Source organism: Malania oleifera, chromosome 11 (genome assembly GCF_029873635.1).
Source record: "Malania oleifera isolate guangnan ecotype guangnan chromosome 11, ASM2987363v1, whole genome shotgun sequence".
Taxonomy (NCBI): Eukaryota; Viridiplantae; Streptophyta; class Magnoliopsida; order Santalales; family Ximeniaceae; genus Malania; species Malania oleifera.
Window position 1 is genome coordinate 53,909,730 of NC_080427.1, and position 63,870 is coordinate 53,973,599.

At 36.8% G+C, this 63,870-nt stretch overlaps 4 protein-coding genes across 10 annotated transcripts; 2 read left to right on the top strand and 2 right to left on the bottom strand.

Annotated features, from left to right (window-relative positions):
- The first annotated feature begins 20,031 nt into the window (after nt 1-20,031).
- LOC131168453 (sirohydrochlorin ferrochelatase, chloroplastic) lies at nt 20,032-25,820 on the top strand. Its single transcript, XM_058127882.1, has 7 exons — nt 20,032-20,260; nt 20,787-20,885; nt 21,005-21,222; nt 21,326-21,387; nt 24,117-24,227; nt 24,359-24,451; nt 25,295-25,820. Exons 2-7 carry the CDS (start codon nt 20,845-20,847, stop codon nt 25,394-25,396), a joined length of 627 nt encoding a protein of 208 aa, XP_057983865.1. The 5' UTR covers nt 20,032-20,260; nt 20,787-20,844; the 3' UTR covers nt 25,397-25,820.
- A 4,961-nt stretch (nt 25,821-30,781) lies between these two features.
- On the bottom strand, nt 30,782-32,641 carry LOC131168452 (chaperone protein dnaJ C76, chloroplastic-like). The gene is made up of 6 exons (XM_058127881.1): nt 32,274-32,641; nt 31,974-32,169; nt 31,705-31,897; nt 31,530-31,636; nt 31,245-31,449; nt 30,782-31,108 (listed from the first exon to the last, which is right to left on the bottom strand). The coding sequence occupies exons 1-6, from the start codon at nt 32,363-32,365 to the stop codon at nt 30,966-30,968; spliced, it is 936 nt and encodes a 311-aa protein (XP_057983864.1). The 5' UTR covers nt 32,366-32,641; the 3' UTR covers nt 30,782-30,965.
- A 2,372-nt stretch (nt 32,642-35,013) lies between these two features.
- On the top strand, nt 35,014-56,619 carry LOC131168455 (uncharacterized). Of its 7 annotated transcripts, none has more exons than XM_058127890.1 (7): nt 35,014-35,252; nt 35,375-35,491; nt 48,777-48,866; nt 48,989-49,218; nt 53,054-53,101; nt 53,727-53,912; nt 56,234-56,619. In XM_058127890.1, exons 1-6 carry the CDS (start codon nt 35,165-35,167, stop codon nt 53,901-53,903), a joined length of 750 nt encoding a protein of 249 aa, XP_057983873.1. In that variant the 5' UTR covers nt 35,014-35,164; the 3' UTR covers nt 53,904-53,912; nt 56,234-56,619. The 7 variants fall into 7 exon arrangements, with proteins under 7 accessions (XP_057983873.1, XP_057983870.1, XP_057983871.1 ...); XM_058127887.1 differs by having other exon boundaries at nt 35,032-35,252; nt 53,709-53,912; nt 56,251-56,619; XM_058127888.1 differs by having other exon boundaries at nt 35,032-35,252; nt 56,251-56,619.
- On the bottom strand, nt 54,453-58,183 carry LOC131168454 (high affinity nitrate transporter 2.7). The gene is made up of 2 exons (XM_058127883.1): nt 56,976-58,183; nt 54,453-55,086 (listed from the first exon to the last, which is right to left on the bottom strand). The coding sequence occupies exons 1-2, from the start codon at nt 58,106-58,108 to the stop codon at nt 54,840-54,842; spliced, it is 1,380 nt and encodes a 459-aa protein (XP_057983866.1). The 5' UTR covers nt 58,109-58,183; the 3' UTR covers nt 54,453-54,839.
- Nucleotides 58,184-63,870: the final 5,687 nt, after the last annotated feature.

Here is a 63,870-nt window from a genome sequence, read left to right on the forward strand (position 1 = left end):
AACTATCTGTTTTACCATGATTCTGTAATAATTGGATAAACCATGACGCTGTGGAAAACTGTATCTCTATATCAACTGTGTTCTTGTAATTAACTATGAATCTGTAAGTCATGGTACTGTAAAACTATATAATCATAGTATTTCTATAATTACTGTAAAATACATTCACTGTCTATATATTCTATAAAACACATCTCTGCAAATACTGTAAAGCATGTTTCTATACTATATACATATTCTCAAGCCACACAGTAATTTTAAAACATATTAATCATATTTGATAAACTGCATAAATCTCTATTGTAAAACAATAATCTGGTGGAACATTTATAATTTCATACTGAAAACATATTCATATAACCTAGTATAACATATTTCTCTTACCTGTTTCTTATTAAAAATCTCCTACTATAACGGGTCCAACACCCGCAAGGTTCTCCACTCAACACCCTGAAAACCATAAATCTCAGAACAAAATATCAATATTTCTTGGCCTACATCATTTCCTATAACTATCAGAAGGCCAAAAATAGACTAAAAGGCCTTACCCTAAATTTGGGGTGAAATCCAACTTCGTTTCACCAACGATCCGCTCCGGCAGACTTGCAGAGAACTTTGCCAAGAGTGTCGTGGTGGCTTCAGATCGTCGATCCGGTGACTGGCGGGGCTGAAATCGAAGAGAGAACGGAGAGAGACCTTAGGAAAGAGACAAGAGAGAGAGAGAGAGAGAGAGAGAGAAGCCCGAAAATGTGATAAAAATATGATTTTTCACTACTAATAGGGCTAGATTTGTCAACGAGACACGTCACCTCGTTGACGAGTCCTTCAGTAAATTCATCAACGAACCTTACCATTCCTCGACGAAATTCAGAGTAGCCAAAAACCCTCGCTTAGTATTTTCTCGTCGACGAAATGGGACCTCGTTGACGAGATCCTGAAGACATTCGTTGACGAACCCTAGAAATTCTTGAAATTATATTCTCCAAAATGTAATGTCATCAACAAAGTCTATTGCCTCCTTCTGTTACTGATTCCATTTCTCTCTCTTTTCATTATTATAATACTATTATTTTTCGGGTCGTTACACGAGTATTCTTGTTTCAGTTCATTATATGAAAGCATGTCATTCTCATTTTCAGAATCACTACAATAATAAGAAGATGATGAGAATGATAATTGTACCTCAAGGTTATCATGTGCCATTAGACATAGATTGGCAATCTCATCATCACTGGATTCAGATTCTGAACAGCTTGTGTTGTGCGAATCCCAACCGACTTTCAGCGCCTTCTTCTTTTTCTTGGAGGCTTTCGCTAGTTTGGGACACTCAGGCTTGATGTGTCCAATCTCTCTACAGTTGTACCATGTTGGTGGATCATCCTTCTTTTTCTTCATGCTTGACTCTCCTCATTCTGATTTTGAGTTCTAGAATTTTATGTTGAATTTCATATTCTTCTTCAAGAACTTCCCGAACTTATTTGTTAGCAAGGCCATGTCGTCTTCCATATCTGTATTACTTTCTTCACTGGAGTTGTTTGACAATGCCTTAAGTGTTGTGGCTTTCTTTGCTTTTCTTTGCTTTTCTTTGCTCATTCTTTCTCTCATTTATTCCCAGCTCATAGGTGATAAGCGATCCAATGAGTTCGTCAACCGACATCTCCTTGAGATTTCTTCCTTCTACTATTGTCATAGCTTTCGCTTCCTAAACTAGAGGTAGTCCCCTGAGTATTTTCCTGATCAACTCATAAGCAGGGTATGTTTTTCCAATAGCATTTAACGAATTTGTGATGTGTGTGAATCTAATGTACATGGATTGAACAGATTCATCAGCTGTTATTTTAAATGCCTCATATTCACGAGTGAGCATGTCTATCCTACTGTATTTTACTTCCTTAGTGCCTTCATATGTAACTTCTAATTTTTCTCAAATTTCTTTAGCCGAGTTACATGTCATTACCCTATTAAATTCATTTACATCTAATGCACAAAAAAGTAAGTTCATTGCAGTAGCATTTATTTGCACTAATTTCCAGTCCTCTTCAATATACTCATCTTCAGTTTTAGGTACATTTACCTTATCAATTATTTTCATGGGAACATGATTTCCCTTAGTCACTATTTTCCATACCTTCCAATCTACATTTAAGAAGTAGATGCTCATCCTACGTTTCCAATAGGTGTAATTTACATCACAGAAAATTGGTGGTCTAGTAGATGAGTATCCCTCACCGAATAGAGTTACACCGATGTGTGCCGTGTGATCTTTTTATAAATGAACTATTAAGTCTATGTAAACCCTCTCTGATACCAAATGTTGATTTAGGTGTAATCCCAAGAGGGGGTTAATTGGGCATTTTATGTTAGCTTTGGTGTATTCCTAGAGGAGGGTGAATTGGGTATTAAAAATTTATTCCTAGGTTTAGCTAAATCAACCATAGCATTACACAAACTTAGGGTCTTTCTATTTAATTATAAACTCAGTCAACACATGTACTACATATAATGAATCAAGTATACAACATACATGTGCTGAAAATAAATGTGCGAAAAATAAATTTTCTGAAATATAAAGAACACGCACGATATGTTATCGGGGTTCGGCCAACTGTGTCTATGTCCCCACCTCTAGCTCGCAAGCCCGAGGATTACACTAATGGCTCACTTAATGGGTGGAGCGGCACCTAGGACAACTAGGTCAATTAGCACAGGGCTGACCTCAACCTTTACAAATTCTCCTTGCTGGGCGGAGAATGCTCTAGGTCAAATTCACAGGGCTAGCCCCAGCCTGATCCTTCTGGTCTAGATCAAACCCCTTCAGGCCACGCCTGGAAATACAACAATATTTTTCACAAAGTAACCGATACAGTGATTATGCTTTCATGTAAAGTAGATATGTACCCAATACGCGCAATATACTCAATCAATCACACATCAACAATATAGGAAATGTAAACTCAGTGATGTGTATTTTTGTGCAAACTACACTCAATAAGATATGATTGCTAATATGCTAAAGAGTGTTCTAATCAAGTTATTTCTTTAAAATAGCATATATCAAATCTCAATAATAATCAAGGTTTCAAAGATGCTAATCAAATTTTCAAACTAACTCAAAATATTTTCCTTTAATGTAATGAGCACAAAAGTAGTTTGAAAAATATTATAGCTTGTAAAAATATTTGCAAAACAAAAGTAAAGCTATAGGAATCTTGTAATGATAATGCAAAGATTCTTAAGCTACTGAGTTTATCCCAACACAAGATTTATTATATTCAAATCTGTGGGATAAACTTTGCTTACTCCCCAAAAGTAAATCAATCAATCAAACAAGAACACTCGGAGTATTAGCAATGCTTAATATATACTAGCACAATCAATATACTCTCACAATACTAAAATGTATCAAGGGAATAGAAATTTGAAATTATTTGAACAAAAAAAAGTAGTTTCAAAAGAGAGGATTTTTGACTAATTATTTTGGCTAATCTCTCACTAATCCTCACAAATGAACCCATATTTATAGGTAGGGGTAAAATTATAACCGTTTGGGACTTATTGGGAATTATTAAAAAAGTTTCAAATAATTAAAACACCATTAATCCAACTTAACCCTAATTTACCATGGTTAAAATAATTTTAACCCGCCGAGGTTCGGGTGGCTAAACCATGGTTTGATCGCCCGAATAGACACAGGAATAAAAGGTATTTAAATAGGTTCGGTCGCCCGTGTCATGCTTCAGCAACCCAAATCAAAGTTAGTAGCCTTTGTTCGTAACTTCGGGCGCCCGTTCCTAAGTTCGATCGCGTGGGGCTCATTTTGAACTATACAATTCGGTTGCCCGGGTTGGTGAAAAGCACTCTGACACGGGTTTAGGTGCCCGAGGAAGATACGTTCAAAAGGGTTCGATCGCCTGAAACCAAGTCAACCCGCTGACTTCCCTGCGGTTCGGGCGCTTGAGGAGTTTTGAACTCCTGGGGTTTGGTCGTCCGAGCTCTTTCAATTTTCCTAATAATGATCAATTTCAGCATAGATTAAACACTCTTATATATTATATGATATGTGTGTGAGTGTTGGGACCTAGAGTCTCAATAGGGTCTTTTCGAGGGCCGTTTTGAGATAGTCCCAAAAATTCGGCATTGGTCGACCTTCGATCGACCGAAGGGTGCCCTAAGGTCATTTAGCCCCTATGGTCATTCTACGATCATTTTGAGCTTACCATATATCCCATATGCATGATGTGTAGGTAAGACAAATACAAACCATATCCTAGGTTACTATTATAGACCCATATTACAATCATTGAATTTACAATTACAAATTAAAGTCTTCAAGGTCTTCATGCTTTGCTTTCATGTGCCATTACTTGATTTGGTAAATTGAACCTGCATATACACTTGAAAACCATCAAATACCTAAGTACTTGTCATTATCAAAACTGAGTGTGACCTATAAGGTCAACATTTTTTTAAAAAATTCTTTGAAACTTATTCACAACTTAGTCCCTATGTCTAAATGTAACTAATTACTTATTAAGTTCGTGTGAAATTATTCAACAGACATACATGCAATGTAAGTAATGAAGTGCGTTGCATAAATTAAAAAAATAAGGGAAGAGAGAATGCAAACACAGTTTTAACGAGGTTCAACTAACTCAGCCTACGTCCTCGCCTTGAACAACCCACTCAAGGATTCCACTATAATCCATACTCCTTAAATTGGTACGGAGCTTCCCTTACAATACGCTGCTTACAAGAGGTACAACTTCCTCCTAATTCACTGCTTACAAGAGATACAACTCTCTCCTCAAACCCCATTCACAACCCGAACCTTGTTTACAATATAATCTGCAAAACACTCAATGTTGCTTCTAACAAAGCTAGTGAGTACAATCGAAATTCCTAATACATAAACATATGATGAAACTTGAAGCTCAAAATGTATGTAACGATATAATCGTTTTATGTAGGAGTATGATTAGCTAACTTTCCCTTTTATCAAATCTTCCAAAATATTTGTATGAGTAATAGCCTTGAAGACAAGATGCACAAATCTCAAATATGATCTTGTTAAAACAGTTTGTCTAGGATATTTGTAAAAATCTAAATCAATAAGCTTTCTCCTAACTTTTCAATCGCAATATGATCTTTGTAATATGCAACTTAATATAGATATAGATACGATATGTATTCCAAAGATTAAAAACTAATATGAGATTTCGAGAAAATATCCTTCAATAATATATCGTTATAAACACTGTGGATATTCAAACAAGTAGTTTTGCAATATTAAAAAATATCAAGTCTTTGAATGAAAACTCACTTAAATCAAAAATATATTTAATTAATGACAACAGTTTATCTCAAGTGGTAATCTTATCAAGATAATTTAATATATATGTACACTCAAGATCAACCTCTTAACACTTACGAAAATGTACTTTGCAATGGCAAACTCTTTGAAAACTAGATATCGATTAGAAAAACTGTAACGACCTGAATAATAATGGGATTTAAATAATAAAGAGGAGGGGAAATGGAGACAGTAATAGAAGGAGGAAGTCGACTTCATCGACGAACGTCTCGCATTCGTCGACGACATTGCACTTTGGAAGAAATAACAGAGGGAAATCTTCAGGGCTTCATCGACAAATATAGGGGATTCGTCGACGATGGTATAAGAGAATTCGTCGACGAATATAGGAGATTCGTCGACAAAGGTATAAGAGAATTCGTCAACGAATACAGAGGATTCATCAATGAAGGTATTAAAGAATTTGTCGACGAAGACAGGATTCGTCAATGAAGAACTACCGATAGAAGTTTAGGCCGACTAAATTTCTTCTACGAGGACTGAATTTCGTTGACGAATTTATTAAAGGATTTGTCGACGAATGACGTGGCTCGTCGACGAATCCTCTACTCTATAAATATCAAAATCTGGACTTTTGACTTCCTAAAGAAGCTAACACTCTCCTCTCTCTCCTCCCTTCGGTTTTCTCTCTCTCTCTCTCTTCGATTTCGGGCTAAATTTATGCCAGATCGACAGTTTGAAGCTACCACGATGCTACTGGGGAAGTTCTCTCGAAACCTGCCCGAGCGGATCATTGGTGAAAGTAAGTTGGAAATCATCCCTGAGTTGAGGTAAGGATTTTTAAGCCAAATTTGGTCTCGTGATAGTTATAGGAAATGATATACACATGAAAATACTAAAGTTTAAAACTGGAAGTTTTCATTTTCAAGGTATTGGTCAGGAAATCGTACGGGTGTTAAACTAGATTATTTTGGGGGCTTTCTCAGTAGACAGGTAAGGGGATAAATTAAGCTAGTTCCTTTTGAGAAAATGTATATATATATATATATATATATATATATATAGTATTTGATTTTTGGAAAGTAAATATATTTATATATATATGATTTATATTTGGAAAAATACTGTTTAAAAGATGATATGTTGAATACGTGAAAAATCTGTTCAGTGTGGCATGAGAATAAAATGTTGTGAAATACTGTTTTCTGGAATGAGATTATGATACGGATTTTTATAATTGGGAAAACTGGCGTACGGGCTGAGATATATATATGTATATATATTTGCCAGCGTACGGGCTGTGCTATGATGTGATTTGCCAGCGTACGGGTTGTGCAATGATATGTTTGCCGGCGTACGAGCCGAGCTATGGATGTGATTTGTCAGCGTACGGGCTGTGCTATGATATGTTTGCCGGCATACGGGCCGAGCTATGGATGTGATTTGCCAGCGTACGGGCTGCGCTATGATTTGCCAGCGTACAGGCTGAGCTATGATAAAATTTGTAATATCGGCGTACGGGCCGATGATTTTCATGATATACGTATATATGTAAAATGATATGATTGATGTGAAAATTAATGATATGAAATATCCATGTATCATATTTTCAACATATGTTATATGATATCAGAACCTGATTGGCTTGGTCTAAGCTAACACTTGCACGGTACCATTGCTATGTGTCCATGGTCTTCGTGATCATGATATCTATGTTAACGCCGCTCTACGAAGTGGTGTGAAATTGGATGGTCGGTGTGGTTTTTAAGAAGTGTGTGATCGCCCCTGATGTACGGACCAGGTCAGGAAGACCCATCGGACTTATAGACTGTACTGTTGACTTGGCAGTGGACGACCAACCATTGTCAAGTCCCGCCTTCGGGCCACACAACCGAGTCATGTGGGGTTAATACATGACAACAGGCAACTAACCTACCAGCAATGTTTTTATGTTATTATTATTATATGAGATGAAATTTTTTTATGAAAATGTAGTATGTTTTGCCATGATTTGATATATATATATATATATATATATATATGTTTTCCCAGATTTGACGAAATAGTTACTATGTATATTATGTGTGGTATATGTAGAACATGAATTACTCATGTTGCCACACACTGGTATTAGTTTATTTCCCTTACTGAGAGGTGTCTCACCCCTAAATTTTCTAAACTTTTCAGGAACCCCAAATAGGAGAGCGGGAAAAGCCCCGCCAAGCTAGAGATGTTGTCTGCCCTTTTTGAAGGGTAAGTTTTACTAGGGACAGTTAGATTTTTGTGGAAGTGCGCCTAGATTTTGTTCTTTTGGGATGTATATACTGAAATACAGTGGTATAGTGACTCTAGTATTTGTAGTAATGTGATGGATGTTTTATATTTACAATATTATGATTATGTGTTTCCTACTGCTTAGGCTTCCATATTGTGTTCTGATTTATCCCTGGTACCAACGGGTCCAAGGGTACTATGATTTGCTGAGTTGGGAATTGTGATATTGATTATAAAAAATAAAAAAATGGAAATTAAGCAGATCGTCACAGTGTGGTATCAGAGCCAAGGTTACTAGGTTCTATAGACTCTAGAATGTAGCGGAAACGATACCAGAGTTTAGGAAAAGATTTAAGGTTGTTCTACAGTCTAGAGGTAGGACTTTTGTAGTAGTTTCTGTGTTTTTCCTGGGGTGACGATTTCAGGAAAACCATAGTAAGCTATTGTCAGGTTGTGTTCCTAGAATGTAGGACTGGGGATTCGAAATGAGTTAGAAATGTTGAGATAAGTGGTGAGGATAGGTGGGTAAATTATAAAGATAGAATTCCTAAGTTGTAGTTGTTGTTTTCAGGATGGATCTAGAAGGAAATAGTGCCCATGCGAGTGGCAGTGATGGAGCAGGACCATTAGGTGCAGCTGGGACCGACTTTGACGCAATATAACATAGCGTGACTCAATAGGTTATGGCTGAGATCGCTAGGAGCTCGAGGGAGCAGAGTGATCCATCTGTAGGCCATGGGTGCACTATAGAGAAGTTTACGAAGATGAATCCTCCGACATTCTCGAGTGAAGTTGATCCTGCAGCCGCTGAGAACTGGATGCAGGAGACCGAGAAGGTCTTGGCCATGTTGTAGTGTACTGAGGAACAGAGGGTCCTCTTCGCCACCTATAGACTGACAGGAGAGGCCGAGAGGTGGTGGACTGCAGTGAGACTATTGGAGCAACAGAGAGCGACCCCTATAGCCATGACATAGGATCGGTTTAACCAATTGTTCTTTGATAGGTATTTTCGAGCTACTGTCAGGGAGGCTAAGGTAGAAAACTTCCTAAGTCTGAAGTAGGGACAACTATCTATCCAGCAATATGCGACCCATTTCATCAAGCTCTCCCATTTCGCCCCATGCATTGTTCCTGATGAAGTGAGGAAAGTCAGGCAGTTTGAGAGAGGTTTAAGACGAAGCATATTCAAGCAGGTGGTAGTGCTGCGGATCCAGGACTTTGCTGAGTTAGTCGACAGGGCAGTCTTGACAGAGATTGGTGAGCGTATTGATGTAGAGGAGCAGGGATAGAGGAAGAGATCTGCATCTACTAGCTACCAGTAGGGTCATAGACCGGGTTAGTGGAGGAGAGGAAATCACGGTAGAGGACGGAGGTAGGAGACGGGAGGACACGAGGTGCAGACAGGGCAAGGTCCTCCAGTCTGTCAGATTTGTGGTAGGAGGCATTAGGGAGAGTGTCAAGCTGATGGTGCGGTATGCTATCGCTGCAGTAGATCAGGGCACATGGTACGAGACTACCCTACCCCACCAGATGCAGTTGGTGGTGTGGTATGCTATCGCCTGCAGTAGATTGGAGCACATGGTGCGAGATTGCCCTACCCCACCAAATGTAGTTCCAGCTCCCTAACCTTATCAGGGAGGACATCAGGTAGCTCGGGGAGGATTCCAGGATCCATGTGGGGGCCAGTAGAGGAATACGGCTCTAGCCAGGGTGTTTACTCTGATGCCGGATGAGGCTGAGATGGCGGGTGATGTGGTGACAAGTATGGTTGCTATGTTTTCTTTTAAAGTTATTGCATTATTCGATTTAGGAGCTACGCACTCGTTCATGTCTTCGGGGTGTGTTAGATTATATGGGGCTGAAACACAACTATTAGAAGTTGAATTGTTGGTATCTACATCAAATGGATTAGCAGTGAGGTGTAGAAGGGAGCTCCGAGGTTGTCTAGTTGATATTCAAGGAAAGACTTTGTCTGCTGATTTGATAGTGCTGGACATGCATGTGTTTGATGTTATTTTTGGAATGGATTAGCTAGTGGCCAATTTTGCCAGCATAGATTGCCGAGCACAAGAAGTGATATTCAAACCTTCGGGGGAAACAAAATTCAAGTTCGTAGGGTCACGAGTGTAATCCCCACCTTAGCTAGTTTCAGCTATCCAGGCCAGAAGACTACTGCTGAGTGGTTGTCAGGGATTTGTGGCGGTTGTGAAGGAGATGTCAAAGAATGAATCAAAACTTACTAGCACGCCTGTAGTAAAGGTGTTTATAGATGTTTTCTCATATGAGTTACCAGGCTTGCCACCCGATCGTGAGGTAGATTTCCCTATTGATCATACGACCCAGTGTATCTCCGTGGGGAGCTCCAATTTTATTTGTGAAGAAGAAAGACGAGACCAAGAGGATGTGTATAGACTATAAGGAGATTAATAAAGTGACAATCAAGAACAAGTATCCTCTACCTTGTATTGATGATTTGTTTAACCAGCTCCAGGGTACACAGGTGTATTCGAAGATTGACCTCAGATCCGGCTACCATCAAGTAAAAGTGAAAGCAGAAGACGACCTTCAAGACCAGGTACGGGCATTACGAGTTTCTCGTTATGCTGTTTGGTCTGATGAATGCTCCTACAGTATTTATGGACTTGATAAACAGAGTCTTCCACCAATACCTAGACCAGTTTGTTGTTGTTTTTATTGATGATGTACTAGTCTATTCGAAGAGCTATGAGGAGCATGAAACGCACTTGAGGCAAGTTTTGCAGACACTTCAGGAAAAGAAGTTGTACGCCAAGTTCAGTAAATGTGAATTCTGGCTTGAGAAGGTCGTGTTCTTAGGGCATGTTGTATCTGGAGACGGTATTTCTGTAGATCCCAGTATGATTGAGGCAGTGGTGAATTGGGCTAGACTAAGGAACGTCTAGGAGATCAGGAGTTTCTTGGGGCTAGCTGGCTATTATCGCCGCTTCGTTGAAGGATTCTCAGCTTTGTCAGGACCTTTGACACGGCTAACGAGGAAGAATGTTATATTTGAGTGGGATGACAGTTGTGAGCAGAGTTTTCAAGAACTAAAGCAAAGATTAGTTACAGCACCAGTATTGGTTATCCCATCAAGGGGCGAGGGGTATGTTATTTATAGTGATGCGTCCTTGAAGTGACTTGGCTGTGTATTGATGCAACATGGCAGGGTAGTGGCGTATGCGTCCAGGCAGTTGAAAGAATATGAAAAGAGCTACCCTACACATGATCTCGAATTAGCTGCAGTGGCACACGCATTGAAAATTTGGAGGCATTACTTGTACGGCGAGCAGTGTGAGATTTTCTCTGACCACTAGAGCTTAAAGTATTTCTTCACGTAGAAGGAACTGAATATGAGGCAGAGAAGGTGGTTGAAGTTGATAAAGGATTTTGATTGTACCATCAGTTATCACCCAAGGAAAGCAAACGTGGTAGCTGATGCGTTGAGCAGAAAATCCAAGGAACCAGTATTGGCAGCTATGGAGATCCAGTATCCGATCATGATGGATCTGGAGAGACTTGGCATAGAGTTGGTAGAGAGTGATCTTCTAGTGTGTATTGCTAGCCTAGTAGTACAACCTACTCTGCAAGAAAGAATTAAAGTCGCTCAAAAGGAAGACCCAGAATTAGCAGAGGTGATGGATAGAGTGCAGAATGGTCAGGGGGAGGAGTTCAGTATTGTAGATGACAGAGCTTTGCGATTCCATTCCAGATTATGCGTTCCTGCCGATACTGAGATCAGGAAGACCATTTTAGAAGAAGCTCACAAATCTTTGTATACAGTTCATCCCGGTAGTACGAAAATGTACAGAGATCTACGAGAATCGTACTGGTGGAGTGGTATGAAGAGAGAGATCACCGAGTATGTAGCCTAGTGTTTGACGTGCCAACAGGTAAAGACTGAGCACCAGAGGCCAGCAGGGCAGTTGCAACCGTTATTTATCCCGGAGTGAAAGTGGGATCATATATCTATGGACTTCGTGTCAGGACTGCAGACGACATTACATGGCCAGAATGCCATTTGGGTGAATGTTGACCGTTTGACTAAGACCGCCCACTTTATACCTATCAAGATCAACTACTCCCTCAAACGTTTAATGGAGATCTACATTTAGGAGATAGTTCGTTCTCATGGGGTGCCTATATTGATTGTGTCAAATCGAGACCCACGTTTTACGTCACGTTTTTGGAAGAGCCTGTAGGAAGCTTTCTTTAGGGTCTCAGCTATCATTCAGCATGACATTCCATCCTCAGTCAGATGGGCAGACTGAGAGGACGATACAGACATTAGAGGATCTGCTCTGTGCGTGCGTATTGGATTTTGGGGGTAGTTGGACTCAGTTCATGCCGTTGGTAGAGTTCGCGTATAATAACAGTTATCAGTCCATCATTGGCATGACACCATTTCAAGCTCTATATGGTAGGAGATGTCAATCTTCTTTGTTTTGGGATGAAGTGGGTGAGTGGCGAGTAGTGGGGTCGGAGCTTGTGCAGCAAGCGCATGATAAGGTTCGGCTTATCAGAGACAGGATCAGTGTAGCTCAAATCTGACAGAAAAGTTATGTTGATAATCGTCTGGAATTTGATATGGGAAATCATGTATTTTTGAAGATAGCTCCGTTGAAAGGGGTTATGCGATTTGGGAAGAAGGGTAAACTTAGTCTTAGGTTTATCGGTCCATTTGAGAGTCTAGATAAAGTGGGACCGGTAGCCTACAGGCTAGCTTTACCACCTGTGTTATCCAGGATCCACGACGTATTCCATGTTGTTATGTTGAGGAAATATGTCCCAGATCCTTCTCATATCATCAATTATGATGAGTTGGAGCTTAGTGATTCACTGGGGTATAAGGAGATACCAGTACAGATTTTGGATAGGAAAGTACAGGAGCTACGTAACAAGAAGATTCCTTAGGTAAAAGTTTTGTGGAGGAATCATGCAATTGAAGAGGCATCTTGGGAATCCAAGGAGTAGATGAAGCAGAGGTATCCGCATTTATTCCAATAGATCTGATTAGGTAAAATGTAAGTAGTTAGGTAGTATTTCTTTTTACAAGTACATGTAATGGTTTAATTAGTATAACATTTTAGTTTTGGGAGAAGTTTCTTTTGTATATGTAATCTCCCAGCACTTGGAATGTAACTACGGTATTCTTCCGCCATAAGTGAGGGTAAGTAATAAAATAAGTAGACCATTTTGCCTAATAAGGGATGATGAATTATACGAATAGTAAATTTAGAGGACGAAATTTTATAAGGAGGGGAGAATGTAACGACCTGAATAATAATGAGATTTAAATAATAAAGAGGAGGGGAAATGGAGACAGTAACAAAAGGAGGAAGTCGACTTCGTCGACGACATTGCACTTTAGAAGAAATAATAAAGGAAAATCTTCAGGGCTTCATCGACGAATACAGGGGATTCGTCGACGAAAGTATTATAGAATTCGTCGACGAAGATAGGATTTGTCGATGAAGAAATACTGAGAGAGGTTTGGGCTGACTGAATTTCGTCAATGAGGATTGAATTTTGTCGACGAATTAGTAAAGGATTCGTCGACGAATGACGTGGCTCGTCGACGAATCCTCTGCTCTATAAATATCAAAATCTGGATTTTTGACTTCCTAAAGAAGCTAACACTCTCCTCTCTCTCCTCCCTTCGGTTTTCTCTCTCTCTCTCTCTCTCTCTCTCTCTCTCTCTTCGATTTCAGGCTAAATTTACGCCGGATCGACAGTTTGAAGCCACCACGACGCTCCTAGGGAAGTTCTCTCGAAACCTGCCGGAGCGGATCGTTGGTGAAAGTAAGTTGGAAATCATCCCTAAGTTGAGGTAAGGTTTTTTAAGCCAAATTTGGTCTTGCGATAGTTATAGGAAATGATATACACATGAAAATACTGAAATTTAATATTGGAAGTTTTCATTTTCAGAGTATTGGTCAGGAAATCCTACAAGTTTTAGACTAGATTATTTTGGGGGCTTTCTCAGTAGCTAGGTAAGCGGATAAACTAAGCTAGTTCCTTTTGAGAAAATATATATATATATATATAGTATTTAATTTTTGGAAAGTAAATATGTTTATATATATATGATTTATATTTGGAAAAATATTGTTTAAATGATGATATGTTGAATACGTGAAAAATCTGTTCAATGTGGCATGAGTATAAAATGTTGTGAAATACTATTTTCTGGAATGGGATTATGATACGGATTTTTATAATTGGGAAAACCGGCGTACGGGCCGGATATATATATATATGCCAACGTATGGGCTGTGCTATGATGTGATTTGCCAGCGTACGGGCTGTGCAATGATCTGTTTGCCGGCGTAATGGATGTGATTTGTTAGCGTATGGGCTACGTTATGATTTGCCAGCGTACGGGCTGAGCTATGATAAAATATGTAATACTGGCATACGGGCCGATGATTTTCATTATATACGTATATATGCAAAATGATATGATTGATGTGAAAATTAATGATATGAGATATCCATGTATCATAGTTTCAACATATGTTATATGATATCAGAACCTGATTGGCTTGATCTAAGCTAGCATTTGCACGGTACCATTGCTATGTGTCCATGGTCTTTGTGATCATGATATCTGTGTTAATGCCGCTGTACGGAGTGGTGTGAGATTGGATGGTTGATGTGGTTTTTAAGAAGTGTGTGATCGCCCCTTGTGTACGAACCAGGTCAGGCAGACCCATCGGACTTATAGATTATACTGTTGACTTGGCAGTGGACGGCCAACCATTGTCAAGTCCCGCCTTCGAGCCACACAACCCAGTCATGTGAGGGTAATACAAGACAACAGCCAGCTAACCTACCAGGAATGTTTTTATGTTATTATTATTATATGAGATGAAATTTGTTTATGAAAATGTAGTATGTTTTGCCATGATTTGATATATATATGTTTTCCCAGATTTGACGAAGTAGTTACTGTGTATATTATGTATGGTATATGTAGAACACAAATTACTCATGTTGCCACACACTGGTATTAGTTTATTTCCCTTACTGAGAGGTGTTTCACCAATAAATTTTATAAACTTTTCAAGAACCCCAGATAGGAGAGCGGGAAAAGCCCCGCCAAGCTAGAGATGTTGTCTGCCCTTTTTGAAGGGTAAGTTTTACTAGGGACAGTTAGATTTTTGTGGAAGTGCCCCTAGATTTTGTTTTTTTGGGATGTATATACTGAAATACAGTGGTATAGTGACTCTGGTATTTGCAGTAATGTGATGGATGTTTTATATTTACAATATTGTGACTATGTGTTTCCTGCTGCTCAGGCTTCCGTGTTGTATTCTGATTTATCCCTGGTACCCACGAGTCCAGGTGTACTATGATCTGCTGAGTTGGGAATTGTGATATTGATTATAAAAAAAAAAAAAAAAAGGAAATTAAGCAGGTCGTCACAAAATCAGTTTAGATGATGAAACTCTATGAGAACAACTTTTAACAAGAAGATTGATTTACCAAACCTTAATATCAATAATCACAAGAAAACCTTTTGAGGATCAAAGTAGCTTTAGCTCAGATGTGTGGTGTAAGATTTGAAATCTCAATCACAACGTCGGTAGTGTGATCTCCCAAGCTGTGCTAATATGCTTGATCGTATTACCAAGCTTTGATTTTCTTCTTCTTGTAGTTGAGTCTTATCGTTTTTCTTGTTCTTGTTGATCTTAGCTCTCGCTAGGGTTTAGATATTCAGTATACATAGTGATCTTTCCCTTAGAATATATCTCAACCATTGGATCAAAAATTAGATTTTTAAGTTCTCTCGCAAGTTCAGACGACTAAGGTCAAAGGCTTAGACGATTGAAGTTCCTTTTGAGTTTTGAAAAAATAACCTGGACACATGGTCAGACGACTAAGGTTGGGGCTCAGACGACTGAAGTGTCGGGTTCAGACGACTGAAGTCTGAGTTCAGTCTTTTGAGGTGCTTCTGTTGGGTTCTGTGTTTCACCAGAAATTCTTCAGGCGGCTGAACTTAATCTTCGATCTTCTAAAGAAATTTTTTAGACAACAGAAGTTAACTTCGGTCTTTTGAAGTGCAATCTTCAGACGACTGAACGCTGAGTTCGGTCTTATGAAGTGACTATTTTCTGAATTTTCTTTTTCATTTCAAAAAGTCTGCTTTGCCCTCTTTCTTGGCTCTTTTATAAAAATATTTTTTGAGGTTTTAACAATATTTCTAAGTCTATGAATGTCCCCTATTGATGTTCATGAAATGCATGAGTCCAAAGGTCATTCTAAATTATGATTTGAGCCTCAAATTAAATCATATGACAATGTAAATACATGAGTTCTAAGTACTCATTCCCATGACGTTCTTAAACTTGTCACTTGTATCTTCATTCTTGTACTCTTTTGAGTTCTATGAATTGTGCCAAGATATATATGCTTTAATCTTCATGACTTCCATTATTTGTTATCCTTTCGTGCATGCATAATATAGTTCATGTTCACAATCTCAATGCAGAGATCGAATACCAAGTGATTTGTCATTATCAAAACCGAATTGGACTTACAGAGTCAACAACCTTGTATTTCAATGCGCATTTCATAATCTCATAATTCTCAAGGTAAATCATTTAACCTAGTTTTAAACATATTTCAATATAAATTATATGCCACACAAATTTCATCTGATATTTATATCGTAATAAATTTTAGGTAAAATATCAAAATACCATTTTCACATAATAACTCAATCAGTATTTCTTAAATCGATTGTAATAATTTATTCCCCTTACCTAACTTAACTCAATCAGTATTTCTTAAAACACCCAATTTCTACGCCCTTCGACGTTCGTAGCCCAAAAACCTGAAATTTATATTTGCCCCAAATTATTCAACTCAACTCCCAAAATAATTTCCATATAACACTTCCTAGGTCTTGTATACTCTAAATTAACTTAAAAACTCTAAAATATACCACTTACCCTGATTTTAGGATGGTGTCCCGGAACCCCAGCTTGAAAATTTACTCTGCCTACGTTGCAGAGAATCTTCCTAGGAAACCTGTGGTGGTTCTTGATCGTTAATTCAGGCTTTAACGAAGCCGAAATCGAAGGAAGAATGGAAGGGGTTTCGTAGGGTTTAGAATGAGAGAGAGAGAGAGAGAGAGAGAGAGAGAGAGAGAGAGAGAGAGAGAGAGGATTTGTGTTTTGTTTAACAAAACACTCATGGGATCCTTTCTTATAACGTCCTCTACAGAAAAAATCGTTGCCAGTTTTCTCTGACCCTCAGAAAACTGTAGCCGGTTTTCTATTTAACCGGCCCGGTTTTTACCGTTTACCCGTTATCGCTTCGTGGTAAATTCCAAAATCATTGCCAATTTTCTGGACCGTCGCCGGTTTTCTCACCTTTCAACCAAAAACCTTCTTTTCTCATTCTTTTATTATTTTATTTTCTCGGGTCTCTACAATCAGCTTATCAAAGAGTAAGATTGTTAATGTCAATAAAGAGATTGAATCGCTCTAGTGACAAAGTTAAGGAAGGTTGAAGAACTATGTTGGAGACAAAAAAGCTTGGTGTTTCGATTCTTCAAGATCTTTTCGTAAAATATGTTAGATCAACTGCCGGTCTTCAACACCCTTCCTGGCCATTCCTGCAACTTCTAGTGAAAACAATGAGTGAGGTTTTTGAAGGATATGAGCACCAATACTGCGGGATTTTAGCCAATCTTTCGAAGAAGTGCACCTTAGCTGGTCTTCTCGATAGAGAGCAAAAGAAACAGAAATTTTCTGAAATAAGATTCAGATTAAATGAAGTAGAAGCTCTGATACCATGAAAAAAATTGAATTTTTTTTTTTGAAGAAGTAGATCATGAAATTTGCAGCAGCGACTGAAGAAGAAAAAGAAGAAGCAGCTTCAGAAATCTGTAGCAGCACTGAAGAAGAAGAGGAAGCAGCTACAAAAATCTGTAGTCACAAGAGACTACGAGCTACGAACGCAAACCAGAATTCACAAATTTCTCCACTATTTCTTCTGTGATCTCAAAGATAAAGAGAGAGAGAGAGAGAGAGAGAGAGAGAGAGAGAGAGAGAGAGAGAGAGAGAGAGAGAGAGAGAGAGAGAGAGGGAGAGAGAGAGAATTATCTCTTAAAAGAGAGAATTTTTTTATTATATGTGTTATGCCAAAGAACAAGAGGAGTAGGTATTTATGTGAACTGCTAAAGACAAATGCTAATGTACAAAAACAAATGTTAATGTAAAATGCAAAAATATTCCTAATACACAAAAATGAATTATGAACTTAATTTACTAGTTGACTCATAAGTCTATTAAATAATTTTATTGTTTAAATTTTTAAACAAATTAATTGGTGACTAATGAAGTGAATTAAATTACAAGATTGACAAGTATATTTCATTTAATTTTATAATTTCATATTTAAATTGAAATTTAATTAGTTTGAAGAAATAAGTCATTCATGGTTTGACAAGATTATTTATGAACCATTCTACTTTGTTTGTCGTCCTACAACACAACAACAACAACAAAACCAAGCCTTAGTCCCACTAAGTGGGGTCGGCTATGTGAATCTTTTTCCATCAATTTATGCGATCATGGACCATTTCTTTTGATAGATTCAAAGATATTAAATCCTTACTCACTATCTCCTCCCAAGTTATTTTAGGTCTACCCCTACCCCTTCTACTGCCCCCCACAGTAACTAAGTCACTCTTCCTCACAGGTGCACTATAAGGCCTACGTTGCAAGTGTCCATACCATCTGAGTCGTCCTTCTCTTATCTTATCTTCTATAGGAGCTACACCTAACCTACCACGAATATGTTCATTCCTTAATTTATCTCTCAATGTTATACCACTCATCCATCTAAACATTCTCATCTCGGCAACTTTTACTTTTTGGATATTATGTTTCTTCGTCACCAAACATTCTAATCCATATAGCATAGCTGGTCTTATAGCTGTCCTATAAAACTTCCCTTTCAATTTTAAGGGTATTTTACGATCACATAGAATACTTGAAGAACTTCTCCACTTTACCCAACCTGCTTTAACTCTATGCATTACATCATTTTCAATTTCTTCTTTAGCTTGCATAATAGATCCAAGGTATCGAAATCTACAAGTGCTATTTATTTCTTCATCATCAAGTTTAACTTTGTCTCCAATATTCCTCCTATCATTACTAAAATTACATTTCATATATTCTATTTTATTTCTACTTATCTTAAAGCCTCTAGATTCCAAAGCTTCTCTCCATAATTCTAACTCAACCTCTACTCCATCCCTAGTTTCGTCAAATAATACAATCTCTGCAAACAACATACACCATGGAACCTCCTTTTGAATACTCTTAGTTAATTGATCCATCACAAAAGCAAAAAGATAAGAACTCAAAGCAGATCCTTGATGTACACCTATGGTAATTGGAAATTCTCTAGTTTCTCCATCTATAGTCTTTACGCTAGTCATTACTCTATCGTACATATCCTTAATGACATCGGTATACCTACAACATACACCCTTTTTTTCTAAAACCCACCATAGAACTTCCCTAGGTATCCTATCATATGCTTTCTCAAGGTCAATAAATATCATATGCAAGTCTCTCTTCTTTTCTCTAAACTTTTCCATTAATCTTCTTAAAAGATAAATAGCTTCTGTGGTAGATCTCCCAGGCATAAAACCAAATTGATTTTCTAAGATCTTCGTTTCTAACCTTAATCTTTGTTCAACTACTCTTTCCCATAATTTCATCATATGACTCATAAGTTTAATTCCACGATAGTTATTACAATTTTGAATATCTCCTTTATTTTTGTATGTAGGTATTAAAGTACTTTTCCTCCATTCATCTGGCATTTTCTTAGTTTTTACAATTGTATTAAATAAATTAGTTAACCATATAATTCCGTTATCACCCAAGCATTTCCAAACTTCAATTAGGATGTTATCTGGTCTCATAACTTTCCCATTTTTCATCTTTTTTAGTGCAAACTTAACTTCATTAACTCTAATTTTTCGAATAGATCTTATATTTTTAGTCTTTTCCTCATTTGACAATTCTAAATTTAAGCCTTTTATTTGGTTTTCGTTAAACAACTTACTAAAGTAATTTCGCTATCTTTCTTTAATATCTTTGTCCTTAACCAAGACAATATCATCCTCACTTTTTATACATTTTACATTTTTTAAGTCCTTGTTCTTCTTTTTTTTAACTTTCGTAAGTTTAAATATATCTCTTTCCCCTTCTTTTGTACCTAATCTATCATATAAATTATTAAATGATCTATATTTAGCTTCACTAACAGCCCTTTTTGCTTCTTTTCTTGTCTCCTTATATTTTTCAAAGTTATCGCTGTTATCTATGTTTGTCGTCCGGAGACAATAATCCTGTCATGTGTAGTTTAATATCGGCTAATTTCAAAACGACGTCGTTACGGTGACGATTCTCTCCGGCGTAGCGGCACGTGCGTTCACCGGACGGTACCCGAAAGAAAATTCACCCTCGGAATCCGAAGTTGCGAACTGCCAAACGGTAACGGTAGTGGGAAGCTCCGTTTCGCGACACAAGCACTCGAACCCTTTCCTTATTGCTTACCTTTCCGGCTTACGCACAGAGCTGCTTCCGACGGCAGCCCGGCGGTGCCTCGGCGCTTTCGCTCTCGCAGGTATGCTGCCCCTTCTTCTTCTTCTCCTTGCACTGAGCCTTTTGTTGGGATTTCTTTGACTACATTTTTATTTTTAGTTCTGGGTTCTGGTGATTGGTATCTTTTCTGATCTTTTGAAGGTAGAATTGTGAATTTTATCATGAATGAAATTCCAAAGTGGATTGTTGTCGAACTGTTTAAGAATCGATACTTGGGATTTAGACTCTATATTTTATATAGGCAAAGAAATATTCGTTTTATTTTCAATTCGGTTGAGAATAATTAGGGTTTCACTGTTTATAGTGGTGTTACAGAGCTCCCAATGTTTGTTGCTTGTCTAGGTTTTTGGTCTAGAATCTTACTGTTTTTATTTTCTTGTATTTTTTATTCAACTAGGATATTAATATAGATGACTGCAAACAGTTTATCGTCTCTTCTAGCCTATCATTACGGTCTACAGGATAAATATTAGTTTCCTCTGGCTTCACTACTGTTGAACAGTGAGGAGAGTAACTGCTTTTCTCTTTTTTCGTTCTCTCTCCCGTAGATTCTCTTCTCCTCTCCCTACTTCTTTCCATCCTAAGGAAGCACCAGCAAAATTTTTAATGGAGACATCATCCGCTGTTTCTAAATTTACCATCATAAGGTACACCTCTACCTTGCCATTTCTGTTCCTACAAGTTAATATTTTCATTTCAAGGCTTTGCTGAATCTTGTTTGGGCTGTTAATGATTTATGTTTGCTTTGTCCTTATGAAAATCAAAGACATCCAATGACCAAAGCTCAAATAAGCCATAGATGGGACCTCCCTAGATTTTTAAAGCTGCAAAAGAAATCCACAGGAAATAGATTTATATCAACAAAGATGTGTGCGGATACTAAAAATGATGGTTTCAGAGTAGCACCAGATGGTGTGGGCAATGGAGATGGTGTTATAATTGTTGACCATGGTTCGCGACGTATGGAGTCTAATCTCATGCTAAGTGAGTCATCCATTTTTGTTCAAGTATATTATGTGATTTTTTTTGAAAATAATAATGATAGTTTTATTCGTATATTTTATTATTTGACTTCTCTATATTTCAGATGAGTTTGTAGCAATGTTTAGAGAGAAAACTGGGTACCCAATTGTAGAGCCTGCTCATATGGTAATAAGTTTGTGCTTGCCTTGTGAGGGGAAAAAAAGAAAAAAATTGTTTTAAAATCTTGTTATGCTATATGGAATTTTGATATTTTTTCCTTTATCTTTTCCCCCCTGCTAAGCTTGCTTTGTATTGTGTACTAGCTAGTAAAATTTGTGAGGTTCCAGTTCTTATTTGCTTTCCTTATATTTTGTCAGCAACAAATCACAAATGGTGCATTATGTTTTGTCATTTTTGTTTTGGGACTTCTTGTTTTCTTTTATTAAATTGTTGTATAACTGATGTTTCAGTGAAGGCAACCTTTTTTGGCTGCTTGTTTTTTTGGTTTGTAAAATCCAAGTTGACATGTTTTTGTTTTGTTTTGTTTTCTTTAATATATATATATATATATATATTTTTTTTTTTGTGGGGTGGGGAGTTGGGTTTGGTTTGCTGCTTACATAAATGCACTGTAGGGTTACTTGAAGTGTTCTAGGATTCTGATTGATCTTGGCATCTGTGCTTTTCTCCTGAGTCTTAGTTTCCAATAGCTTTGAGTTAGCTATTGGTTTTTTATTTGTGTGGCAAAATATAAATTTTCATGAATTCTTTACTCTAAGGTTCCTCGTACTTAAATCAGTTGTTAAAACTCCATTTCTTTACTTCATTGTTGTTGTTGTTCTTTTTTCTTTTTTCCCCTAAAAAATTTGTTATTTAGGTATCTCTATTGTATCTCACGTGAAAACTTAACTTTGCTAAACTTGAAACTGCTGGAGTCCCAAAAAAATGGGCTTAACTTGTTCAGTGAGTTTAGTGATATGCACATGTCCGTATTCCTGTTGAAAGAAAAGGGTCAATCTTGTTTCGTCCACCAGATTCATTATTTAAAACCTAATTAGAACGCTGAAGCTTTGCTTGTTAATAAGGATGGTGGAAAGATGGGAAGATGGACAGTTAGGAGAGACAAATAATTTGGAAGAAATGAAAGAAATTTTTTTTTTTCCACACAACGGCTCACCCAGAAATTTTCTTTAGCGAGGCAAGATAGACATGCAAAAGGAAACAAGCAGGCGTGTCAATTTCTTTTTCACTTTTTGGGCGGGGGGTTTCTAGGCACCTAACTGCCTTCAGTCATTTGTTAAGTTACTGCATTGTTGTAGGGCATAAATCTGCACTAAGTTTTTTTTTTTTTTTTTTTTTTTTTTAATATATAAAATTTACTCATAAATCTCAGTATATATATTTAAAAAAATTTCAGTGGGAGTAGGAATAGGTTTGCCGGTATTTCCATTGTTGTGCTTTGTTGGAGAGATGGAAAATGGATGGAAAGAACAAGCCTTTCTCTTTTTTTTGTGTGGTAGAGCAGAAAAATGAGAGAGAAATATGCATGTACTCTGTGGTTATTAGTGAAAATAAGTAAAATTACGTCTTGTGTTCTACTCTTGTCATTTTATCCCTCTCGATTCCCCCAAGCTGGGAGATTGATTTTTGTTGAGCCCATGTAGAAACTTCTCCTGCTTTCTTTCCTCCCACCTTTTGTCTTCCTCATACCAACCATAAATGCATAAGCAAAACTGCACTTTCTAACCACCCCTTTCCATCTTCTCATAATTTAATTCACTTAAAAATACAATAAGTGAGAGAAGTTCCACCTATCCACTGTGAGGGCTTCATTCTTTCCTTGTATGTTTTTGATTTATCTGAATATGGCAGAAAATTAGGAGAACTGCATATATGCAGAAACTGAGAAACATACAAGGCCAACCATATGGAGGAACTTATGTCAGTTGAGGGACTGCTTTCCTGTGTTTGGAAATATCTAGTCAGCACCATTTCTCATCCCTTTGAGAGAAGCATCTTTTAGCGCACCACTTTTCCAAACAGAGATAAAATAAGGAGAAGCATATTGTGTTGTTTGACTTGTGTATGCATGTAAGGGTAGTGACATTTTGCTATTTTTTATTGAAATAGAAATAATTCTTAATACTAGGAAAATTATTGAGCAAATTTATTCATGTCTAGCTAGTCTATACTTGGATATGAATCCACGCAAGAAACCTAATGCAAGTCCTTTTGTATAATTTCCTTATCATATTAGAGGTTTTCAACTTTAAAACTTTAAAACCTGACAAATTATCAATATCAGATTATTGCGAAATCGAGAGTAGTGAGATTTCTTGTTCAATTCTTTGTACTTTTTTTTTTCTAAACCCTTTCTTTTTGGTTTTTTGTTTCACTTGAGGATGAGCCTTGATGGCGTCACACTTAACATTGTGGGACATAGGCTCAGGTCACAGTAAAGGCCTCTCCAAGTGTGGAGTTAAGGCTCTGTACCATCCCCTCTCCATAACACTGGTAAGGCATGGGAGCCTTGTGCTCTGGGTATTGTGTTTTTTAATTTTTTGTTAGGAAATACTTGAGATATCCTTATTATAAAAAAAAACCTTATTATGCATAAATTGCAGTCATTTTGCCAATTTGGGTTCTAAATATGCTAAGAAATATTTTAGCTTAGTATATTTTGGCTTCGGAACAGTATTTTGGTGCATTGTATTATCAATCTTGACTTCTAGGCTCATGTTTCTTCCTCAACATTGTTGCGAAGCAAAGATTGGAATCTTACTTCTTTAGCATTTTTCAAGTTTTGGTGAAGTAACCCTACTTCCTTGGTGCATAGCTCTGCATTTTTTTCCCCTTTTGCCTTTTCTTGTCGATGAATTTAAATTCTCAATGCATAAAATGTTCTATATATTTAGGAGTTGGCACCACCATCAATAAGAGATGCATTCAGTTTGTGTGTTGAACAAGGGGCCAATCGTGTGATTGTAAGCCCATTTTTCCTCTTCCCGGGCCGACATTGGCATAAGGTAATTCAGCACACCATATTTTATTGAATTGACCGTTGACTGTGAATTCAGTGATATCAGTATGCAACTGACTTATATTAACATATCTTGGAAGCATAATGAAATAAATTATGACCTTTGTTATTTTTCAGGATATTCCTTTCTTAGTGGCGGAAGCGGCAAGTGAGCACCCAGGTGTTTCATACATTGTTACCGCACCTCTTGGTTTGCATGAGCAACTAGTGGTACAGAATTCTTGCTTTATATTAAAAAATTTTACTTACTGTAAATGTCTTGAGTCTCTTCATGAAAGTCTTCAAAATGTTAATTATTAGACTTAATTTAACGATAGTCTTGAGTCTCTTGATGGAAGTCTTCAAAGTGTTGCCAGAGTATTGGACTTAATTTAGTTATATGATGTAATCTACGTAAATATTGCAATTTCATTTTTAGGTTGTACTTTTATTGGTCTTTGATTATAGTGCTGTATTATTGGACTGCTTATGCCAGTGGTTTCCAGATCCATCACAAGTACAGCAAATATTGCCACTATTTCCTAATCAATTCTTATCAATCCAGTATAGTAGCATGTGTGTGTGTGCGTGCTAAATCTTTTATTTTTTTGCTTTTCCTTCATGTCTTGATTTACTTACACCTTTCCTAAATTCATTTGTAAAATTTTCCTTTCAATTTTGCTTGAATATTTTATTTTTGTCAAATAGTCTGTATGACATGCTCTGTGTTTTTAGGTCATTTTTCTGATAGTTTTCTAGATTAATTTCCTGCAGTGACTAATCTCAAATCTGTCACTATAGTGACAAGGCAACTATGCCTGAAGGTCCATGATCAATTAAATAAAAAGGAGAATCATGATCGCAATTTTGAGATTGCATTTTTGGATTATTTTCCCGAATTTTTGGGTTCATAGGAAGAACTTTATTAGATTGATTTGAATACCGTCTCTTTTACACATCAGTCAAAAGAGGTAGTACTCAAAAGAAATGAGCTTAGCAATCTGAAGCTTCAAATTTCGTACTCAAAACCAATATGTTTTTGCATTCTGAAGCCTTGAAGGATTATTGTTGCAGGATGTTGTCAATGACAGAATCAAACACTGCCTAAGTCACATAGCTGGAATGGCAGATGAGTGTACAGTTTGTTATGGAACAGGGAAATGCCAGCTCCGCTGATTAAAGAAATTGAAACCTCAAGAAACCAGTATGGGTTTCTATTGCCATGGACCAACTGGTAAATTGCATAGCATGTGCTGCAGGTGACAATATTCAATTATGTAGCAGACTTGAAATTAGAAGGCTGATATTTTTTGGAGATCATGTATATGGATTTAGAGATCATGTATATGGACATTCACAGGTATCAGGTGTGGGGGATGTTTCTTGCATTGAAGTGTAGGACCTGAATTGTAATGTGTTCTGCCTGGCAAGTCTCTGATTCTGGGCATTAGAAGTGTCTACACATCTTCCTTCTTAAATTGAAAAAGTCATCATGGTTTCTTAAGAGTCTGATAGTGAAGAAAAAATTTCCATATGGGCTTTGGATGCTTAATTCACCATGTCCATGTTAAGAATGAAACATGTTTATTTGTATTGTTTACTTTTTTAGTTGAAGATGGCTCGTAAGCATATTTTGTTGGGCTTTGTGGAGCTTAATTGTGTTTGATCCGGATGATGACCCGCTCTGAAATAATGTTGTGTGGTTTTTTAATGGCAGATAAGCCTCCTAGGGGTCCGGGGGCAATGGCTTTGGGAAAATTTTTTGGCTTGTTTTATAGCCCATTGTGAATCTTGTGCACAGGATATAGAAACCGTTGTTTTGGTGATTAGGGTTTGGTGACGCAGTTTTTTGAGAGTGGAAAAACTGTATTGCCGCACTCTATATTTTTCTTGATAATAGTGAAATCCCTACAACTCTGTGGACGTAGGAAAATTGCCGAACCACGTAAATACTGTCTTGTGCATGTGATTATTTTCTTCCTCTTTGGCGTGTGTTTTTCTGTATTTTGTTTCTCACAAGTTTTTTTTAGGAATTTCGTGATAATTTCCCTACAACTGGTATCAGAGCCTAGGGTTAGATTTGAGTGGGAGCAATGGCAGGGGAAGCAGGAAAGGCGCCTGAAATAGAAAAGTTCGATGGCACAGAATTTGGATTTTGGAGGATGCAAATCGAGGATTATCTTTATGGGAAGAAGTTGCATCTGCCTCTTCTAGGGGAAAAACCTGCGACTATGAAGGATGAGGAATGGACTCTTCTTGACGGATAGGTACTGGGAGTTATCAGGTTAACTCTGTCTAGGTCTGTTGCACACAATGTTGTAAAGGAGAAGACCACAACAGATTTGATGAAGGCTTTGTTTGGTATGTATGAAAAACCGTCAGCAAACAACAAGGTGCGTCTGATGAAGAAACTGTTCAATTTGAAGATGGTAGAGAATGCATCAGTACCACAACATCTGAACGAGTTTAACACTATCACAAATCAATTGTCGTTTGTAGAAATTGATTTTGATGATGAGATCCATGCACTAATTGTTTTGGTTTCCTTGCCAAACAATTGGGAGGCAATGAGGATGGTAGTAAGCAATTCTACAGGAACAGAAAAACTAAAGTACAATGACATACGATATTTAATTCTGGCTATGGAGATTTGCAGAAAAGATGCAGGTGAAACCTTAGGAGCTGGTTTTGCCCTAAACCTTGAGACAAGAGGCAGAGGTAATGACAGAAATTCAAATCGGGGCATATCAAAATCTAGAAATTCTAATTGGAATAGAAGTAAATCTTGATTAGGCCAACAAGTACAATGCTGGAATTGTGGGAAAATGGGTCACTTTTGGAGGCAATGCAAAAGTCTTAAGAAGAAGAATGAAGATGATTCTGCTAATGCTGTAATAGAAAAGGTACATGATGCATTACTTCTTGCAGTAGACAATCCAATTGATGATTGGGTTTTGGACTCAGGAGCTTCGTTTCATACCACTCCACACCAAGAAATCATACATAACTATGTTGTGGGTGATTTTGGTAAGGTGTATTTGGCTGATGGTATAACCTTGGATGTTGTGGGTATGGGAAACGTCTGGATGTTGTTGCCCAATGGGTTTGTTTGGTAACTGGAGAAGGTTTGACATATTCCTGACCTGAGGAGGAATCTGATTTTTGTTGGACAACTTGATGATGAAGCGCATGCAATGTTGTTTGTTGGTGGTACTTGGAAGGTTACAAAGGGAGCCAGAGTATTGGCTTGTGGAAAGAAGACTGATACTTTATATATGACCTCAAGTCCAAGAGACACAATTACAGCTGCTGAAGTAAGTACTGATACAAGCTCATGATACCGCAGACTTGGTCACATGAGTGAGAAAGGGATGAAGATGCTGCTGTCAAAAGGGAAACTACTAGAATTGAAGTCTGTTGATTTTGACATATGTGAAAGCTGCATCTTAGGAAAGCAAAAAAAGGTGAGCTTCTTGAAAACTAGCAGGACACCGAAGGTTGAAAAATTGGTTTTAGTACACATTGATTCGTGGGGGCTTTCTCCGGTTGCATCCCTTGGAGGTTCAAGGTATTACATCACTTTCATCGATGACTCAAGTAGAAAGGTATGAGTTTATTTTTTGAAAAATAAATCTGATGTATTTGAGACTTTTAAAAAGTGGAAGGCTATGGTTGAGACAGAAACAGGTTTGAAAGTAAAATGTTTGAGGTTAGACAATGGAGGAGAGTACATAGATGGAGGGTTCAGTGAGTATTGTGCTGCACATGGAATCATGATGGAGAAGACCATTCTTGGGACACCACATCAAAATGGTGTGGATGTGCGCATGAATAGAACTCTCAATGAGCGTGCTAGGAGTATGAGGTTGCATGCTGGACTACCAAAACTTTTCTGGAATGATGCTGTTAGTACTACAACTTACCTGATAAACCGAGGACCTTCAGTTCCCATGAAGTTCAGACTTCCTGAAGAGGCTTGGAGCAATAAAGAAGTAAAGTTTTCCCATTTAAAAGTTTTTGGTTGTGCTCTTATGTTCATATTGATTCTGATGCTTGTAGTAAACTTGATGCAAAGTCTAAAATATGTTTTTTCATTGGCTATGGTGATGAAAAATTTGGCTATTGGTTTTGGGATGAACAAAACAAAAAAATCATCAGAAGTAGAAATGTGATATTTAATGAACAGGTTATGTACAAGGATAGGTCAACTGTAGTGTCAGATGTCATAGAGATAGACAAGAAGAAATCTGAGTTTGTCAACTTAGATGAATTGACTAAAAGTACTATCTAGAAAAGGGGTGAAGAGGATAAGGAGAATGTAGAATCACAAGTAGATCAGAGTACATCTGTAGCTGAAGTTCGTAGATCTTCCAGGACCATTAGACCTCCACAGCGTTATTCACCCTCTCTAAATTATTTCCTATTGACTGATAGTGGTGAGCAAGAGTGTTATAATGAAGCCTTGCAGGATGAAAATTCAAGCAAGTGGGAGTTAGCCGTGAAGGATGAGATGGATTCCTTATTGGAGAATCAGACATGGGAATTGATTGATTTGTCAGTAGGGAAGAAAGCTTTGCACAACAAGTGGGTATACAGAATAAAAAATAAGCGTGATGGTAGCAAGAGTTATAAGGCCAGATTAGTTGTCAAAGGGTTCTAGCAGAAGAAGGGCATTGACTACTCAGAAATATTTTCTCCAGTTGTGACGATGTCAGCAATTAGATTGGTACTGGGAATGGTGGCCGCAAAAAACTTACATCTTGAGCAGTTAGATGTAAAGACGACATTCCTTCATGGTGACTTGGAGGAAGACGTTTACATGATTCAGCTAGAAGGGTTCATTGGTTAGGGACGAGAGAATCTAGTATGCAAACTGAGAAAGAGCTTGTATGGCCTAAAACAAGCTCCAAGACAGTGGTACAAGAAATTTGACAGTTTTATGCATAGAATTGGGTTCAAGAGATGTGAAGCTGATGACTGTTGTTATGTTCTTTGACAATTCTTACATCATTTTATTGTTGTATGTAGATGGTATGCTCATTGCAGGGTCTAACATTGAGGGGATTAATAATCTAAAGAAGCAATTATCAAAATAGTTTGCAATGAAGGATTTGGGAGCTGCAAAGCAAATCCTTGGTATGAGAATCACTAGAGACAAGGCTAATGATACATTAAAGCTTTCACAGTTAGAGTATGTGAAGAAAATTCTTAGCAGGTTCAACATGAATGAAGCTAAATCAGTGAGCACACCCTTGAGCAGTCATTTCAAACTAAGCAAAGAATAGTCATCGAAGACAGAAGAAGAAAGGGACCATATGAGCAAGGGTGCCCTATGCCTCAACTATTGGCAGCTTGATGTATGCTGTGGTGTGTACAAGGTTAGACATTGCACATGTAGTGGGAGCTTTGAGCAGATTTATGAGTAGGGCAGGAAAGCAGTATTGGGAGACAGTTAAGTGGATTCTGAGATATATGAGGGGTTCATTAGATACATGTCTTTGCTTCACAGGTGCAAGTTTAAACTTGTAGGGTTATTTACATGCTGATTTTGCTGGTGATATTGATAGTAGAAAGAGTACTACTGGGTTTGTATTTACTTTGGGTGGTATAGCTATATCTTGGGTTTCAAATCTACAAAAGATTGTTACTTTGTCTACTACAGCAATTGAAGCTGGAAAGGAGATGATTTGACTACATGACTTCTTAGATGAATTGGGTAAGAAGCAGGAGATGGGCATTCTACACAGTGACAGTCAGAGTGCAATTTTTCTTGCTAAAAATTCGGCTTTTCATTCAAAGTCGAAGAATATACAGACAAAATACCACTTTATCCATTACCTTGTTGAAGATAAGCGGGTAATACTTGAGAAGATTTGTGGATCTAAGAACCCGACAGATATATTGACTAAAGGTGTCACTATTGAGAAGCTGAAGTTGTGTGCAGCTTCAGTTGACCTTCTAGGTTGAGGACAGGAGGATGAGTTGCAAGGATGAAGGATTATTCTTTTAGAGGATTGCGGTTGATTTGGTGATTAAACTAGTCTCCAAGTGGGAGATTTGTTGGGTTTTGTGGAGTTTAGTTGTGTTTGATTCGGATGATGACCTGACCCGAAATAATGTTGTGTGGTTTTTTAATGGGAGATTTTTCTGAGGTTTAGTCCATGAGCGCTACGGCTTGGGCTGATCCTCCTGTGCGTAGGATATAGAAACTGTTTTTTTGGTGATTAGGGTTTTTCTTGACGCAGTTTTCGAGAGAGAGAGGAAAAATTGTACTGGCGCACTTTGTATTTTTCCCCTGATAATAGTGAAATCCCTGCAACTTTATGAACGTAGGCAAATTTCTGAACCACGTAAATACTATCTTTCGTGTGTGATTATTTTCTTTTTCTTTGGCGCGTGTTTTTCTCTATTTTGTTTCTCACAAGTTTTTTTTGGGAATTTCGTGATAATTTCCCTACATATTTTACTGGCTGTATTTTTTACGGTCATTATTGTGCTGATGGTCAGTAAAATGGCAATGATGAACTTCCATTTCTTGTCATATAGCAGGACTAAGAAATATGAGACAATCAATGCTTCTTTATAGTTTAAATTCATTTACAAATGCTGATACTAATGCGGTATAAAAATACTTCTGCACATCTCATTCGCATGCCACATTGATATGGCGTTGACGTGTTATCCAGTAAGTATTTTTGGAGATACCATGACTTAAAGACACTGCCATAGAATCATTGTCATCCTTTCACTCTCTATTCCATCTTTTAGGTCCGGAGATTTCCTTCACCCAATTCCAAAGTTTTGAAAATCTATCCATCCTAAGCTGCATGCTTGCATTTTCTCGAGCCTTTGCTTGAGCTGGGCTTTCTTCTTCAACGGTTACTCCCACTGTAATTCCAGCAGGAATTGAAAAATATAAACAGATCAACATGACTGGATTTTACACATGAGCAATAATAGTTGTGGCTACTTGTGGTCCTGATTATCGATGGCAATGAAGTGATTGAGAATTGTTACTTGTTACCATTTCTTTTATGGCGCTGTGCCTGCTGTTTCAGTTGCTTATTGAAGGACTTGGCTGCCGCAAACACATTTGATGGTCTCTCCCATCCTCCTCCGAACACGCCATACCCTTCCTTCGGCTGAGGCTGGACTAGGAACTCAAGCACTGGCAACTCTTCCCCATCCACCCAGTGGATGCAGTTCACCGGGCATGACTCAACAGATACCTGTAAGTTTGTTTTATTCCCTCTCAATAACTCTTTTTTAGGTCAGAAACCTGCATTTACTGTCTCCTTGGGAGCATTACCTCTATTTTTGGGAAGTCATCTCCATACTGAACTTTAACTCGTGCACATCCCAGAGCGTCATCCATTACAAATGTGTTACTGGCATGGTGCACACACTGTCTGCACCCTGCAAATTAGCAATTTAGTATGGTATATAAACAAAGTAAGCCAGGTGAGAGAGGCCATGAGAAAGACCTATGCATGCATTTTCATCTACAAACAGAGCATGAGGTCTCAAGGGGCCTTTCCATGAACTGCCAGCCATGCCAGGGGAACCTTTCCCAAACGCTGCACCTGTTTGGCCAATGGAAGCATCATACTCTCTTCTCAGATCCTCCCTCATCAGCACCCGGTAGGCCTCATTCAGCATCAGAGTATGCTCATGGCCCTGAAACAGAGCTGCATTAGCTTACACTGACTAAACACTCAATAAGAATGCGAGAATGAAGGTGAGTGAAATTGACTCTTTGGCCAGCAATATCCGGGTGGTATTTCTTCTGCAACTTCCTGTATGCTTCTTTAATTTTCTGAGAGTTTGAATTCACAGAAACTCCCAGCAACTTGTAGTAGTTCTTCTGTGTTCTTGATGTTTCCCCTGCGCTGCTCTGGTTGCAACGTCTGACTGCTGCTTTCTTCCTCCCCCTTGAGAACGGACGCACACTGGAAACAGAGTTTTAGTGAGAAGGTATACCAAATTCAAGCCCCAAGTCTAGCGAGAGAGAGAGAGAGAGAGAGAGAGAGAGAGAGAGAGAGAGAGAGATTACCTTGAGATGGGCTTGGTATGACCCAAAGGGAAATGGGTTTGGGGAGGTTTTGGCAGTGTGAATGGGTGAATTGATGCTGCAGTGGCCGACATTTCCTGGTTGTATATGTTTTTAAGCGTGGATGAGAAATTGAGAAAATTGAAATCTGCAGATCGAAGCTTTGCTCAGTGCGAAGACTGTCAGCAAAGGAGAGTCCATGGGAAGGAAGGCAAGATATTTTTGTCTTTGGGTTGAGCAGAGTGAGATATTTCCTCCCTTCCATCAATTGGTTTGGCTTATCCTTGTGGAGAATGCTCACCTCATTTTTATAAATCTCATATGCAACTTTTCCACTGGCGGCTATTAAGACATTTGTGAAAAAGAAACCAAAAAAAAAAAAAAAAATCCCTTTGCTGAAGCAATGACCTCTGGATTTGATACAAAGTAGGAATAAAATAGTTGTAATATAAGAATTTAGTAGTTTATACATCTAAAATGTTTTATTGTTATAAAACAAATAACAATGTAAAATTTTTATAAATTCATAACAAGGAATAGGTAGGAGTGTTTGTTTTAAAAATTTACCCTGAGATAGTGTTTGAAAGTATAAATTTTAGGGCTTAAATTTTAATTTGTGTAAATTTTTTAAAAAATTCAATCTAATTTTATACTAAGTCTTGTTCGCATATGAACAAATCTAAATCAAAAACTTAATAACCCATAGTGAAAAGATTCTTATCCTAATTCATATTGAATGGAATGAAATAATAATTGTTTTACAAAGTCGTTTCATTGATCGGCAACATGGCTTTACCTAGGTCAATTTGGTGGGACTAGATTTGAGTTCAGTTCTTAAGTTTGGATTATTTAAATAAAACAAAAATTGCAATGTTGATTAAACCCATTTGCATCGGGGACTAAAACAAGCCCTATTTATTCATGAAATGTTTCAATCCTCTATTAAAATGATTAATGTGAAAAAAATGATATGAGTTCGGACACATTATGATCGAAAAGTATTGGTATAAGGAACCATCCTTGCATGTTAGATTTAGAACTTATAGAATTTATAATGCTAAATTAGTACATTAATTCATGAAAGTGAAGTATTCTTTATTGTGGAACTTGCGTCACTTTTTTAGTGAGATTAAACATTAATATAATCAAAATTTTTATATAAAAAAGAATTATTATTTCTAAATATTTCGACACTTTTATTAGGTTAGCTGGTCAAGTGGATTGAGTTTGGAAAGTTCGTATTTAAATTTTAGCTAAAATGAAGACCTAAATTCAAGTTTAGCCCATTACTTCCAAAAGAGTCAACCAAGTTACGAGTAGTTTATATTAAATTTCTTGATTCATTGAACTTTAATAGTAGTTTCAAATTGATTATCGAACTCTAATTTGCAACATTATGCATGGAATTTGAGACATTTTTTCAATTTCATATAATGTGTAAAATCATATATTGTTACGGGTTATCCTAGTAAGTTATCGTGTCCCACCTAGTCCATTTACCGTTTCATTATTCTTTTTATGAACCATATGAATGTGTAATATATGATGGTTTATTAAATAAAAGATTATGACTTGCCAATGCTTTGATTTTTTTTTTTTTTACTTTTAATAGCTATAAGGACTAGTTGAAATGACTAATTGTGATGTGAGGGTATATTTCTTCAATCACATACCGAGATGAAATCCAAAGGTGAGTCTCGTAGGTGGACATATCGAACCGAAATAAGATTCGAGTCCCCTACCCCCTTAGTCTCCAAAAGCGCAGAGGGAGAGGGACTGCCAACGTTGCAGGGGAATCATAATCTACGATGAATTGGATTACGAGAGAGATTGGAACGACATCCACTTCGGCCTAATGAGAATGAGCAACGACGAAATGACAAGATGAGGTGTCTGGGGGCACCCCTATAAACGATAATTGTCACAAATAACATTAAAAAAATATGTAAACTTGATTGTGTAATATACTAAAAATTAAAATTTATTTATTAATATAAAATTCATTACCCGTTTACAAAATCTATCCAAATATTTTATAACTAGACGTCATTTGGTATCATTGTACAAAATTATGAAAAAAAATTAAAAATAATTTTTTTTTTGAAAAGATAGAAACTAAAAATTTAAAACTAGTAATCTATTTGGTTAATGTTTATACGACTACAACAAATTTATTACTTAATTTAGAAAATACTCATTTTTACCCTAGGATTATAAAATAACTAAAAACTATGAACTGAATAATAAAAATTAAAATTAAAATGAAATAAATATTAATATAATTTTATTAAATATATGGATATGTCTATTTTTAATTAAATTTCAAAATTCAAATGTTCATGAATTTTAATTTAAAATATATAAAAAATAAATGATTTAATCGGAAAAATTTTTTTAAATATTTTGACAGTCAATTGCTTAAATAGTTGAAAATTATAAAATTTAATTTTTATTTTTTAAAAGATAGTCAAAAATGATAATGATAATGACAAACTAATTGCATGAATGGATGTTTTTTCATAATCTATTTTTTATTATATAAATTTTTTTTTTAAAAATAAAAAAATAATATCAAAGGGAATGCTAAGAATACAATAGATTTATGATTCTACACAATAATTATATGTTATATAATTTGAGTTAAATATTAACTAGGGTTTACATTATTTTATTATTTTTTAAGAAGTCATCTTGTGTTATATAAATTTCAAATAAATAATAATATTTTTTATTACAAACAAATGTCTTCCAAACAAAAAAAAAAAATAATGGGAAAAAAAAGGAGCGCACGCCAACTAGTTACACTCGAAGGAAACTTCGGCTTCGCACTGTTCATTCTCCTGTCTGGAGCTACCAATCAGGCGGGGGGATTTCTGCTATGAAGCAGTACATCAATGGCCTTCGCACTAAGATTACTACGGCCGGTTAGAGCTTCTCTCTCTGTGACCGCCGCTCCTCTCTTCCCTCTTCCACGAAGCCTGTGTAGGTCCTTTTCTTCGTTATTTTTCTTTCATTCTATACTTCATTTCGTCAAATAATCTTTTATGATGAGTTGATTGGAAAATCCGGTGTTCAACTCACAAAATTGATATAATACTTTGCAGTTCGTGGACAATCGAACCCTCTACAAACATGGATTAGGGGTCTTGAACCTGTTCTACAGAACCGCGTCTCAAATATTCAATGTAAATTAAACACACAGGGAATCTGCATTTCCCCAGGCAAGTTATTTCATTTTTGTTTCAAATATTTTACAGTTTTTTTGTTAGATTATCACATTACCTAAAAGCTTAAGCTATTAGGTTTGGCCCAACAATGTATATCAAGCTTTAACATTTCTTTTTAGATTCAGTCTTATACCGTGCTTGTTTACTTATTCCATGTGTAATCATATGAGTTGCAAGTTGCAGTTGTTATTTAATATGTTGTAATTTCATAATTTTTTTTTTTCCTATAGTGAAGGGTTAAAAAGTAACTCTGCGTATAATGCACTTAATGTCTTAATTTTTTCACAAGCCCAGGTAAAGAAGGAGGGTTGCGTTAGGTAATTGACAGCTTGTAATGACCCGACCCTTTATACGGACCCAGATTGCTATAACACATACAAAATACCTGTACCTAATAAACATATATAAACAACCCGCCCTAAACAGGGACATACGGGTGTATCTCATATATAACTGTAACTCAAATGTTGCGAAAAAATATAAACATCCATGGGATTCTATTAGACATATATCAGAGTTTTAACTGTATCTTTAATACATAAGATCTATACTTAAAACATAAACTGTATTACATCCCCAAAAGAAACTAATCAGGCTAACAACCCAGTACTAGTACAAAAACTTAATCCTATCAATCAGATTCTAAACTCCAAAGTCTCGCTAGAAGACTAGAATCGATGCCTTGAAGGATCTGAAACAAAGATTGTAAGATTGGGGTGAGACACTTCTTAGTAAGGTGGAAGATATTACAATAGCACGTGATTACATGAGTTTATTTTAGTTAAAACAATTGCGCAATTTCACATTCATATTACTGCACCATATGAGATATACAAATATAATTCAGCATCATTACAAGCGAGAGTTCCCGAGGTTAAGGTAGGGTACATGCCCATACACTGTACGATCCCTCCACACGGTACTCAATCCTGTGACCTTACCCATTTTAGTTTTATATCATGTATATGAATATTTAGAGCAATGACCAGCTTTGAAATGTCATAATATGCCTATTTACCCTGTGGCACGGGTTGTGCACTGATAACTCTGACGTGCTCTGTTTGTGTAGGCACTGTCAAGCATCTATTATATAGTTTGACTGCCCCACCTGGTCCATTATTTCACCAATGGTCCCAATACTCCTGTAAGTTGACTATCTCTGTACCCACACTGATTCACATGTGTGGTTGCATTGTGTTTTACTAGCAACGGAACCGCGCCTTTAGAAACTGGAGTATCTTTCAACTCCGTTAATCTGAAGTATCTTTCAGCTCGTTTAGTAACAAGCTGTGGTTTCATTTATCATATATACAATTTACAATGAAAACATAATAATCTGTGTATTTCCAGTATTTTCAAAATCTCATTAATGAACTAAACAAGCATTCTTTCTTTTTTTCAAACTGAGGTATCAATCGGCACACGTACTCTCGGTTTACCCCTTTTCACATATAAAGTTCGGTATTTGATCAACACTTGTTTTCCACAGTTTCGGATAGTATAATGGAACCTTAGTTCCTATAGTTCATAACTGTATATACCAATGCATTATAAGTCCATTTAACAGCATATATCATGTTCGTTCGTCAAAAACCGCTTTAAGGAGTAATCAGTTCAAAAAGTCATTCAAATGAAAAATGAGGTTCAAGCATCTCCTACTAGTAGTTTAAAGCAACTAGGTAAATTTTTAAAACGTTTGGAGATCATATGGAAAAATCCCTAAATTTACCAAAATTGTAAAAATAATTAAACCGACACTCTTACCCTGTAGAATTTTGCAAACGAACAGTCATAATCTACATAATAGTATAGACTACAATTTTACCGGTTTACTTTTCAAAATAAATTGATGTAAACAAATCCCGTTATCTTAAACTTGAAACCGAAATACGAACGAATCGATCTAAAACAACAACTCGGGGTCCCCAAAACCTAAAAACCGAAGAACAATATTTCAATATAATTTCCTATACTACTGATCTACCGAACCGAAACCGAATTCAGACCCTTACCTCGATTTTAGGGAAAATCCCGAAATTCCACAAACGAAGATCCGTTCCATAATAAATGTAGAGATTCTCCTCCTGATCCACGTGGTAACAACGGATCGTGGATTCCGGCAACGGAAGGCGTGAAATCCTAGAGAGAGAGAGGGTTGGTTCGAGTTCTAGAGAGAGAGAGAGAGAGAGAATGAGAGTTTATAAAATAAAACCCAATTTAGCCTTTAATTAATCAAAATAAATATCTCCTCCAAGATATTTATATATAAATATCTCAAAATATCTCATTTCAAAATATCTTCTCCAAAATATCTCCTCCAAAATATCTCTTTATTTATTTATTTTTTGGGTCGGGTTACTATAATCTCCCCTCCTTATAAGAATTTCGTCCCTGAAATTCTCCAACCGATACCAAGCATACTCTACCTTATGTCGGACACCTACAAAAGAGTCGGCAATCACCCACAAAGCAGCTTCGGCCCGAATTTATTATCTACCCTCACTTATGGAGGAGGAATACCGTGGTTACAATGTGATGCTTCGGAAGATTACACACACACACACACACAAAAAACTCTCCCAAAGACCGTACCACCTATACTACCATACATAACTACGTACCATCAGAAAATAACTGCAGGTACTTTTTGCGTATCTCTGATTCTAACTCCCATAAAGCTTCCTCCACTGCATGGTTACGCCATAATACATTCACTAGCGGTATTTTCCTAGTCCGTAATTGCTGAACTTTCTGCTCCTCATATGATAAAGCATCATTGATCTCTCAAGGTTCGTAACTTAGCACGTGCGAAGGATCCGACACGTACTTTCTCAACACTGAGATGTGAAACACGTCATGGACTCTAGATAGTGTTGGAGGTAACGCCACTTGATAAGCAACCAAACTTATCCTTTCCAGGATTTCAAAAGGCCCGATATACTGAGAACTTAGCTTCCCCTTCTTCCCGAACCTCATCACCCATTTCATTAGAGTGATCTTTAGAAACACCATATCACCTACCTCGAACTCCAGCTCTCGTCGACGAGTATCAACATAACTCTTTTGCCAACTCTGAGCTATCCTGATTTTTTCCCTAATCAATTCGACCTCTTGCAAAGGCTTGCTGAATCAGTTATGAACCTAGTATCTGTCGCTCACCTACCTGATCTTGGTACAACGGAGATCGACACCGATGACCATACAATGCCTCGTAAGGTGCCATCTCTATATTGGCCTGATAACTGTTGTTATACGCGAATTTGACAAGCGGTTGATTCCGTATCCACCTATCACCGAAATCCAATACACAAGCCTGCAACATGTCCTTTAGCGTCTGAATAGTCCTCTCAGATTGTCCATCCGTCTGCTGGTGAAAAGATACAAATGTGAGCTACGATCCCGTGGCATCCTGTAGACTCTTCCAGAAACGCGATGTAAAACGTGGATCTCGGTCTGAAACAATAGAAATAGGGACACCATAAAGTCGTACAATCTCCTGCACATACAATTTTACCTTGCCTATTCAAAGAATAGCTGACTTTTATTGGAATGAAATGTGCAGTCTTTGTCAGCCGATCAACTATGACCCATATAGCATTTTGACCATGCACCGCCGCAGGTAATCCCGTCACAAAGTCCATCGAGATGTGCTCCCACTTCCACTTGGGAATGTCAAGTGGCTGAAGTGGTCCTGTTGGCCTCTGGTGCTCTGTCTTAACCTGCTGACATGTCAGACACTACTCTACGAAACGGGAAATCTCTCTTTTCATGCTTGACAACCAAAAAATTCCCTCAGGTTCTGATACATCTTCGTACGGTCAGGATGTATGGTGTAGAGCGAACGGTGTGCCTCCTCCAGAATCACCCGTTTAATCCCGACGTCATCTGGTACACATACCCTGCTATAAAATCTCAAAATCCCATCACCGGAGATACTGAAATTCGGCTTTAACCCACTCCGAACTCCTTCCATAACCTCAACAAGTTTTGGATCCTCTTTCTGAGTTGTTCAAATCTTTTCCTATAAGGTCGACTGTATTACCAAGCTAGCAAGAACAACCTGGTGATTTCCTTCCATTACTTCCAAGCCCAACCTTTCCAAGTCCATACAAATCTGGTGCTGAACTTCCATTGCAGAGATCGACGCATCCACAGACTTCCGACTCAAAGCATCAGCTACCACATTTGCTTAACTCGGGTGATAGCTAATGATACAATCGTAGTCCTTTTTCAATTCTAACCATCTACGCTGTCTCATGTTCAGCTCTTTTTGGGTGAAAATGTACTTTAGACTTTTATGATCGGTAAAAATCTCGCACCTTTTGCTATACAAATAATGTCTCTAGATTTTCAATGCAAACATTACTGCAGCTAGTTCCATATCATGTGTCGGGTAGTTCTTCTCGTACTTTTTAAGTTGGCGAGAAACATAAACAACCACCCTTCACTGCTGCATTAGAACACAGTTGAGACCTTTCTTAGAGGCGTCACTGTAAATAACAAATCCACCATCCCCAGACGGAATGGTAAGAACTAGAGCCATAATTAGTTGCCGTTTCAGCTCTTGGAAACTAAGCTCGCACTCGTTAGTCCAATCATACCTCATGTTCTTCCTCATGAGTCACGTCAAAGGACCCGATAAAATGGAGAATCCCTCTACGAACCGACCATAGTAACCTGCAAGACCCAGAAAGTTTTTGACCTCTTGAACATTCTTCTATTTCGCCCAGTTCACTATTGCCTCTATGTTACTCAGATCCACCGAGACTCCTTCTTTGGACACTACATGCCCTAGAAATGCAATCTGTTCCAGTCAGAACTTGCATTTCTTTAGTTTAGCAAATAACTTATTCTCCGTAAGCATTTGCAGTACTTGTTTCAAATGAACTTCATGCTTTGCAGCGCTCCTAGAATACACTAGGATGTCATCAATAAATACCACGACGAACTGGTCTAAGTATTCGTGAAAGACCTCGTTCATTAGATCCATAAATTCTGCAGGTGCATTAGTCAAATCGAAAGGCTAACCATAAATTCATAATGGCCGTACCGAGTTCAGAAGACCTTCTTTGGAACATCCTCCGCTTTCACCTTTAGCTGGTGATACCCAGATCGTAGATCAATTTTGGAGAAGATCTGCGTGCCCTGTAGCTGGTCAAACAGATCATTGATCCTGGGTAACGGGTATTTGTTCTTTATCGTTACCTTGTTAAGTTCCCTGTAGTCAATGCATATTCTCATCGATCTGTCTTTCTTCTTCACAAATAGCACAAATGCTCCCCAAGGAGAAACACTTGGTCGAATGTACCCCTTGTCCAGCAGCTCTTGAAGTTGTTCCTTCAACTCCCTCAATTCTGCTGGAGCCATGCGATACGGAGCTTTCGATATTGGTGCCGTACCAGGATCCAACTCTATACCAAATTCCACCTCACGATCTGGAGGTAATCCCGGCAAGTCTTCTGAGAACACATCTGGGAACTTGCACACAACAGGAATCTCTTCCAGTTCACATTCCCCTGTCGGCGTGTCTTTCACAAATGCCAGATACCCTTGGCATCCCTCCAAAAGTAATCTCCTAACCTGCAAAGTTGAGAGAATTTGTGGCGTGGAGCGCACACACGACCCTAAGAATTTGAATTCCTGCTTTCCCAGAGGTCTAAACACCACTTCTCTCCTGTGGCAATTGATATTGGCATAACTGGTAGACAACTAGTCCATACCCAGAATGATACCGAAGTCATGCATATCAAACATAATAAGACTAACTGGTAGTACTCTCTCTTGAATTTCTACTGGAAAGTCACGAATTACCCTACTACATATGACTACCGACCCTGAAGGTGTAGTCACCACTAGTTTATAATCTAACTGTTGAGTCTCAATGCCACATAGTTTAACAAATCCTCAGGAGATAAAGGAATGGGTTGCCCTCGAGTCGAATAGTATAACAGTTTTATTGGAAAACATGTAAATATTACCTGTTACCACATCTCCAGTGTTTTCAGCATCCCCTGGAGTCCAGGAGTACACCCTAACCTAGGCATTAGCCCCTTGCTGTCCACCTCATGGCGCCTGCGCACCAACTCTGAAAGGCTGCTGTGGAGCTCCACTGTACTTCGGCGAGTTGCAATCCCTCGCTTGATGATCCATTTTTCCACATTGTAAGCAAGCTCCTATGGCCTTCCAACACTGCCCTATGTGAGGCTTCCCACACATAGAACAACCAGTAGTGAACGTGGTATTCTGAGAAGCACCACTATGGTTCTTCTTCTTCGAGTTTCCCTACCTCGGACCATAGAAAGAACTGGGAGGTGCTAGCCTCTTATTCGAAGCCTGAACCACAAGGTCCTCCTGCAGACTCTTCTCTGCAACGGTGGCTTTGTCCACCAAAGCGGCAAAGTCTTGCATTTGCTAGATGGCTGTCTGCTTCTGTATCTCCTTCCTCAGACCCCTATGAAATTGACATGCCTTCATCGCCTCATTGGGGATCATGAATGGAGCAAATCGGGAGAGTTCCTGAAATCTGGCAGCGCACTGTTGAACTGTCAGCTGCCACTGTGCCAAACTCATGAACTCCTCCATCTTTGCATTCCTAACCGTGGCTGGGAAGTACCGTCCAAAGAACAACTCTCTGAAATGTGCCCGCGATATCGCTCACTCAAACTAATAGTCTTGTGTTTCCAATTCTACCTTCCCATTCTAACTCAAATTCCGCCCCTCCACTCAGAAATAGAACCGTCAATAGATTGCCGTGGTTTTCTAAACCCTTCGAAAGATCTAGAAAATCACAGAAGTCTGTCAATGTATTCATGTCTCCAAGTATAATAAGCAAAACTCAAGGTCTTATCCATGTCCTATACTCTGGTATATTCTAGACTACAGAAACTAGCAAATCCTAAGTTCTGCACATAGGCAATATGAATCAAATCACACCTCCAACTGTTTAAGGCTCTGATACCAACTGTAACGACCCATCCCTTTATAAGGACCCAGATTGCTACCACACATACAAAATACTTGTACCTGATAAACATACATAAACAACCTGCCCTAAACAGGGACATATGGGTGTATCTCATACATAACTGTAATTCAAATGTTGCAAAAAAACATAGACATCCATAGGGATTCTATTAGACATATACCAGAGTTCTAATTGTATCTTTAATACAAAGGATCCATACTTAAAACATAAACTGTATTACATCCCCAAAAGAAACTAACCAGGCTAACAATCAAGTACTAGTACAAAAACTTAATCCTATCAATTAGATTCTAAGCTCCAAAGTCTCACTAGAAGACTAGGATTGATGCCTTAAGGACTTGAAATAAAAGTTGTAAGATTGGGGTGAGACACTTCTCAGTAAGGTGGAAGATATTACAACAGCACGTGATTACATGAATTTATTCCAGTTAAAACAGTTGCACAATTCCACATTCATATTACTACACCATAGAAGATATACAAATATAATTCAACATCGTTACAAGCGAGAGTTCTCGAGATTAGGGTAGGGTACAGACCCATACACTGTACGAACCCTCCACACAGTACTCAATCCTGTGACCTTACCCATTTTAGTTTTTAAATCATGTATATGAATATTTAGAACAACAACCAGCTTTGAAATGTCATAATATGCCTATTTACCCTGTGGCACGGGTTGTGCATTGATAACTCTGACATGCCCTGTTTGTGCAAGCACTGTCAAGCATCTATTATATAGTCCGACTGCCCCACTTGGTCCATTATTTCACCAGTGGTCCCAATACTCCTGCAAGCCAACTATCTCTGTACCCACACTGATTCACATGTGTGGTTGCACTGTACTTTACTAGCAATGGAACTGCGCCTTTAGAAACTGGAGTATCTTTCAACTCCTTTAATCTGAAGTATTTTTCAATTTTTTTTAGTAATAAGCTGTGGTCTCATTTATCATATGTACAATTTACAATGAAAACATAATAATCTGTGCATTTCCAGTATTTTCACAATCTCAGTAATGAACTAAATGAGCATTCTTTCTTTCTTTCAAACTGAGGTATCAATTGACTCACGTACTCTTAGTTTACCCCTTTTCACATATAAAGCTCGGTATTTAACCGACACCTGTTTTCCACAGTTTCAGATAGTATAATGGAACTTTAGTTCCTATAGTTCATAACTGTATATACCAATGCATTATAAGTCCATTTAACAGCATATATCACGTTCGTTTCGTCAAAAACCGCTTTAAGGAGTAATCGGTTCAAAAAGTCATTTAAATGAAAAATAAGGGTTCAAACATCTCCTACTAGTAGTTTAAAGCAACTAGGTAAGTTTTTAAAACGTTTGGAGATCATATGCAAAATTCCCTAAATTTACCAAAACCGTAAAAATAATTAAACCGACACTTTTACCCAGTAGAATTTACGAACAGTCATAATGTACATAATATATAGACTACAGTTTTACTGGTATACTTTTCAAAATAAACTGATATAAACAAATCCCCTTACCTTAAACTTGAAACCGAAATACGAACGAATCGATCCAAAACAATAACTTGGGGTCTCCAAAACCTAAAAACCGAAGAACAATACTTCAATATAATTTCCTATACTACTGATCTACTGAACTGAAACCGAATTCAGACCCTTACCTCGATTTTAGGGAAAATCTCAAAATTCCACAAATAAAGATCTGTTCCACAATAAACGTAGAGATTCTTCTCCTGATCCATGTGGTAACAACGGATCGTGGATTCCAACAACGAACAGCGCGAAATCCTAGGGAGAGAGAGAGAGAGGGTTGGTTCGAGTTCTAGAGAGAGAGAGAGAAAAAAAAAATGAGAGAGAGAGAGGGAATGAGAGTTTATAAAATAAAACCTAATTTAGCCTTTAAGTAATCAAAATAAATATCTCCTCCAAGATATTTATATATAAATATCTCATTTCGAAATATCTTCTCCAAAATATCTCCTCCAAAATATCTCTTTATTTATTTATTTATTTTTTTGGGTCGGGTTACTACACAGCTAGTTAGCGTAAAATTTATCAAATCACTATGATATGAATCCTTATCGAATATTTGTTGGGGCGTATCCTACGAGCGACGCATTACACTTGTACCACTCAGGTGTAGCAAAAAGTGGGTGGGGCTAGGTTAGGTTGTCGCCTTGAAGCGACGCACCATGTTGGCGCTCAGGTACGATTTCAAACATGCGAGGGTTCCTACATCATTCTAGACATATGCAGGTAAAGAAATTAGTTCAGGAAACTAGGATTAGATTAGCAACTTGGAACATATGGACACTTACAAGTAAAAACGTGGAAATTGTGGATACAATGATTAGAAGATGAATTAATATAATTTGCCTTTAAGAAACTAAGTGGGTGGGGGAGAAAACTAGAGAAATTGATAATTAGGATTTAAACTTTGGTACACTGTGAAAGAAAAACAGAAGAATGAAGTAGAAATTATTGTAAACAAAAACTTAAAAGATAGTATTGTTGATGTAAACAGAGTAGGGGATAGAATTATAAAAACATGATGGTATTAGGCCAAGAGATAATAAATATCATTAGTACTTATGCTCCTCAAGTAGGCTTAGCAAAAAATCTTAAGAGACAATTTTAGGAAGATATGGATAGTATTATACAAGGCATACTAGTGTCTGAGAAAAAATTATAAGAGGAGATCTGAATGGACACGTTGGAAGAGATAATAAAAGTTATGAGAGGATACATAGAGGATATGGATATGGATATGGAGAGAAAAATGAGCCTGGGGAGATGATCTTAGACTTCACTATGTCAAATGATTTTAGTATAATGAATACTTGTTTTAAGAAGAGAGAAGAACGCTTAATAACCTTTAAAAGTAGACAAAATAGAAATCAAATAGATTTTTTTTTTAACTAAGAGGGTAGATCGTTTATCATGCAAGGATTGTAAAATTATTCTAGGTGAAAGCCTAACCACACAACATAGAGACTTAGTGTTAGATATATGTATTAAAAAATGGAAGAAAAATGATAAAATAAACCAGTGTAAGAGAACTAAGTGGTGGAACCTAAAAGGAGAAAATATAATAAAATTTAAAGATAAAATGGTCAAAGATGGGGATTGGACTATAGAGGATGGGATAGATACAAATACTCTTTGGAGTATATTAGCTAGCTCTATTAAAAAGACAGCAAAAGAGATTTTAGATGAATCAAGGGAAAGATTCTTGAATAGCAAAGAAAGTTGGTGGTAGGATAAAGATGTCCAAAAAGCAGTAAAGACAAAAAGAATTTGGTATAAAACGTTGCAAAAATGTAGAAATATGGATAACTTTGAAAATATAAGGAGATGAGAAAAGATGCAAAAAAGGTCATTAGTGAACTTAAATACAGATCATTTAATAGTTTGTATGATAGGTTAGATACAAAAGAAGGAGAAAGAGATATATTTAAACTTGCTAAAGCTAGAGAAATGAAGAGTAAGGACTTAGGAAATGTAAAATGTATAAAAAGTGAGGATGATATTGTCTTGGTTAAGGACGAAGATATTAAAAAAAGTTGATGAAGTTACTTTGGTAAGTTGTTTAATGAAAATCAAATAGAAGACTTAAAATTAGATTTGAAAAATGAGGAAAAAACTAAAAATATGAGATTTATTCGCAAAATTAGAGTTAATAAAGTTAAGTTTGCACTAAAAAAAGATGAAAAATGGGAAAGCTATAGGACTAGATAAAATCCCAATTGAAGTTTGGAAATTATATGGTTAGCTAATTTATTTAATACAACTATAAAAACTAAGAAATTGCGAGATGAATGGAGGAAAAAATACTTTAATACCTATATATAAAAATAAAGGAGATATTCAAAATTGTAATGACTATCGTGGAATTAAACTTATGAGTCATATGATGAAATTATGGGAAAGGGTAGTTGAATAAAGATTAAGGTTAGAAATGAAGGTCTCAAAAAATCAATTCGGTTTTATGCCTGAGAGATCTACCACAAAAGTTATATATCTTATAAGAAGATTAATGGAAAATTTTAGGGAAAAGAAGAGGGACTTGCATATGGTATTTATTGATTTAGTGAAAACATATGATAGGATACTTAGGGAGGTTCTATGGCGGGTTTTAGAAAAAATGGGTATATGTAGTAAGTATACTGATGTCATTGAGGATGTGTACGATGGAGTAATGACTAGTGTAAGGATTCTAGATGGAGAAACTAGAGAATTTTCAATCACCATAGGTGTACATGAAGAATCTGCTTTGAGCCCTTATCTTTTTTACTTTAGTGATAGATCGACTGACTAAAAATATTCAAAATGAGATTCCATGGCGTATGTTATTTGCAAATGATATTGTATTAATTGATGAAACAAGGGGTGGAGTAAAAGCTGAATTAAAATTATAGAGAGAAGCTTTGGAATCTAGAGATTTTAGGATAAGTAGAAATAAAACATAATATGAAATATAATTTCAGTAATAGCAGGGGGAATATTGGAGACAAAGTTAAATTTGATGATGTAGAAATAAATAAAACTTGTAGATTTTGATACCTTGAATCTATTATGTAAGTTGAAGGAGAAATTGAAGATAATGTAATGCATAGAGTTAAAACAGGTTGGGTAAAATGGAGAAGTACTTCAAGTGTGCTTTGTGATCATAGAATACTCTTAGCATTAAAAAGAAAGTTTTATAGGACGACTATAAAACCAGCTATGCTATATGGATCAGAATGTTGGGCGACGAAGAAACAAAATATCCAAAAAGTAAAAGTTGACGAGATGAGAATGCTTAGATGAATGAGTGATATAATACTAAAAGATAAATTAAGGAATGAACATATTCATGGTAAGTTAGGTGTAGCTTCTATAGAAGATAAGATAAGGGAAATACGACTCAAATGGTATGGACACTTGCAACCATGGTCTTAAATTTCCATGAAACTGTCGAAATTTCCGTCACCTTCGAAATCGAAATGGCAGTCAATTTCCGTCTTGCATAATTTCCGTCGAAATCTCAACGAATCATCCGAAATTTATCGAAACCTCGAAATTTTAGCGAAATTTGTTGAAATTTATCGAAACCTCGAGAGTGAAGTGATATTTCTCTTTTAATTTATTTTATTGAAACAAAAGGTTATCACAAGTGCTTTTGAAATTGTATGAAAAAATAAACTTATAGTAATATTTTATTTAACCATTCATGTCTAAATTATCAATATTTGTATAATAAATAATATTTAAATGATTTATGAATTCCATTTGCATTAACTGAATATGTTTGATGTACATTATCTTACAAACATGTTTGATACACATACTATTTTATAACTTTTTCATCTCATACAAAATATAGATGTATTTAATTTGTAATATATTAGTCTTAGAACTTATATTTTTATGTTTGTTAACCATTTCTAAAGTTTAGCAAAGAATTCCATGCTTTACTACTAGTTTTTGTTATTTTTTCAAATTGAAATTGAAATTGACACCGAAATCGAAATTTCCGTACTTTTGGAGTTTCGAAATTTGAGTCGAAATCGAAATTAAAGACCTTGCTTGCAACGTAGGTCACATAGTGCGTCAGTGAGGAAGAGTGAGTTAGTTACTATAGGGGGCAATAGAAGGGATAGGGGTAGATTTAAAATGACTTAGAAGGAGATAATGAGTAAATATTTAATAGCCCCGAATTTGTCAAAAGAAATGGTCCATGATTGCATAAATTGGCGAAAAAATATTTATATAGCCGACCCCACCCAGTGGGACTTAAGGTTTGGTTTTGTTGTTGTCGTCGTTGTTGAAGGGTTTAAAAGTATCTGCAAAAGTTTGGATTGTCTGCATTTACAATTCTCTGTATATCTCTCAAAATCAAATTAATGTCTTATTTAAAATATTTGGTTAGTTTTCTCATCTTTAAGCCCTAAATTTTAGGCTTTTTATTAACTTATTTTAAAATACATGCCTTTCTCAATGCTCATTATGATCTAATAAGTTGAAGAAGCGTAGGGCCTGTTCATTTTCCATTTCCAATTTTCTACTTAGGAAACAGAAAAATTGTTGCATTGTTTTTCAATTTTTATACATTTCTAGGAAACTTGGTAAGCATAATTTATTAAAAAGAATTTTTAATTGTTTTATAAATGTTGGTAAGCTTGAAAATAAGGTGTGGCTTTTGTAGTTCTTCAAAAAATTGGAAATGAAAAATGAAAACTGGTTTCTACGATTAAACAGAATCGAATCTTTTTTTTCCCATTTTGTTAACAAATAGTGATTTTGGTTCTTCTTTCAGGAAGTATATTAAGAATGGGGAGTCTTATTTGTGCATCAGTTGTAATTGGATCAATCAATGTTCGGCCACGTGTTGCACACGCTATGGATGGTGAGATTGACAACTTGATTGCCAGCAATTATTCTAGATTTCATTATCAGTTGCGTGTCCTGACAACATCAGCGTATTCCAAGCACAAAGTTGTAATTAAACTCTGAATTTTAATAATTTAGGTCTTGATATTTTGGTGGATGATCATAATGAAAAAATGCTGGGCACTTCAAACCTGGAAGAAGATCAGTGTGCATTTTCGGCATTCATAAAGAAATTTTGGCTGCCTGTTGTTTTCTTGGTAACAGTGTTGATGAATTGGGATCATCCTATTGTTCTTGCAGCTAAAGTTATTCTAATTCTCCTTGGTACAAAGCCAAGTCCTTTGTCAGTTTACATTTTTGTTGAACAGGTGAGGTACACTGTGACTTCTTTGAGTTGCATTAAAATTATGAGTGAGGATAGACCACTATCACATATGCAACATTGGTAGAAATTGTAAACAACACCACAATACATTTCTTAGTTACAATCTGTGATTACTTTATTTGATTGACAGGTGTAAAACTAAAATACAAGTTATATGAGCTGTTTTACTTTTAAAAGCACTGTGCAAACTTGTCATCATCATTGTCATTGTTGTCTTCATCTTCGTCGTTGTCATCATCATCATTTTTCCTTTTGTACCACTGTTATGTGTATCATCACTGATTGCTCTAGTACACTAAAGAGGTGTGATCTGTATAATGTTAGATGATGTGGATCATAAAACATTTCACTGGAACAGAGATCAATTGTTTTCCCTGGCCAATCATTAAAGTAGTTTAGAACATCAAAAGACCAATAACTAATTTCACACATGTTAGAATCATGTATCAGATGCTTTTGATAAATTGCAACGAGAGCAACTCTACTAAGCTCTACAAAAGCTTGCTCACAATGATGTCTTTTTTTGTTAGTACTCTTATTTATGTAACTTCAATCTGAGTAAAGTCATTCCATATAAAATGCTCTTGTTGGTCTTTGTCTGAATTGACCAAAACGTCTTGGTAGTGCCTCTAGTTTCCTTCTTAGGCATTCATTTCTTATCTTTTTATGATTGCCACTTGTAAACCTCCAGGTTTTGACTGATATATTCATTTCTTATCTATCTAGTTATGCTCACTAGTCGTCAATCTCAATGTCCTCATGATGCTTGTACACTTTTTTCTTATGTGTTGATTCTTGACCTATTAAATTTTACAAAAAATGTAAGTAGCCTTATAGGTTATAACATATCATAATGAAGTTAAAAACTTTAGTTCAACCTTATTTTTACGTAAAAATGATGATAGAAAATACAGGCAGATGAGTTGTGGCCCAATGGTAAGTGTGATGCCCAACAACATTGGAGGCCACAAATTCTAATCCTATAACAGTCTCCCAAAAATGCTTGGATAAGGCTCTACATCATGGTTATGTCAAATCCTTGATGTGGGATGTGGCTGTCATGTGCACTGGCCACTGGGTGATATGTTTCTTTTATATTTGTTTTTAGGCAAATAAGGTTAGAATGGTAAAGAATAAAGTATGGGTTGTAAAATTTTAACACTATTTTCAATAAATAGTTCCGGAAGTGGGAAGTGGGAATTGGGAATTTGGTGTGGGAACTCAAGCTGCTCTTTCAGAAATGCAAAAATCCTTTCAAGTAAGGGATACCTTACGAGAAAGGAGAATTGGAATGAGAGAAGTGGGTGTTGTAGAACTCATAGAGATTGTAGAAGAAGGGAGAAAGAAGGGAGGTGATTGGAAGTAGATAAGTAGGGATAAGAAGGTAAAAAGAGAGATGAAGAAGAAAAGAGGGATTTTTAGAGGAGAATGTGATCAGGAAAAAGGGATGGAATGGCAAAGGGTGATGGATACTTAGGAGAAGTTGCATTTTTTGATAACATAATCATGCGTTTGACGTTGAAGAGATCTTTGCAATGAGAACCCCATCCCCTATTTATACTAATTTCCCAAGAGTGCTAACCCATTACAGGCTCTATAAAGATAAGAACAAATCAAATTTAAATGAAGAATAAAGATAAAATCTAGCTAAATTGATAAAGATAAAATCTATCTAATTCAGTCCTAAGCTCCCAAGGAGTGGCGTGAATGGCACTTGGCCCCCAGTGTTTTCCTGATAAAGAACAAGATGGTTGAACCCAAATGGATCACTATGATCATGAACAATGGTTCAGCATTCTTTGGAATGCCATGGTGTGCATGACATTTGCCCTCCTATGTTTGTTTGATAAGGAATTAGGTGTCCAAACCCAAACATATCTTGAGGTTCGACCAGATTCTTTGGGATGCAATGGTGTGCATGACCTTAGCCCCCCAATATCTTCTTGATGGCTGAATTCATTATGGATAAAGCAGCCTATCTGTGGCATGTCTTCCAAGCCCATGGGGTGGATAGGGTGATGTTGAAGGGCTACTTGATCTTTGGTGTAGGGAGGTGCTGGGTACAGCCCATTTGTGGTATGATTATTATCCACTCGTAATGGCTTCCATGCATTGGCCATGATCTTCAGCCAATGCTGCCCTTGGGTATGGCCAAAAAATGTCCTCCGGCCGCTTCAATATCCTGGTATCGCCTGCAGGATGCACCATCTCCAAATATGCTAGTTGCTTGGTGTCCCTTAGGATTCAATTCGACAAGCATCAAATGAACTTGAATTTAAGTTAGACCGATGAAGAAGGGCCGCCAAGTAGATGCTGGTATCATCTCGAGGTTGTTGGGCAAGTATTGCAGCATGTCTCAAATCTAGACAAACTGTAGCGGTTGCCTTTAGGTATTTTTGTTGAATCACCGAAAGTAAACATACTTTTCTGCATATTTCATCCAAAATCTCATTGAGATCTTCAAATCCTCAGCCATTGGCATTGCGGCCATTAACTCTTAAGAGGTGTTAGAAGTCGAGTAAAAGTTTTCTTCAGCTATATCAAGAATTTTTGCCAAATTAGCATTGGTTAGTTTGATTGGTGTTGGCAACATAATGTCTCCATTGATGATCTTTTCACAGCACCTGTGGCAATTGGCACATGAAGGGCCCCATCAGCTGTGCCAATTTATTGTTCCCAATAAAGTTCCCAAAGTGGGAATTGGGAATTTGGTGTGGAAGTGGTGTGTGAACTCAAGCCGCGCATTCAGAAAAGGGTTCCTACCAAGTAAGGGATGTCCTTACAAGATAGGGCCAAAGATGGTGAGGATTGTAGAAAAATATAAATCATAGAATGGGGGAGAATGGAGGGAGGTATCGGAAATATATTCGAAGGGATAAGAAGGGAAAGAGAGAGATAGAGAGGTAAAAATAGAAATTTAAAGAAGGTGATAGAAAAAATGGATAAAATGGTGTAGAGCCATGGATAATTAAAAGGAGCTAAATTTTTGATAGCATAATCATGTGCTTGATGTTGAAGAGATCTTTACAAATGAGACCCCCCTTCCCTGTTTATACTTATTTCCCAGGAGTCCTAACTCCGTAGTCCTAATCCTTTAGAGATTTGTAAAGATAAAAACAAATCAAATTAAAAATGAAGATAAGGATAATATCTAGCTAAATAGGTAGAGATAAAATCTATCTAATCCACTACTAAGCACCAAAGGAATCTGGGATTTTCTCAACAAATCTAATCCTTATCCCTTATAATTGAAATCTCAAGATTTTTTCAAAATTAGTGATGATCCTAGTTGATTCTGCAGCCAAATCTCTTTAACAGTATCCCAACTGATTTTCTTCACTCCAACACCTGGGTGATGACTTGATCAATGTCTGGCTCCTCCTGGCTGGATGATCCCACTTGTCTCGGCCTAGGCCAATTGTTTGACCTTCATCATCTGTTAATCAAGTAATGTTTTACTTAGGATGCTTGGCCACTTAGGTCATGTACCATGTGGCCAATCATATTGATTATACGTCATCTTCTCAGTAGGTACACATAGATGGCGTAAAGCCATAAACAACACGGACAACTTGTGAAGGCAACGACCATCTGGTTTTTTTATGAATGTGAACCAGAGGGCTGGGTCCTCTTTCTCAGAATTGCATAATTACATCTTTGTCAAGAGAGATTGTGTAGAATCATTTAAAACACATGTTCCATGCCTATCTTTAACATTGAAATGGGTTACTTTTATTTTGTTCACGAATGCATTAATGAGGAAAACATTGTTGGCTTGTTAAATTTTGATGCTGACTTGACTTTTCTTAATATTGCAGTTTCGCAGTCAAGCCATGCTTCAAGATCCTCTATTGCACAAGTTCAAAGTAATTTTCCCAGTGCTCTGTTTTATTTTTCTTTGTATCTGCTGCAGTACATCCGTAATTAAGATTTCATTAAAAATTTAAAATTGTGTCTAAGTGTCAATTGATATTGCTGAACTTATTAAATTTTGATTAAAAAATGATACTTCTATTGCACAAAAAAGGGAGGTATGACTTTATTAGTTATCATTCTGTAGTGACCATACGGATTTTAAATTACCTTCTCCATTTCCTTCTTGCTTATTGGCAGCAATCTCTCAGGGACACTTGTGTGTCTACTGCCTGTGTGCTGTCATAAATGATTCATTTAGGTGATTTTTGGATCAGTTTAATGCTTTTAGGATCGTAGAAAGAATTGTGATGGTCAAGAAATGATCAGGTTTCGGAGAGAATAGGCAGACCATTTATTAGGTCAAGTTTTGTTCCAAGAACTAGTTGGACATACGAGAAAAGTTTGTTTGTGCACATGCTGTCTACTTTTGGTTGTTGCCACTGATTAAGTTTTATAGGTCTAGAGAATCTGCAATTTTTTTGAGTTCACTGGATTAAGTTCTGCAGCATTTGGTTAATTTCTGTACCATATGCTGAAATTGATTTACATACTATTTAGAATTTTCTTTCTCTGCAGTCATTACACGCCAAAAAAGTTGAAGTTGAAGACTATAAGGTTCTCTGCCTAGCTAGAATTGAATTGAGAGATCAGAAGTTCACTTTGATTGGAATTCTGGGCAGTTGGTGGGTTTTGCCTCCATCTCCACTTCAGGGAGCATTTTCTGCTCTGAGCAAAGCTCTGAAGAATTATTGAGAAACCAAGGTAACCCAACTGTAGTGAAAATTTGGTGCTAATCTCAGTTGTAGTTGCCATGCTCCCTCAAACTCTCTCTCTGGTTGAAGAATACATAGTGATTTTTGTGTTAGTCTTCAGGCTAGTTAGCTAGAGGCTTGTTTTTGTTCTCTCTTTCCTCTTTTTTTTTTTTTTTGTATCAATTTAAAATAAAAAAAATATTTTCTGCTGAATATCTTACTAGGACAGAAATATGTGCTAACATGTTCGATTCAGTCCAGCAAATTATTTTTGAGCAATTTGTATCAGAGACCTCACATTTTATGAAATAATGATTTATCTGGGACCATGAGTCCACAATAAATGAATTAGTTAAACCTAGATCATTTCTTTTCATTGCTCTTTTAAGTTGATTGAAAATTTTCTTGCAGAACTGGTTGCTTTTATCAAGAGTGCTGCATTGTTAATCAATTCTTGTTAGCATTCCAGCTGTGCCTCCTTGCTTGATCTGCTGATCTTTAATACTATGCATCATAAATGATGCATCAACCTGTTCCTATCATATTGTTATGGGTAAACAATTGAATTTACTATAATGCACATTGAGGATGGTGCTTTAGGTTCCAAAAGTACATGATTATGAAAACAATTTTAGAGAGCTGGATACAAAAACTTAACTGCGGATAGGCCAGTCTTCCCTCGACTCAAATCTTATTCTAGGCATACATTGCCTTTCATTTTCAAATTTGGCTTCTGCAAGAACCTTAATTTTTATTTTTCATTTTTCCGCTCCCTTCAGCCAGGTAAAATTTCTGCAAGATTCTATTTCTTATTATAGCAACCATATTTCTTTAATTCTGACTGTGTACTGTTGTCGGTCACATAAGCTCTCTTAAGTGACTCAGTGGATCTTAGGCATGGAAGGAAAATAATGGACATATCTTCCATTTTAGGATCTCAACCAAGGAGGTGGTAATCTTCTTCTCTGATTGTATTTGAATCCCAAGAAGGTCCGCAGAACATGCCACCCGATTGTGGGAAGTACATGGTGGTGAGGGAAAGGGTGCAGACAATCATCATAAGACCCATGAGAGATATTCCTGTCTGTGTTGAGTATCTAGAGCCTGAAAATAGAAGAAACTGGGTAATAACTGCCCCCATAGTCCCGCCACTCCCTGTCATGCCTGATATTACTCCAAGTGACCTAGTATTGTTGCCCACATGGAAAAAAAAAAGGAGAACTTCAGTCAAATATTATCAGGCTAAAAGAAAAAACATAACATGAAGTGCACAACAAGAAAGAATGAAATAAAAGAGAGAAGCATTAACCAAGATCTAATAGTTGTACTTTCTTCAGATTTTATTTGTGAAAAAGGGCATAATTTTTACATAATCTAATTATAGGATAAAAGGGGTGTCCCCGAGCCATAAGGCTCCTTGGTTTGCATGGATAGGGGCATGTCGTCAGAGTGTATTTAGCCTTACCCTTGCTTTTATGTAGAGAGGTTGTTTCCTTGTACTTGAACAGTTGAACCTGTGACCAACTGGTTAGAAAGGAGCGGCCTTATTGTTGATCCAAGGCCTGCCCTCTATTTAAGTATAGAATATTTAATTATTGTAGAAAAATAGTACTTGGGATTTGCTAGGACAATAAAAGGGGGTAGATATGATAGTGCCAGAAATAATCCTAATGTTTTTCTTTGCTTTTACTCCAATTGACTCTCACTTTAGTCTTTGGCTGCAGCTTGCAGGCATGGGTCCTTTTCTGTAGATGTAGTTTTGTACTTGTTACCAAGTATGCTTCAAAGCATTCTCATTTCTTTTGCAGTCCGGTAATAGTTGATTATGCCATCTAACATGGTTCAATCTGCCTTTGTCCATTCCCCTTCACCTACCTGATCTGAACTTTTATGTGAAGCATTTCATTGGTTTCTCTGATATTTTCTAGTTTGCTTCAAATCAAACTTACACTTAACTTGAGATATTTGTCATGATTTTGTGTGTGAAGGAGAAAATAAAATATACAGTGAATCAATAAACACAAATTTGACTTTACATACCATTAGCTATTTATTTTACTTAATTATTGATAATATTTTAAAAAATATTTTTTCTTAGTAGTATCTGATAGCGACAAAATACAATAAAAAATTGATTCCCTTCATATTTTCTTTTCCTTTTATTTTTCTTAAACGAAATCCTTGTTCTAAACTAAGTTAAGAAAAAAAAAGTTTCACATGACATGCTTTAGTCTAATTTTATTCTAAAATTTACTGTTTTATGTTATAATTTATGAGTTGATTAATTCTGCCTACTTATCCTTGAAAAAAAAAAAATACAAAACTAAACAGAGATTTTCCTTGTAAAGAAAAACGTTTGCCAGACAGAATCATCACACCAGTGGACTGCAAATCTGAAGCAGGGCATGAATTGCTGATGTATTTGCATTCTGAAATCATCCCCAGCTATGGTATGATAATATATATATATATATATATATATAAAATTCGGTTCGTTTGATTGCGTTGCATCGCCCCTTTCAATACAAAAAAGAAAAGAAAAGAAAAGGGATTTATCTACTTGGTTTCATTATTTGATGCATTTTATGTTGATCAAATTGTTTGTAAATTAATCAAATTCTTGTATTAAGGCCTATTTATCTCCTTTCAATCTACTTGCCATTGTGTGTAATATATTTTTATATAATTTTAGTAGTTTAATTTTTTTATATGTTTAATGTTGATTCGTATCACTCAGTAATAGTTTAAGTTTTTTAATTTCAATTTAATTTAAGTTAAAATATCTTATGAATTTGCTACGTGTGTTTGTTATAGGTGCTTTTAAGTTTCTTATAGCTATGTGTCTGGAACATATATTTTTGAATTTATATTAATTTTGATAAAATTTATTATATTATGAAACTTTTAGGAAAACATTTTTGGTGTACAAACAATACTTTAAATTAAATTAGATTTTTTCCGTCATTAAATTCTAGTTAAACGACCAAACAATGCCTATAATAAGAAATAGTAAGCATTTTAATTAAACACCTAGTAGGAAATAATATTATGAAGAGGAGTCTCAAAGTCTCACCTCTTGGAGACGAAGGGAACCACACCAAAGGTAAGCCCACCGGCAGCCTGAACAAACACAGAGAAGCAACACATCACCGCAATGGAACCCCACAGCGAGTTGACTCGCCCCAGCAGCACACAGAGCAAACCTGCAACCGTCTGCACCCCCCACAGGCTCCACAATCTCCCCCTCATCCCATACCTCCGCCCCATCCTGTCTGAGACTACTCCTCCCATCGGCCTCGTCACCAAGTTTGCCACCCCAAAACACGCCGCCCCCACCCCTGCCATCTCTAAATTCAGCCCGAACCTCTCATAGAAATACTCTGCTATAATGTTATCAGTAGTCAGCTCAACCCCAAAAGAGAATCCGTAACTTAACCCCAATACCCACCCTCTGTAGTTCTTCATCCCCTGCAGTAGAACTCCCAACGTGCTCTCTTTTTTCTTCTGAGAGCGTTTGTAGTTGCCGTCGGGCAAGTCCTGCCCAATGGCTAATACTGCTATTGCCATCCCGGCCTGAAATAAGGCTGGGATGAAGAAGGAGCTGCGCCATGCATTGGAGGGGGGGATGAGAGAGAAGTTGAGCAGGACAGAGTAGATGATAGGCATCATTAGCTGTGCGGCCCCGGCGCCCGCGTTGGCCCACCCGGAAGCAACGCCGTTGGCGAGGCCGACGATGTTGGGGGAAAACATGGAGCTCATCCAGAACTGGTTGGCGACAAAGTTGGCGAGGGAGAAGCCGATGAGGAAGCGCAGGATGATGAAGGAGAGAGGGGAAGCAACGAAGGACATGCAGAGGACTGCAGGAGCGGTGAGGAGGGAGAGGGTGGCAGAGGCAACGCGGGGGCCGGCGATGTCGCAGATGGGCCCCATTGTGAGGCGGGAGAGGATGGAGCCGACGAAGGAGGCGATGTTGGCGGTGGATACGTCGGAATCGGAGAGGTGGAGGTCGGTGCGGATGAGGGCGAGGAGAGGGGGGATGGAGAAGGTGGAGAAGAAGCAGGAGAAGAGGGAGAGCCAGGCGAGGTGGAAGGCGCGCATGTGGGGCGGAGCGAACGAGAGGGGCCGGAAGGCTGTGGCTTTGTGGTCGGAATCGACCGGAAGAGAGAAGGGAGTTCGTTTTGCGGAGTGATGAGTTGATGCTTCCATGGTTTCCCCGGCGAGGTTGGAGAGGGAAGCTGATGACCATCTACGAGAAGGGAGAATTTATTGGAGGGAAAAGTTATTGCTGTAACTACTGCGTTTCAATGTTAACGTGCATTTTTCCAGTTAGTGTGCGGGGCACGTGCTGGACCAAGTCAAATTTGTCGTGACTAGGTAGCTCAGTTAGGCTTGGCAGTAATTATAAATCAGTCAAATTTTGGGGCTCTTTATTAATTCGGGAAAGTACTTTAGGATTTTCGAAAATTCTAGTATTCTTAACGACTTTGCAAATGAGGCCGTTTGGTTCGAGTGAATAGCTAATTATTGAAATAAAATAAAATATAATTTAAATTTAAAAAATCAAGGGCGTCGATTAATTTTTGTACACCCCTAATTATTTCATTCAACGTATAATAAGAAAAAGGAATAGTCATCTTCATGATGAAATTTGATTATTCTTTATTATGAACTCATAAAATGTTTCATTGTTTGCTTTATATAATGACAACATAATTTTTAATACAATTAATTGTAACTAACCTATTAAAATTAATGTTTTTCTCAGAACAAATGTAACCTAAGTTTAAGTGGTTATTTTGGATGACTCTTAAAATAAATTTTATTTGTATTCGAGATGCATGCTTGTAAAGATGTCGAAAAGACTAATGACATTGATAATATAGACTCGTGAGCCTCAGTCATGATGCTTAGACTTTTATTACACTTTGAAGTGTTTTTAGATAGTGTTTGAAAGTATGAATTTCAAAATTTGAATTCAAATTTGTATGGTTTTGGATGAAATTCAATATATTTTTATACAATATTTTATTTAAATCTATTCAAATTTCAATGTAAGGTATGAAATCCAAACTCCCGTGTAAACCTGTATTTGAAAGTATAGATTTTCAGTTTTGGGTTTGGATATGGACAAATTTGGATAAAATTTAATATAAATTTATATACATTCTATCCAAATTATTAAAAATCAAATATAAAACCTCACCCAAACAGAGCTTAATAGTGCCATCCCACGTGTATTTGTCGTTGTCAAATTATGCTTTTGTTGGGGGAAGAGTTAAATTTTAAGTCAATTTAGTAAGCTAAAATTCCGATTCAAATATCCTCATTTGAAAATGCTTATTGCACCCAAAATTAAGCAACCGAAATCTTGTGGCTTACAAACTTTTGTTGGAGAGAAATTTGGGTTTCATCAGAATCAAGATTCTTATTTAAGGGAAAGAAAACAAAATAAATAAAATAAAATTTGCGTTATATCTTTCTACATAAGTACTACTAAAAATAACTTTGTAATATGGTTAAAAGTAAAAATTAAATATTAATTAAATGCTTTCTTGATAAGAAAGCATTTAAATTTAAGGGTGTTTTTTTATTTTATTTTTTTCTCCTATTATTTTTTAAAGTTTTAAACATGTCTCGGAGAATACACTTGATCTATCCGTGAGACCGTATTTGATCGGAATAGGTTACTCGAAAAAATGAGGTGACAAAATTAGCCAGACTAGTGTAAAAGCTTTATCATAAATTAAATTTACACTGAATTAGGCTAAATTTGATGAGAGCACAAATTTGTTTGCATCCAAACAGTGTCTACGTCCATTTTGTTTTTTCTCTCCTTATAAATTTGACTTGGTGCTCATAAATAGGCAGTTGAAAAGACCAAAATGCCCCTCAAATTATTGGGCCAACCTCTCTCGCTTAGTTGGGTGTCCCTTCTGCTCACTTTTGTTGGGACGTGGCGCAGTTGCTAGGGCGCCAAAGCCCACCTGGTAGTGAGTCATAAGTGTGGGAGACGCAAGCGCTTAGCATAAATCGGCAGTTGAAGAGACCAAAATGCCCCTCAAATTATTGGGCCAGCCTCTCTCGCTTGGTTGGGTGTCCCTTTTGCTCACTTTTGTTGGGCAGGTGGGGCAGTTGCTAGTAGAGGTGAGCATAATTTGGGTTTTACCGAATTAACCGATCGACTTCGATCGATTTAGTTCGGTTTCAGATTTAAATAATTTTGGGCATTTGGTTTTCGATTCGGGTATGAAGAATCTTTAATTCAATTAATTGAATTACTCAAATATAAATTTGTAATATTAATATATGATAATAATATATGTTAAATCTAAATGTTTAATAATTTTTACTTAAGGGTTCCTAGTGCCCACTTCCTAAATCCCTCTTCGGCTGCTGCTCTTCCCACTTCCCAGTTCCCGTTCCGAATCCCTCTTTGACTCTTCCCAGTCTTCAACTGAATCGACTCTTCCTTCTTCCCGATTGGCCTCTTTCCTTCCCTCTTCGAGTGATTGTGTCTTTGGCTCTTGCTCGCAACCTCGTAAACTTCGGCTCTAGCTCAGTTCTTAGATCTGCTGGTTCATTTCTTTGTTGTTCTTGGAACTGATTTGTCTGATCCTGTGTTGGTGGTGTCCGCTATGATATTGTGACTTGTGAGTATGAAGGATTTGTTCTTATTTAGGGCCTTGTTTTGATTTGATTTCTATTATTCCCTGTTTGCTAATATTTTAATATTGAAGATTAATGTGTTTTGAGTGGTCATTCAGCACTGACGTATGTATACAACTGCATCTACAATCTACAGTCTGCGGAAAGATTTAAACCATAATTCTTTTAAATTAATCTGGTTTGTTTTTATAAATAATTTTAAATTTATTCGGTCAAACTCAGTTAACTGAATTACCTGAAAAGTTGGTTCGGTCGGGTACGGTTCGGTTATAACAGCTAATTCGGTTGGTTCGATTACAACAACTAATTTGGTCGGTTCGGTTAGGGATTAGTGTTAATTGAAAAATTCGGTTAATTAACCGAATTTGGTTGAACTGACCATTTGCACACCCCTAGTTGCTATGCCGCCAAAGTCCACCCAGTGGTGTCCACATTTATGTGGGCCCAATGGCTACTCATACATAACATACATCAAAAGTGAGTTTCGAGTTAGTATTGAGAGGTGACAATCATTTCTGTATTTTTTAACCTATTTGAGTTTGGGACGGACCAAGAGATAGATGATTAAATTTTATTTATATTTAGGAAATTTTGGGTAGGTCACTTATTTTAATCGTCTGGTGTGAACTGTGAGGTTGCTTCTTTTTTGGATTCCTCAATCGGTATGAATTTGGGCAATTCAATTTACTCGAGTATGCAAGTTTTATTTATATTTGGGTGGATTTGGGTCCACTAAGGAATGGATTTAGTACTAATTGTGCAATTCACCTTTTTTCTCATGTTTAGAAACTTAATTCACATTTTTGAATTTCAATTTTTAAGAATTTTTTTTAAATTTAATTATAAAATATAGGGAAAAAAATTAACTTATCTTGATATTTGGCAAAAAAATAATGAACTCCCCAGAAATTTCAATCTCGTCAAGGATATACATATGCAATGGGACACTTGGCCAAAACCCTTTCATCCGATATGAACTGCCTGCTGCAGAAGCACATGAAGAATGGGGAGGGTGACGATTATAGTGATGACAACCAAATATTGCGCTGACATACTTCATGTATGGTTATGGGGTAAGATCATGTATGTAGGATCTATCCACCACATGATAGAATTTCTAGAGTCGCTCAAGTACAAAGTGTGGGTAACGGTTTTGACCTAATTTTGATAGAGTATTGTTCACTTTGATCCATTAGTCTTATGGTTTTCTCTTATAAAGATGTCTTGTATTCAAATCATTCTTATAAGATAGGTTGGCTCAAGTGGTAAGAACGACTTTTGATTTTGGTGACCTCAAGGTCATGACTTCAATTCTCCATGACCTCAATTCTCCCGTAGGAGTTTTTCTCGATAAATTACCAGTGCTACGTCAATGGGCGGACAACTTTCAATCCGCGGGTTTAGTGTCGTGTCATAGTGTCCAAAGTTGTGCAATAGTGGTTGGAGTCTGGATTATCAAAAAAAAAGAAAAAAACTAACAATTCTTCTCTTTGTTGATACTATGTCAAGGAAAATGGGAATTTAATTCCTTCACAAGAAAGAAAAGAAGAAGAAGAAAGAAAGTTCCTTTTACTCTTTCCTAACGTGGCTTTAGAAGCTATTCTTCTTAATTTGCTTCACGTCTACGCATCATGTTGTCTCTGCATGCATGTCTTTCGTTCAATTTTGTAAGCCTAAATGATTGGCTCTCTCACGTATTTCCTTTATGATTTTATATTTAAATTATATTTTGTTAAAAGAAATGTTGAAAAAAAAATTAAGAGTCTGTCTAATAACGAATTTTTTTTCTTCAAGTTTTCGTTTTCTAAAGAATTATAAAAAAAATCAACTTATTTTTTTTTTATGTTTTCAAGATTCATATTGAAAAGGTTGAAAATAAAGAGTTTGTATAAATGTGAAAAATAATTTTTCGTGTTTTATTTTTTGATTATGAAAACTTGTTTTTTAATTTTTATATAAGAAAATATTTGAAATCGTAAATTTTGAGATTTAAATTTGGATTTATGTGAATTAAAAAAAAACACTATATATATAGAGAAATTATTAGACACACTGGATCTAATATGATTTTTTTCAAGTATTAAAAAAATTACTTTATTTAATTAAAACACATATACATGACAACATCATATTAGACCCGTTAGTGTTTATTTTCGATATATATATATATATATTGTATTTATTCCATTGTTCCCCAATTACAAGTATAAATAGGGTAAGAGATACAATTTTGAACAGAGTTTATATATATATATATGTAAGAGATACAATTTTGAGCAGAGTTTATATATATATATATAAACTCTGTTCAAAATTGTATCTCTTACAACAATTACAACCCCTATTTATACTTGTAATTGGGGAACAATGGAATAAATACAAAATTAATCCTAAATTAATTTCCAACTCCTTTCTATAATAATGAGATTTGCTGACTTTTCTCAAAAGGAAATATCACGCAATTGGGGCCTCATGTTTGCTCCTTGATTTGTAGTCTTCCTCAACACTCCCCCTCAAGTTGGCATGGATATTTATAACATCCAATTTGCTGAGTAGGTAGTTAAATTGTGCAACTCCAAGAGTTTTGGTAGATAAATTAGCGGGGTGCTGGCTTGTGTGCATATATATGGATTGTTTGATCCCATTTTTGGAGTTTTTCTCGAACCACATGACAATCTATCTCGATATGTTTGGTTTGTTCATGAAACACTGGATTTGAGGCTATATGTATAGCAACTTTGTTATCACAATACATTTTGACTAGTTGAGAATATGTCATTGCAAGATTTGAGAGTAAAGATTTTAACCAAGTGACCTCACAACATTTATAGGCCATAAATCTATACTTTGCTTCAGCTGAGGAGCGAGAGACCGTTTACTTCTTGGTTTTCCAGGAAATGAGTGATTTTACGACCAGGATGTAATACCCGGCGAATGACCTCCAACGTCGTTGACTCTATTGTTGTTCTTTGCTGAAGTCTTTGACATTGTCATCGGCGTCTCCGTCAATTTTATGACGCCGTCTTCCTCAATCAGCTTATTGCTCTTTCAAATTTGCGCCTTCGTAGACCTGACGTCCGATTTGACGTCATCTCCTGATCATCTACGTCGTCGTCTTCAACAAAGCAGAGAGCACGCTGATTCGTCTGAATCAGAGGTTGAAGACGACCTCCTACATATCTGCACCCAGCCAACCCACGCCAAAAGTGGGCTCTGAATCCCGTCATTACTTCCACTCAACTTTGAAGAGCAATTCCAAAGTGACCCACTGACAACTTTATGGATCAAGGCAAATCAATATT

Coding starts and splice junctions, on each gene's coding strand:
- LOC131168454 (XM_058127883.1), bottom strand. CDS start 58,108: ATGGAAGCATCAACTCATCACTCCGCAAAACGAACTCCCTTCTCTCTT. Junction 55,087..56,975: donor GTTCCCTTCGTCTCCAAGAG/GTGAGACTTTGA, acceptor CAACAATACTAG/GTCACTTGGAGTAATATCAG.
- LOC131168453 (XM_058127882.1), top strand. CDS start 20,845: ATGGAGACATCATCCGCTGTTTCTAAATTTACCATCATAAG. Junction 24,228..24,358: donor CGGGCCGACATTGGCATAAG/GTAATTCAGCAC, acceptor GTTATTTTTCAG/GATATTCCTTTCTTAGTGGC. Junction 24,452..25,294: donor GTTTGCATGAGCAACTAGTG/GTACAGAATTCT, acceptor TTATTGTTGCAG/GATGTTGTCAATGACAGAAT.
- LOC131168455 (XM_058127887.1), top strand. CDS start 35,165: ATGGCCTTCGCACTAAGATTACTACGGCCGGTTAGAGCTTCTCTCTCT. Junction 35,492..48,776: donor GGGAATCTGCATTTCCCCAG/GCAAGTTATTTC, acceptor TTCTTCTTTCAG/GAAGTATATTAAGAATGGGG. Junction 48,867..48,988: donor TGTTGCACACGCTATGGATG/GTGAGATTGACA, acceptor TTAATAATTTAG/GTCTTGATATTTTGGTGGAT.
- LOC131168452 (XM_058127881.1), bottom strand. CDS start 32,365: ATGTCGGCCACTGCAGCATCAATTCACCCATTCACACTGCCAAAACCT. Junction 32,170..32,273: donor CATACCAAGCCCATCTCAAG/GTAATCTCTCTC, acceptor CTCTGTTTCCAG/TGTGCGTCCGTTCTCAAGGG. Junction 31,450..31,529: donor ATGACTTCCCAAAAATAGAG/GTAATGCTCCCA, acceptor ACAAACTTACAG/GTATCTGTTGAGTCATGCCC.